Source organism: Rosa rugosa, chromosome 3, assembly GCF_958449725.1.
Source record: "Rosa rugosa chromosome 3, drRosRugo1.1, whole genome shotgun sequence".
NCBI lineage: Eukaryota > Viridiplantae > Streptophyta > Magnoliopsida > Rosales > Rosaceae > Rosa > Rosa rugosa.
The window spans coordinates 32,959,276-33,022,050 of NC_084822.1; the positions used below are offsets into that span (position 1 = coordinate 32,959,276).

The window sequence follows — 62,775 nt, forward strand, 5'->3', positions numbered from 1 at the left end:
TATTAAAGCTGAGAATCATAAAGAAGAAGAAAAATTTGCTTCAAGGTTTTGAATAGGATACTCACCCTATATCTCTCTCTCTCCTTGTCTACCTCTCTGGATTGCTATCAAGCTACCCAGATCCCTCTCTCACTTCTTTCTTTCTCCGCGTACCCAATTGACCAATCTCTATCCTTCCTGAATATCACCTCTCTCTATCTCTATCTCTACCTCTCGCAAGATCCGATCGCACAGAACAGCAAACCTAAAGCTACACACACTCTTCCCAAAAACGCATAGTTAGGGATTTCTGCGATATACCAGACAGCTATGGCAATTTTGTGATTCAAACCCAAAGCCAGGGATAGCTATGTCATTTCCACCCCCAATGAACAATTGAAAACAGTAACCTCAACTCATCTTTAGTATATGTATAATGGTATGCATGAGCCATCACATAAGAAACATCATGAAAAACCATTATGCTTCTAGAACTACCTCATGGCTAAATCAGATGAAATTTCTATTAAGATTTTCTGTTAACTTGCCCAATACTTACTAAAAAATTACTTATAAGATGCCCCTAATTAACTAAGCATCGTGATCACCTTACGTATGTACTATCAGATATATATCACAATTTTATAAGAGTAAGCGTTTGCACCTGTTTTTTTTTTCCATGTCGACCTACTATGCGCTAGCTGTTGGATGAGAGAATTTTGGCCAATATTAAGTAAGGGCCAAGAATGAAGTCACTGGATCATTCGGCCGAGAATGAAATTAATTGGTCCTCCAGCTGAGTTGAGGAAATTAGCCAAATAAACATTGGGTCGACTAAGAATATAGAGTTTAGGTCGTACGATCCAAATGAAGTTGTTAACTGAAATCAGAGTTTCCCGGTCACTTGACCAAGATTAAAGTATTGGGTCGTACGACTGGGCATTGTTTGGTCACTTGACTGAGATTAGAATTTTGAGTCGTACGACTGAGATAAAGGCATCCTTCAATCAATCAGTCGAGGTTTGAGATTTTGGGTCAAACAACCTAAAAGATGATGAAAGTGGATCACTCGGTCACATGGTTAGGAGATCCAAGTTCAAATGAGTGACTACATAGATGGGCCGAGAAGGAGTTTAAATGTGCTTGGCCAAGCCCAACTGACAAACATCAGCCGAGGAGTCCATTCAAGGAAGGAATCCTCACAAGGAATAAACTTGAGTCATTTAAGGATTTCAATTGTGAAGATTCTGGATATCAGCCAAATCATGTATCTATCTATTTAGGAATCCAATCATCATACGTTTGTGAAAAATCCTCTAAGCTTTAAACATTCTGAACATGATGAGATAGTATTTGGATTTGTTCCTGTTTTATGGTTTTTTTTTTTCATTTTCTTAATGAGAAGTTTTATATACACATCCCTAATTACTTAATGCACACGCCTATATTTTTTTGTTATCAAACTTCCATCTTTACCCCTCCTCATTAATAAATAAATAAAAACAAAAACAAAAAAGAATGTACAAAAATAAAATAAGAATTAAATGCTTTATATATCTAAATATTAATTAGATATCTTCTCATAAGTTAAATTTTCTTCTCGTCTTCGATCGTGATATATTCGACATCTCTTCAAGATCATATGTGAACTTTAATGGCAAATGAAATAATTGTCCATATGAAGAATTAGCAAGCAACCAAATTGGTTGAAACATATTGAAAGAGGTTATAAAACCAGCAAATATATCTTGGATACATGAATACATTATCATCAATCACTTCGTATGCAAAAGAACCACCATGGCTCATTCTTTACTGATTTTACTATTGACCATGACTATATGGATTATGAAGATATTGACTCTATAAAAATCTTAGAGGCATAGGTTTTTCAACTTTTTGAATCAAAGGAAAATTTTTATAAAATAGTCTCAATAGAGATGATTACAATTATATCGTAACGCACCCAGAACATTTTCTGGAGCATTATCAAAACTAAAGGAACTAGTCCTAACCTCAAGCCAGAATGACCATTACATACCCTTCCGTTGTCATTAATGTAGACAGACAAGAAGTTGTGGAGGTACCATGGTGGTACATAGAAATAGATCCACTCATTAAACATTCGATGCTCATTTATTCTAAGCAAGCCTATAGTACTATGCTCAAACATTAGAGAGTACATAGGCAATGTAAAATAGAACTTAATTTTTCTCCTTACCCAAAGTATTAGGGCAAAGAGGATAGCTATGATAAGTTGATTACCTCCGGGATCCCAAATACGAAAATTTAGGGAGTCTGAACCCATATGCTTGTTCCACTTACAAGCCCAGGTCCAATAAACATCCTCAGCTGCATTGGACCCCCAAAATGTTCCAAACCCTAAAACATTGGGCAACCATTTTGATCTGGGCACCCCAAAAACGGATCTGGGCACCCAAACGAGTTTGGGAATCCGAACTGGAGCTGCTGCACCGGTGTTTGCAGCCACCATCGCCGCAACAACTTTCACACCTGCAGATCGATGCGTCATTGGCTGTTGCCTTGGACGAACCTCCAATTTCGCCGCCACCAGCCGCCATGATCGCCCTTCTGGCTTCACCATTCTCAGCCTCCACCCCGAGCCCACGCAAAACCATTCTTCCTTCTCTGCTGCCTTCAGCACCAGGGCCAAACCATAGCCATCTCGTCTCCTAACAGCTGCATAGGCTATGATCCGATCCTCCGCCTCTGACGCCACATTGAGAATCATACGCCGAACGCCACCATTCTTTAGTCGCCCTCTGGGAGGCCGGATCCCACCCAGATTCTCATTTGGTTCCCAACTTGAGAGGCCATCAATGGCTTCATGGCGAGGCACGGTGGAACTCAAGGATATAGCCTCTTTGAGAGAGAGAATTGGTTGGAGAATCGTCAAAGAAAATTGACGTTGGAGGGACGTAAGACGGCGAGAGGCAGAGATGCTACTGCTTAGTGATGGTGATGAACACCATTGATGGAATCCCCAGCCATGACGACTAGGGTTAGCAAGGAGGCGGAGAGCCATTCTGTTCTCAGTCCTGGCTTGGTTCTCTAGATTATAGGTTTTTCAACTTGAAGAAACAACAAAAGTAAGAAAATTAAGTTATTCAATTTTGTAGCGATTTACCAACCTTATTGATGTGAGAAAGAAGAAATATAATTAATAATTACCATATTGATATGTGCAGGAACTAATTAGCAATTAATTCCACAATAAATCAAAAAAATTATAGTAAAAGAATATATTAAATAAAAATTTATGATACATAGCCTACCTAATTTTTTAAAAAGTTTTTCTCATTTATTTATTTAATGAAGAGGGGCATAGATGGAAGTTTAATGAAAAAGTGAGACAAAAGATATAAGGGATGTGCATTAAGTAATTGAAGGGGTGTATTTAAAATTTCTCATAATGTGACTATTCTTTGTTTACTGATTATATAAAAGAGTACTGTATGTGGGATTAAGTAGGGGTGGGCAAAAAAGCCCTAAAGACCCGCCCAGCCCGGGGGTTGGGTCCGGGTTTTATAAAAAAATTTGCAAGTTTTTACGGGCCGGGCCCATATCTATAAATTTCAGGCCAGTCCCGGGCATGAGATTCCACCAATCACAAAACCCGGAAAACCCGAAGAGTATATATATTCCACATGTCATTCATTTATTGGCTGTTTTGAGCAAGAATCATACACTCAACCACATGCAATCCCTCACTCCAATATTTTATATTCCATTATTCCTCTACACCAGGCACGATTCCTCTCTCTTCTTCTTCTTCCTGAGACAATCAACTCCAACTTTGCTCCTCCTCCAAAAACTAGAGATCGACCTTCTCTATGTTGCCATCTTCTTCTTCTTCTTCTCTTTCTTTTTCTTTTTCTTTTTCTTTCTTCTTCTTCTCTTTCTTCTGCTTCTTCCTTTCCCTCTTCTGCAACTCATGGCCTCATAATCATATGATTAATTGAAACCACTTCTCATAGATTTAATGGCTTCTGGATTGGATTAGTGAAAGATTGAAGTTTTTTGTATAGTTTTAGGTGGATGATTTCAAAAGCAGCCGACAGTTAGTGAGGTATGCTGAAGTCAGCATCTTGGCCGGTGAGTTGCTGAACCACCTTAATCGTTCTGTTCTTCGATTTGGAGCTTCTCGTCTTTGCAGCTTTGCTCTCTCTCTGGCTATCGAAAAGCCCGAAAAGACCGAAGGACCAGCCCGTTTATTAACGGTCCAGGCTTTCCCGGTCCCTGAAAATGGAAAACGTATTTTGAGCCCGACCCGAGAATTTCGGGCTCGGTCCCTGTAAGTCTAGTGCCGGTCTGGGACCGTGCCGAGCCCTAGGATTAAGCACTTATCCGAGATTTTGATTAATATTTCGGCTCTATCAAAATAGAAAAATTTTAAATACACCCCCTCAATTACTTAATACACATCCCATATATTTTTTGTCTCATTTTTTCGTCAAAATTCCATTTATGCCCCTCTTCATTAAATATATAAATGAGAAAAACTTTTAAAAAAATTATGTCGACTATGTATCATAAATTTTTATTTAATACATTCTTTTACTATAATTTTTTATTTATTGTGAAATTAATTGTTAATGAATTCCAGCAAATATCAATATGGTAATTACTAATTACATTTCTTCTTTCTTACATCAATAAGGTTGATATATCGCTAGAAGATTGAATAACTTAACTTTGTTACTTTTGTTGTTCTTCAAGTTGAAAAACTTCCTGCCTCTATGATTCTTAAAGATTCAATATATGTCAATATCTTTATGATCTACACAGTCATGGTCAATAGTAAAATCGGTAAAGAATGAGCCATGGTGGTTGTTTTGCAGATGAAGTGATGTATTCATGTATCTACCTATGCCAAAAAATGCTTCATACCATACCCCTCAGACGACAGAAGACGTTTTTTCTGTTGTCTGATTTTTTTTAACGTCTTTAGACAATAGTTTTAACTATTTATGTTGTCTAAATGGTATGAAAATCAATACCAGTTCAAGTTTGTTGTAATTTAGAAAATTCAGACAACAGCTCAAACTAAATTCTATTGTTTGAGTAAATGGATAAATTATTTCTCCTTGTCTGGACAAAAAAATTTTTTTGGCTGAACTAAAACTTAAGTGAGCTACACCCCGAGTTTTCTAAACACTTAGTTAAAAAAATAGAAGCCTTCTTTCCTTCTCTGCGAGCTAGACCCCAATTAACCAACTGCAGCTCCCATTCTGGTTCTTCTCCCCCGATCAGCGACATTCTTTCCCTTTCCCAATTATGGTTCTTCTCTCCCCGATCTAGGTTTGTTACACAGAAGAGTCTCATCGATCAACCTCTCCCCGGTCTAGGTCAAGAAGACACTGTTGGTGGAGTTCTTCGATTTCATAAACGATTTTACAAAGTATACTGTTGTTGCACGGTAAGTCTCAATCTTCGTGTTAGGATTTCGACCTTGATTTGTGTTGGGTTTTAGGGTTTCCTTGGGATACCGATAATCGCATTACAAGGCGACTCATCAGAGGGAGAAAGCTAACTATACAGATTAATGATAAGGGGGAACCTAATGGTAAGGCAGCAAAAGAAATGCAGTCTTACATTGGGGTCTTAGCACGTACAAAGATCCCGATTGTCACTGGTGATCGGAGAGAGGTGGACCCTGATGAAAAACAGAAAATCTGGGAATCTATTGAGGTATTTAAACTAAATCTTACAACATAGACTATCCTTATCGCTTTCAGTCACACTTGTTTTGGATGTAAACTAATCTTCTTTTTCTTATACGTAGGATGCATATGTGATCCCTAAAGAATGTAAGAAGCTGGTGATTACCTCTGCTGCAAATAAATGGAGGGAATTCAAGAGCAAATTGACCAACAAGTACATTATCCCTTATATGGATACCCCTGAACTGCTTGAAAATCCACCCAGATGATTATCGATGTGTTAAGAAGGCTCATTGGGATATCTTTGTCGCTGACAAGATTTCAGAAAAATTTCAGGTTTGTTAATTGTTGGAAACTTAGTTCATATGTTGGTTTCATTTTATCGGTGGTTTGTATAAGTTTAATGCAATGTAGTGCCTAAATATGCTTTGGTTTGTAGGAACTGCGTGATGCACAAATAGAAAAAAGAAAGGAAAATCGGTACCCTCATTGTATGGCACATAAAGGATATGCTAACTTAGAAGCCGAACTGGTTAGTTTTTGGATGATACTTATTAAACTTTGTGAATAGAGCTTGTGGTTACCAATTCTAATATATTTTTCATTTGTTATAGTTTGAGTCATTCCCCTTAGAGAAACTGGATCATGCGACGATGTGGGTGAAGGCACGGCAAGATAAGAATGGTTGCTTCAAAGAACCTGAGGTGGAGAAGACGGCATAAAGAATTGTAAGTCCATATCTGAAACTTCGCTGGCTGATTTGGTATATATATAAATATATACGTATATTTGTCCTTCATATGTGAATTACTTAATAAGTGAGCTTATATACATATATTTGTACCAGGAAAGGTTAAAGAAAAAGGAATCTGACGGAGAGCTCACGACAGATGGTTCAGATGATGTGCTCACCTTGGCATTAGGGAAGCCAGAGCATCTTGGGAGGGTACGAGGCGTTGGTGGTTTCACCAAACCATCTTCATACTTTAACCTCCCAAAACGCAGAAAGAAAAGTGTGGAAGAGACTGTGAGGAAGAGTGTGAAGTTGATTTTGGAGGAGGAGAAGGAAAGTATACTCGCTAAGGAAAGAGTTGCATGGGAACAAGAGAGAGATAGACAAGTTGCTGAGGAAATAGCATATTGGACAGCCAAGATTGCAAGGTTGGAAGCAAAAATTAATGGGAAGGAGGTGCCACTAGAGTCACCAAAACATTTGACGCCACTTCATGAACATGGTTCAGGCCAAGGGAGCTGTTCCCGACAAGCTGAGAAGATTATGATCGACATTGTGGAGGGTGAGGCCAAAACAGTGAAGAAGAAGTTGGTTTTAGCTTAGGAGGAGAAGATATTTGTTCAAGAGGACCAGCAAGTGGCTACAGATCAACCAAAACAGAAACTGACTTCTATACTTGAAGAGGAGGTTAGAGTCTACATATCTTCAAAAAATTCATTCAATGATGACAATGTAAGCACCTTTCTTGCCTTAATTTATCTCTGTTCTCCTTAACTTCATTTTTCTTTGACTGTCTTTATCTGAAACTAGAATAACATCGCTAAATGTGGAATTAATATAGTGAATGATTAACTGCTCATTGTTTGACATAGGAGCTGGTTGATGGGAACGAGTGCGGACTGGCAATAGATAGGGTCGAGAATATTGTTGCATATGGTACCGTCATTCAAGTTAATGTTGAGGAAGGTAATCAGAAGATCCATGGGGTTCCATTGGGAGAGGACAATGTGCGCGTCTCAGTCATTGGAGCCATTGTGCATGATGCCTTGCTATCATTTCCAGTGAAGGATGCTGACATAGTCACTGTCGAAGATGCCATTGGGACTTGTGTTGCTTGGCCGAGAAAGCTGGTTGTTACCCCTGCACCAGAGGCACCGCCTAAACCCATTGAGCAGAAAGTAACTCATTCTTAATTCATTTATAGTCCATCTTCTTCTTTTATTTCTTGATGTTGAATTAATATGCAAATCTGTTTCATATATATAGTATATGTTAATATTGGAAAGGGTTGATAACATGTAGTCTTATTGTTATAAAATTAGAAAACAAAGCGTGCTAATCTGAAGAAGAGAATCAGATATTCATTTGATGATGACAATGAAGACCTGGAAAACTTGCCGACGAATCTGCCATTACCAGTAAAGGACTTGTGTATGTGGGCCAAGACTGAATTGATGGATGGCGCCACAATCCACACAACATTTGGTGGGGAAATTTTCGACCATTCTAGGAAAGTCGTCATCTTTAGAAGGGATATCTATAACATGGCTAACATGCTGGAAGTATCTGGAGGAGTCATTGTTTTTTACATGACGCACAGATCAGTTTTTAATTTCCTTATTCTTATCTTCAGTAATTGACTATACTGCTTAATCTCATAATCAGAAGCCTTTTTTTTTTAGCCCTTTAATATTGCAATATTATTTGTAGCTACCTTTATGGAGTCCTGAAGAAGTCTAAGATGCTTGATATGGTTGGCTTTATCGACCTTGCACACACCGGTATAATTGGGTGTGGAAATCCCACTGAACGGGCATGGTCTATGTCAAATCGGTACATGTTAGGGAAACCGGGGCAGATATTTTTGGTTCCATATAAGTCAGGGTATGTAATCAGTATTACTACAATGTTAGGCATGTTATATTGCTTGTTGGTAGCTTTTATGTATAGATTTAATGGACTTATTCAAAAAAAAAATTTACATCTTTTCGTATAGTGGTAATTGGATGTTATCGGTGCTGAACCCGGATGAAGAAGTCGTGCATTTCATGGATCAGCTAAAAAGGCGACTATGTGCTGGTGAATGGAAAACTATTGTCAACAAGTAAGTCTGCTTCCCAATTTTTTTTACTATATTGATCAGTTGATGTTGTTTATTCATGTACTGAACTTGCTGCTTACTAATTATAATTTTTGTGATCATCATTTTCAAGCTCCATTAAAATCTTCAATGCCTAAAAGGGTAGGAAAGGAAGGAAAATAATCCAATGGAAGAATCTTGCTGTAAGTTGGTTGGAATTTTTGTAATCTCCATTAAGTCGTACTTCCTCATATGGTATGGTATATTTCACTATGGTTAATCTTAATTTATTATTTTCAGGGTATTTCGGAGCAAACTGATTCTAAGACTTGTGGTTATTTCGTCATGCGTTATCTGAAAGAAATTGTGGAGGACAAGAACTTGGAGTTTGCTACCAAGGTAAGAATGATCAACTGCATAACTTTCTGCTTTTGAGGTATTTCATCATAAGTACTTCCATATAATGGACTTGCTGCATTTGCTTCTCAAATTTAATGAACTTTATTATGTCCAAATCTGAAATATGCCTATAATCTGAAATATGATGGGCATCATAATAACTTGCTGCATTTGCTTGTTTCAATGGGAAAGGAAATCAAATCTTGCTTACACACAGAAGGATATTGATGTGGTTCGAGCTGAATGGGCAAATCATGTTATACAGTTCTAACTTTGGTTCTGTTTAAGGTAGATGAGTAGCACTTGGAACTGCTTTTGTGCATTTATATATAACTTATGGAAAGTGTTGATGAACCTAAATTATGCATGCAGTTGCTCTGTCTAGCTACTCTTTCTTTACCTTATAGGTTTTTGACTTAGTGCATTAGGTAAATGATCGAGATAAGATGGTTTTTTGGTTCTCTCGATCATTATGTAACTGTTAGCTAGGTTTAGAGTTGGAACTATGGATTGTATTTTGGATGATATTGATGCAATGAAACGTAGGCATCATTTTGAATGCTGATTTTAGTCCAATTTTATGGTTTTGATGATTGTAAATGAATGATGTTGAAATGGTTGAAAGGCAACACAAATATGCAGGTTTCACAATTTATGTTGTATCAAGAAAATAGAAACAACAGAAACAAATAGATCATCTATTGTTTCTACCAACTTCAAACAACGTAAAAGTAGAGTTTAAACAACTCTCAGACAACAGAAGTAGGTGGTTGATATGTTGTTTTTACCTACCTCAAACAACAGAAAAGTGGAGTTCAAACAACTCCCAGACAACAGAAGTAGGTGGTTGATATGTTGTTTCTACCAACTTCAAACAACATAAAAGTGGAGGTCAAATAACTCCTAGACAACATAATTAGGTGGTTAATCTATTGTTTCAAACTACTTCAAACAACATAAAAATATACTTCTAATCACTCTCAAACAACAGAATTAAATGGCTCCTGTATTTCTATTAACACTCAAACAACAGAACATAACTAAAACAATGATTGAAAGTCCAAACAAACGACAGAAAAATGAGATTGAGTACTGCTTCAGACAATAGAAATTTGAGTAAGACTATACTCCAAGACTATACTCCAAGTGAGATTCAAACAACATAAAAAAAACTAAAACTGTAGCTGGAAATCAAATCTAACCACAAGAATCACAATTATCTGTAGTCCAAACAATCTCAAACAACATAACTCATGGTATAAATGTTGTTGCATACAAAATCAGTCGACATATAACTGTCATTGTGCTTTCAATCAGACGACAGAAACATCAACTAAGCTTCAATATTGGTTCAATCAAACGACAGAAACAACAAAAACTCCGTCATGTTAGATTAACTACATCGATGGTTATTTTTTGAACCCGTCGATGAAGTGAATTTCCAACAACATTAATATGTAGTAGTAAGATGCTTCAGACGACAGATAGACCCCGATTCTTCAATATTAAGTACTTGATTATACGCATTTATATGCGTATAATTATATCTAAAGCACTAGAAAAGCCAATCCTCATGTCAATTAATATGTAATTAATATATTTTTATTTATTGTGTAGGAAATAAGCGGAATTGCGGAAATCAAGGGAAAATTGTGGAAAATTGGAGCAAATTGGAGTTTCCGACAAAATGACGAAATAGTCAATGCGGATCAACCATGGTCAATGCCAATCAAGGGAACGAAATCTAATTGCCTCCGATAGTATTTGCGGAAATGAATTGAGAAGGGAGAAGAAAGAAGAAAGAAGAAAGAAGAAAGAAGAAAAGAGAAGAGAAGACAAGGAAAAGGAAAAAAAAAAAAAAAATAGCCTTTGCTGACGTCATGATGACGTCAGCATCAGCATAGTTTTCCCCTCCTTCCCCTCCCACGTGCACTCTTCATCCTTTCTTCCCTTTTCTTTTTATTTTCTTTCTTTTTCCTTTGATCCTATCACGAGCTGCCACGTGTCATATGACCTCTCCCCTCTAACCATGCACCGCCCGAGAATCCTACATTTAATATATCCTCTCCTTCACACCAGAACATGGAGCCGCACATCACACCAGACCCATCCCATCCATTCTTTATCCTCTCTTCCTCCTTGAACAGCCGCACCAAAAAAAACCACAAAACAGAGGCAGCCCTTTGGGCTGCTCTCTTTCCCATCCTCTTCTCCTCCATTTTCCATATTTTCTTTAGTTTTATTTTAGGGATTTGAAGGATTTACTCACCCAAAGCTTCAAAAATTCATGAAAGACTTCTCCTCTACAAGATTCAAGACTTGGGTAATTGTGGGAGTTGTAAATCAAGACTAGTTATGCTAGCTTTTTAGCTATTTGTGACTATTCTTGTTTTCTCCTACACTTCTCTTCTCTTTTGTATTTGAATTTTGTAATTTTGATGTCTATGATTATGGGTTGTGAGTAATTTCCTTGTTGGGGTTAGGGTTGTGTCCCTAACCCAAATTTTGTGTAAAAGATGTTTATTTTAATGTAATGATGCAATTTTCATATGATAGATGCTTATATCTATTTTTGTTGGGTTAAAATGCATGTCTAGGAGCCTAATCAACTCTAGGGTGTGTATTTTGAGCATGTTTAGGATGGAGTTAGAGGCTTGACCCCCTCTAATTCCTAAGCTAGAAACCTTCAATTTCGTATTCGAGGGGTTATAAGCATGGTGATTTACACTCGTTGCGTGAATGCGCCGGCGGGTCACTTAGTAGTCTAATTCCTCGATCTTTAGGCCTCTTGATGTGAATTAGAGACCCTTGAACCGGCTCTAATTCATGCCAAGTGAGTTCCTACGACCCTTGAACCGGAGTAGGAATACCATGAAAGGGAATTTCGGTCCTTGAGCCTTGAACCGCCTTGGATACGACTACCGCCGAAGTAGGAAATTTACATCTACATTAGATTAGCTTCCGACACATCAGATTTGGGTGAAGGAACCTCCCTAGCACCCGACATTTTCATTATATTATTCACACTTTTCTAGTTTAATTTCCTTGCATTTTTATTAATAGCTTTGCATTTTATTACTTTTCGTTAAGTTCAAATCAATTCTCAAATATTAAATCCATCGACTCATTTGTGTATACCCATCTTGAGGCTACAAGTTAGTGGCTTTGAATAGGCTTGGTGTGAGCTAAGCCGAGCATTGCCAAGGCTTGGTGCCTTGATTGTTTATAGTTTTTATTTTACTTTTTATTTTTCTTGTGTGCTTTTAGTATCCTACCGCCAATTATCTTGGTTAGGTCCAACACTTAATCCCCGTGGTACGATAAACTTTGGGCATAATATTTCCCTATCTTGACAATGATACGTACTCTTGGGTAAATGTGTATCCAAGTCAGTACTTCAGACGACAGTACCTTAAACTGAATCTGTTGTCTGAGTGCATTATCAACGACGGAGAACATCTGTCGTCTGAGTGGCTTAGAGACGGTAGCCACCTAGACAACAGATTTTTACTTCATCAGACGACAGATATGATCTGTCGTCTGAAGGCTTTTTTGGCATAGTGATATAAGTGATTGTTTTGCTTGCTAATTCTTCATGTGGACTACAATTATTTCATCTGCCATTAACGTTCACGTATGATCTGAAAGAGAGGTCGATTATATCACGATTGAAGAGGAGAAGAAAATTTAAGCTATAAGAAAATATTTAATCAATATTTTGATATATAAAGCATTTAATTCTTATTTTATTTTTATGGATTCTTCTTTATTTTTATTTTTGTTTTTATTTATTCATTAATGAGAGGGTAAAGATGGAAGTTTAATGACAAAAGAATATAGGCGTGTGCATTAAGTAATTAGGGGGTGTATATAAAACTTCTCATCAAAATATCCCACAATGCTGAATTTGACATCAGAGTATATGACTGCATTTATAGAAGTTGGGGAACTTCCTGACCTGGACACCCTTTGCTCTTATAATTATTATGCCTGTAATTTTGTCTTCCTCTTCGTATTTGATATAACTTGTATCTTTGTTTTAGGCCCCTGACTTTGATGAATAAGGGAAGGGAAGTCTTTGTTTGGGAATTTAGAAGCACATTATTGATATAAGTCAGAGGTAATTATGATCAGATTTAGTTACTAACAATAGTCTCTTTATCGAGCAAGTGTTAACAACCTCCACATCACATTGATTACAACCTCCAAATTGCAAAGTATTGGTTGTGTCAGTTCCTTTGCTTCAGCAATTCTGTAAGTTCCACACTTTTGGTAGATCACTAAGTGATTGGATGAACTGTTGCTATTTCAGTAGTTTGAAATCTGGCTAAGGTACCAGATTTTGGAACATGTCAAACGATGGCATATGTAATTTTGGTATCTGGCTAAGTTACCAGATTTTGGAACATGTAAAACAATGTAGTTATAATTTGTATATGATGTATGATGCATGACTAAAGTTTGTAAATGCAGTAGTATTAAATTGAACCATATCGATTATATACCCACCCGCAACATCGTGCGGGCCTTAAACCTAGTGTTTATTGAGGGTTAGTACAGTGTTTATCAAGGGTCAATAAAAGTTTTATAATAACAATTTCAAAATTATAAAAAGTGATGTTAATTAGTTACAATTAAGCTGTGTTAATAACAATGTTCTAGCTAGATAAATGAGGACGAGGGCTCGAATGGGGTTGGAGAATCTCTGTCGATCGTATACACCAGGGACGAGATGTGTAATCGCTTTTGATTCTATAACTTGATGTCCAAATTACTAGATGTGGATGAGGACTTGCTCCTGAAAGTATGGCTAGTAAGATCTTGGGAACTTAAGCTGAAATATCGGGAAGTTTGGCCACTTTCGAAAGAGCGACACTCGAATGGGGGTGGAGAAGCTCTGTCGACCATACACAAGGGACTAGATGTGTAATCGCTTTTGATTCTATAACTTGAGGTGAATGAGGTCCAACTACCAGATGTGGATGGCTCTGAGTAGGACTCGCTCCTCAAAGTATGGCTAGTAAGATCTTGGGAACTTAAGTTGAAATATCGGAAAGTATGGGCATTTTCGAAAGAGCGACGCCATTCTTCGTAAGATTCCCGCCATCTGCCCGGACTCCAGCGATCAACTATTTGAGGCAGAGAACGAAAGAAGGCCTTGACCTGCATTGTACAACCTCTGCCGTCTGGAGGCATCCAGGGATCATGCGCAGTAATCGCCGAGTATCTTTCACCGCCCCGTTTCAGTTCTTTGCCTCCAATTTTATCAAATGTGAGTTCGTTTCCAAAGCATACTAATAACAGAAAATTAATTAATCGATATGGATCAACAATTCACCAGAGATAAAAATGCGAGTACCTGCGCTATCTCTTAATGCTTCAGGTCGACAGCAGAGGAAGTATCTTCTCAACTGACCCATTGTCGCCATATCAGAAGGTGACAAATTTTTACTAATGTCAAACCCAGAAAAAGAACGTGCAATGTCAGTGGTATGTTGATCGGTATTCATCTTCTCTTCTTGCTCATCGTAAACAATCTCAATGCCACACTTGTTCACCTGAAGCTCAGATGTGGTCAATACTGAAACTTTCACAACGTCACCGCCTTCCAACTGATTACCTAATTTCCAATGGCTTAGCCATATCATTTGTTCCCCGTCGCATGGAACCCCAAAAAATGATGGGCCATAGATCCACTCGAATCTCTTTGTTTTATTACCAACTTTAGTAACTATTGGGTTATAAGATGTTCTTGTATGATCAAAATGCAATTTGGCATTCTTCATAAGAGAACCATTGCTGGACTTTTCATAGACAGAGAAGATGTTCAAGCCTCGGATCTTGCGACTAGGATGTACAGGTACGGTAAAATATATTTTGGGCAGTGTACTCGTATGGATGAATGAGCCTGGAACTTCATTACCAGGAAGAAACGTGCTGAATATACCATATTCATACAATCCCTATATATGCATGGAAATCAATGTACATTATTAGTCTATTCTTAGATATATTTCTCAACTGAAAGTTATTGAAAAGTGCAGAGAGATTTTCAACTTCACTAATCTATCGGTATTAATTAAGCAAAAAAGACGTACTTATGGTTAAATTTTTATAATTTCATCAATTGCCCTTAGTTTATTAAGACTTATGAGCAAGTAATTTTATGTACAGATGATAGAATTGTAAATACAGAACAGAGAAATAAAAAAGCAAAAATAAAGCACAGGAAATATATAGCAGTTTTTATGTGATATGAACGTGGACTAGCTTTTCACTATCTGTGGAAGCAAAATATGAAGCAATTTCTAATTGCTATCACTTACATATTTGTCCTTAAAAATAATTTTTTAAAAAATCTCAATTGACACACGCTCACGTTAAGAGGCTAGTACTATTATTACGCAAATTCATTTTGTCAACTAAAAACAGATAATATTGACACTAATAGTATATAGTTGTGGACAAAAATGTCAAAGTAAAAATAATAAAAGAAAAAAATTATGAAAAGAATGACTATGGTACTGAATTAGATTAAATTTAATAGACGAACCAAATCCGTCCATCCTGAATCGTTGATGTTGATAATTACTTTTACTAATGAAGGCCTTAACAATTTTCATTTTGCGTAAAAATTTTCATAAGTGATATACGCTTGAAAAACTAAAAACTGAATGGTCATTATATCGAGACATGATCAAAAGGTGGGTCTGATGTTCACATGTTCGATATATATATTACTCACGTTCAAATGTCCATATGATCACCAGGTAACCAAGGACATAATATCATCAGCTACCCTAAGGGTGAGTGGCTTGCCAGGTTCTCTGAATAACCACTCTAGTATATATGTATAGATGACTCTTTCACTAAGTGATCCATTTTTGGTCATTTTAAGGGATTATTTGTGGGACTCACTTTTCTTTCAGTAAACGACCTTTCATTTAATAAGTCTCCACGAGTAGACACTTGTGCAAATTTCAGCCAAATTAGAAATCGTTAAATGAATTAGATGATCTAAATGGACGAACCAAATATGTCTACTACGAAGCCTCCATGTTCGTAATGGTAAATCACGATTATGAATTAACTATTTGTAATTTGGCTGATAATTTACATAAGCGATATACTCATAGAAACCTAAAAACTAAATAGTCAATTTGTTCAAATGTATGTAATTGAAACGTAGATCCCACATGTGATCACTTTAAATGGCAAAAAAAGAAATGAATCATTTACACACACCCACACACACACACTAGCCTCATACTCGTGCGATGCACGTGTTATTGGTGAAAAAAAAAACCTGAAAGTTAATTTTCTTGTCATCCACTTCTTTAAATTTTTTATATTTATAAATATTTTTTTCCCATATAACTTATTTTAGATTATTTTTTATTATTGTTGATACCCAAATTTCCACAAGTTCGAATTTGACTAAGTGACAGGCAAAAGGAACGAGTCATCAACCTCATTGGGTCTTCAAGCAAGCCCATTCTTCGGAGAGAGAATTCTTTATTCAACAAGCGATACGAGATGCCTAAACATTCAAACGATTGACAGGGATTTCTAAATCGACCAACACGCTTATTTATCACGCGATACACGTAGGCCCAAGCTACGTTTGGGGCTCATATGGTGGGATATGGTGTGGAAGGTAACGGAGCATGCGAGGCCCATTATTGTGATAAGGCCCGTCGGTAATTTTGGACTTGGGAACCAAAATTCACGCTTCGAGGGCCAATATCCTAACGTGGGCTAGTAGAGAGATGAAAGCAAACCCAACAAAACTTAGAGCCCATTAGAGTCTTACCTAAAGTCCATTACATTAGGACCCGTAGCCCAAGAAGCACGTTGGAGTCGTCTTCTCCAAAACAGGAATGTCGTTCCGTCGAGTTGCTGCTGGGATGGCTACTCCATCCTTTTCGGGTAAGAATTCCAACTCTATACAAAAGCCCACCAATTCTCATCCTCCAAAATCCTGCCTCAATTTCCGATAATACTTAGAAGTTTACGATCACAGTTTACAATACCACAAATCAAGGGATTATGATCTCTCAAAAATCACGGCAGCACGAAATCTGGGATTTCCGTCGCCACCCTATGCCTGCATCACCGGTCTTTACCCACACGGCCAAAGCAGGTTTTCACTCTTTTGATTTCATAGGGAAAACAAGAGCTGAAGGTCTTAGAATGATCCCATCGAAACTAAGAATACTCTTTCAAAACCTCTGGTTCTCGATACAAACCCTTCCCCTCAATCGCCGCTATAAAAGGCGAGTTTGTTGCCGTAGAAAACCAAGCCACAACAGCCCAGAAATACAAGCAAGAGATCAAGCTTCATCTCTGATAATCTAGCCACCAATATTCAAACAGCTTTAACCCAAAACCCAGAATTATGTTAATGCCGGAACTCTCTCTCTCTGCTAAACTCTCATGCATCCAGCTCCTACACCTTTCCTGCCTATGAGTCCTGTTCTTATAAACTCAGGCTTAAATCGCTACCAAGTAGCTGCTGTTATCATCAGGCTAAGTAGCTGCTGTTATCGTCAAGCCAAGTAGCTGCTGTTATCATCAGGCTAAGTAGCTGCTGTTATCGTCAAGCCAAGTAGCTGCTGTTACGTTTAACAGGTCACAACGAAGTTGTTCTTGGGACAACCATTGAACGACTTTGGGCCTAGTCTCGCACAACTAGGAGGGTCTTGCTGCAAAAAGCCAAAGTCACGAAATTTACCCTCACATTTTTGGCGACTTCACTGGGGACTAGGCTGTGACCTGTGAGATGGCTCCACCGCGAAGAAAGAAGAATAACAGCAGCATGCCCTCCCAAGAGGAAGAAGAGCACGTTGATTCTATTTCCAGGCATGAAGAGCAACAAGATCGGGAAGAAAGGCAAGAGGAGGAGGAGGAGGTCACTCCTGCAGACTTGGCACACATTCTCAGCGCTTTCGGTAGGACTCAAAAGGAGATGGTTGACACCATGAAACAGTTGGTCAGCTCAATCTCAGCAACAAAGCAGCTTGAGCAACAAAATGATGGAGAGCAACCACAGAAGGTTTCCCATGAGGACTCTGCCGCGAAAGCATCAGACAACCAGAAGGCACCTTCTTTCGTTACCCAAGATGATGTTGTTGCCATGCTGGAAAAAGAGCTGCGTCGTGGCTCTGAAGACTGGAAGTATGCTCCTCAACCCCCTTATCCTTCAAGCATAATGCATTTATCCTACCCCAAGAACTATGAGACACCCACTTTTACTCTTTTCGATGGAAGAAAAGGCAGCCCAAAAGAGCATATTAGTCGATTTATCGACGCTCTTGGTCCTCATGCTAGCAATCATAATCTTAGGCTGAGGGAGTTTTCCAAAACCCTCACTGATCGTGCATATACTTGGTACACCACCCTAGCTCCTGGTTCCATTAGAAACTGGGATGAAATGGCAGGCAAGTTCTGTAGAAAGTATTTCCAATATGAGGAAAGGGTGACCATTGCACAGCTGAACAACACTCGTCAAAGGACCGGAGAAAACCTGGTGGATTTTGTCCGTCACTTTCGTGATTTAGCTTTGGATTGCTATGACGAAAAGGATGAGGAATCATTGGTGGAAATCTGCATCAGCAATATCCTGCCTGAATACAGGGTCTATTTGGAAAATATCGGCATTACTCAATTTTCCAGGTTGATTGAAGCAGTAAGAAAAACGAGCATGTCTGTTAAGACCACCACAAGTCAGAGGAGTTGGAGGGATAAGAAAGACACGACCCAGAGGGATGCACACCAAGCTCTAATGGTAGATGAAAGATACTTGAAGAGGAAGGAACGATCCGGAACAGTCCCGGCAGTCCCTTGTACTGATGAGGAACTTCATGCTATTCTTGATACATTGTTTGCTGATGGAGTGATCAAGCCCGTACAGCGAGAAAAGCCCCCCACCAGGGAAGATAAGAAGAATCCACGCTACTGCCGTTATCACCAAATAGTGGGACATCCTACCCCCGCTTGTCAAACCTTGCGAAGGATCCTTCATGCAAAGATTGATGAAGGTACTCTAGAGCTCCCATCAAAAAAGCAAGCTATTGATGATGATCCATTGCCAAAACGGCATGGAAAAGGGACATGTTCTGTTGTCACTGGCGTAGGAGATGATACCATGCATCAGGATAACGGATCATGGGCATTGAGCAAATACCAAGGCCCCGTCGACCAAGCTTCTTGGCAACAGTATTTCAGGGCGTGTGGCTATGACAATCCATGGTTCTCTCATGATGAATGCAGCCCAACTGTGGAGGGCCGAAGGAGAATTAATGATGGTCAGAGTTCTATGAGCACAATGGATCAGGTCTATCATGTTACTGAAGTAGAAGAGGACGTTGTAGAAGCTGATGTGATGCAATGTACTAAGCCTACTGCTGCACAAGTTCTTCAGCAAAACCCCAAGTTCAAATCACTCTTTGACCAGCTAGAGTATGGGCCCCAAGCTAGGCAAGCTGCTGCGGAAGCTCTGATGAACGTATCCGAGACATTTGGCCCTCAATGTTTTGCTGCTGGGACTGAGACACAAAGGGGCAGGAGCTTACTGGAAGGAGACAATGCCATTGTGTTTACAGATAAAGATATGGAGGTTTCTTATCCAGATCACCGGAGGCCACTCTATTTGGAAGCGCAAGTCAATGGTGTATTCGTAAGAAGAGCCTTGGTAGACACGGGGTCTTCCTTGAACATTATATCTCTTCAAGTGCTCAATGCCGCTGGAATTTCCCTGACTAAAATTGTGAAGGCAAACATGGCAATTACTGGATTTGCAAATGGAAGTGAGCAGGCTGTAGGATACATACTACTAAACCTCAAGGTTGGACCAATTCAGTCCCTTACCCAAATTCTATGTTGTTGATGCTGACACTAGTTACCATGCGCTGCTGGGACGCCCGTGGCTGAACAAGCATAAGCTCGTGCCTTCTACCTACCACCAGTGTGTTAAAGGGAGGATTGGACTCAAGCCTGTCAGGTTGCCAGGAAATCAAGTGCCGTTCCACCGGTTAGAGAGTCATCACGCCGAGGCACAATTTTATGATGAATTCACTGATGGAGAAGGAAGCAATCCCTCCAGAGCCACAGGCACTCCTTTACCCTCATGGCTTGACATTCAAGATCTCAGTAACAATGAGCTTGCAATGATGGTGAGGCAACAAAGCGTCTATGCTCAGGCACAGCAGCCTCAATGCTCTCGAATGGTGCTGCCGGATGGCCGCACAATATACCGCTTATGACGGGATGCGGGGCCTAACCGTTCATTATGGGAGGGCCCCAAATCAGCGGGTGCCATGGAGTGTGATCAAGCTCAAAACACAGAAGGGGCTTCCATGGTACCTGAGAAATTTCCCCTTCAAAAGGCAATGCCAGCGCCGAAGTGTATGCAGGATGGAAGTGCTGCTGTGGCAGAAGAAATGGAAGAAGTCAACCTGAGTGATGATCCCATGATTCAGAAAAATATTTCCATCTCCACCTATTTGTCACCTGAAGAAAAAGGCTGCCTCATCTCTTTATTAAGAGAATATAAGGATGTCTTTGCCTGGAGCTACGAGGAGATGCCGGGATTAGACCCGAATCTGGTGTGTCACACGCTGAATGTACAGTTAGGAGCGAAACCAGTGGTGCAGTCAAGAAGGAATTACCATCCCAATGATGAGCAGCAGATCAAGCAAGAAGTTGAAAAACTCTTAGCCTCTGGTTTCATCAAGCCGATCAAGCACCCTACTTGGCTTGCAAATATTGTTCCTGTAAAGAAAAAGAATGGTCAGATACGAGTTTGTGTTGACTTCAGGGATTTAAATAAAGCATGTCCAAAAGACGAGTTCCCATTGCCAAACATGGATGTTCTCATAGACTCAACCTCAGGCCACGAGATGCTATCATTCATGGATGGTTTCAGCGGCTATAACCAAATTAAAATGGCCGCCAGAGATGCTGAAAAGACGGCTTTTCGTACACCATATGGAAATTTTTACTATACAGTCATGCCATTTGGCTTGAAGAACGCTGGCGCTACCTATCAAAGGGCAATGACGGCAGTGTTCCATGACATGATGGGAAAAGAAGTGGAGGATTACGTCGACGATCTGGTGGTGAAATCTAAGACTAGAAGTGAGCATTGGGGTACCTTGAGGAAAGTACTACAAAGATGCAGAGAATATAAGCTGAAGATGAATCCAAAAAAATGTGGATTTGGGGTGTCTTCGGCGAGGTTTCTTGGTTTCGTGGTACATAGTAGAGGCATTGATGTTGATCCCAGCAAGGTCCGGGCCATTGCATCTCATCCACCACCCTCGAATCAGAAAGAATTGAAGAGTTTCCTAGGAAGATTGTCTTACATAAGACGCTTCATACCTGGTTTGGCTGCTGTAATCCAAGCATTCACACCCCTGTTGAAAAAGGGGAACAAATTTACGTGGGACGCTGAATGCAAGGAGGCTTACTTAAAGGTTCAGCAGCTTATCACCAAGCTCCCAACCATGAAAGCACCAATTCCAGGCGTCCCCTTAAAACTGTATTTGGCCTCCACCAATGCAGCAGTGGGAGCATTATTAGCACAGGACAGTGAAGCTGGAGAAGAATTTCCTATTTACAATGTGAGCAAGCTTTTGAGAGGGGCTGAAACACGCTACCCTAAGGCAGAAAGGCTTTGTTTAGCACTTGTCTATGCAGCACAAAGATTACGTCACTATTTTTTGGCCCACAAGCTTCAACTTATGGTGAAGACTGATTTGGTCAGATATTTGCTGACGAAACCAGTGCTATCAGGGCGGTTAGCAAGATGGCTGCTCCAGTTGTCTGAGTTCGACATTGTATGTACGACACCGAGGGCTATCAAGGGGCAGGCCGTCATCGACATGATCACCCTCTTCCCAGAAGAAGGAGGATTCGATGTTTCTCATGACATACTTGGAGAGTTACCGGGGATGACGGCAGTGGTTGAAGAAGAGGAGCCTTGGACCCTTCACTTCGACGGGTCAGCCACGGCTAACGGAGGAGGAGCTGGAATTGTACTCGTGGACCCTAAGGGGCATGCCAAGCCCCTTTCATTCAAGCTAAACTTCTCATGCACTAATAATGTGGCAGAGTATGAAGCTTTTATTGCTGGGCTTGCAACTGCACATGAATTGAGAGTCAAGAAAATCAGAGTCATCAGGGATTCAAACTTAGTCATCAGCCAATTGAAGGGAGATTTTGCGGTGAAAGAAGTGACCTTGGCACCTTATAGAACTTTGGCAGAAAGGTTAATCAAGAAGTTTGAGCAGATAACTCTTGAGCACATTCCCGGCAGCACTAACAGATATGCGGACGCTTTGGCTACCCTTGGTTCCAAGCTTTCATTCACAAGGGAGCAACCCAACATCACGGTAATTCAAAATAACAAGCCATGCGTAGAAGCTATGATTTTCGCAAGCCCATCAAGTGAGAAAGATTGGCGAGAAGGTGTCAAGGGCGAGATGGCTCAGTTAGACAAGGAAGATAGACTCAGAACACTAGGAGATTATAGTTTGATATTTGGGGAATTATACAAGCGCCTTCCTGGAGGAGTTTTAGCCCGCTGTGTAGATGAAGAAGAAGCTCGAAGGAGGTTGCAAGAAGTACATGAGGCCACTTGTGGGGTTGAGCAGGTGGTCAGCCTATACCGGAGACTGCAACGTAGGGGTTATTATTGGCCAAACATGAAGAAACAAGCAGCAGAGACGCAACTCTCATGTTCTAAGTGTTCCTCAACTTTGTCAGAGCAGGAAGGGTTCACAACAGCAATTACTGAAGACTGGAGGTCGCCGTACTTGGAATACCTCATAAGTGAAACGCTGCCGGAAGACCGTAAGCACGCATACAAGGTCAAGAAGACGGTGAAAAGGTATTTTGTGGATGGAGGCACGCTGTATAGAAAAGGATTTAATGGTGAGCCATTAAGGTGTCTTGGGGCTACTGAATATCAGCAGGTTCTACAAGAAGTGCATGCTGGGGAATGTGGAGAACATCAGGGAAGAAAGAAGCTTTACCGGCAGCTACTAGATTTAGGATACTACTGGCCCAACATGCGTGAAGATGCCTATAACACAGTCAAGAAGTGTCACACATGCCAAGCACATGGAAACTTGAGTCACAAGCCATCAACATTGTTACAAGACATGAAAACACCTTGGCCATTTCACACTTGGTGGTTGGACTTGGTAGGAACCATTCACCCACCTTCTGGGGGCTTCATATGGATTCTCACAGCAACTGAGTCTTTCACCAAGTGGGTAGAGGCAGTTCCACTTCGTAAGGCCACGGGAGCTGCAATTTCGAACTTCATAAGGGAGAACATTGTTTGCAGGTTTGGTATTCCTTACAAAATTGTGTCTGACAATGGAACACCCTTTGTCAATCAAGAAGTAAGCAAGACACTCAAGGGATATGGAATCAAGCACAGAAGGTCAACACCTTATTATCCTCAAGGAAACGGCCAAGCTGAAGCCACAAACAAGACGCTTGTCAGAATCTTAAGTAAAATGGTACACGAATACAAGGGAGGATGGAGCACTCATCTACCGGATGCCTTGTGGGCTTATCGTACCTCACCTAGGAGTGCTACCGGGTTTTCCCCATATTCTCTAGTCTATGGGTCCGAAGCAGTTTTACCAGTAGAGCTTATGGTCCCGACGGCTAGAGTGCTAGCTGTTAATGATCTGGAGTGGGATAATGAATCTTGTACTAAGTGGAGAACAATGGACCTTGAAGCCGCGGATGAAAGGCGAAGACAAGCAGAAGCAAGGGCAGAAGCGTATCGGCAAAGGGTGACTAAAGCTTACAATAGAACAGTCAAAGAAAGAAGCTTCAAAGAAGGAGACTTAGTTCTTAGAACCGTTGACTGGGTAAGAAGGCAGATGCCTGGCCCTTCTAAATTTGCAGCTCAGTGGGAAGGACCATTTGTCGTTAAGGAGTCTCACAGCAGCGGTTATTATCGCCTCATTCATGCTAACAGCGGTAGGCTGACTGATCCTATCAATGGCAAATGGCTCAAGCCCTACTACTGCTAGACCTTGATACACGAAGGTCTCTATCTTATAGTCTAGTTTCCTTTCAAAAAAAAAATGTACATGCCTCTATCAATCTCTGTAATCACTTGCAAGGCACATCTTCTGTTTTGGCAGAAGCTTTTGTAAGGCACATCACCATGGCGCTGATGCCTAAATTTGTATTAAGAAGCTTGCAATGAGAAATGAAGGGGTGTTTCCAAACATATTGCCTTACCTTGTTTGCCAAAACTAAGATACTCTAATTGAAGGCTTCGCAAATCTATACAAGGGGGCTAGTGTGAGCCTAAAAAAAAAGGAAAAGAATGAAGGGTCAACACTAGTCTGGAATCCCAGCAGTAAGGCGATTCCGGCAGTAAACGAAATGCTATTCATTCAGCTGCAACCTTCTCAAAAAAAAAAAAAAAAAAAAGTAACGAGCATGCAAACAAAGACGATAAATAAAGATAAGCATTCATACATGCTGCAAAAGTTTAGTCCTACTGAGTGAGCTTCATACTCGAACGCCCAACTAAAAGCAAAAGCTGCATTCCTATTTCAAAACAGCATAAACCCAAATCCTAGTACAGGTAATAAGAGAAACGACTGCCATCCTTCCAAGAAGATTCTAGTACGCACTCCATGGCAGGCACGGAAACATCACGCAGACTGGAACTCAGATCATCTTGAGCCTTGCGCAACTCTCCCTCAAGACGTGCAAGCTCCTTCTTGGTTTGCGAAACCATCTCCTGCAGACCTTGAACTTTAACATACTGGTTCTCTGATCCTTCAGACCTCATCATATAACCAAAGAAATGCTTTGCACCTTGTTTTAAGAAATCCAACAGGAAGCCAATGTTAAGACCTGCCCCCATGAAATCGCGACAGGAGTCTCTCCAAATGAGGAATACTTCTCCATCTTTTATCTGGCAAACTTCCATGCTGAACAACATCATGCCAAATTCCTTAATCAACTCACACTTCTTCCTTGAAGTATAATCTCGATCAATCAAACTAAAGATATCTCCACCGCTATATCTCTCAGCAAATCTAGTCAAGGGACCCACCAACTCTGAAGGAATTTTCATACCAGCAAAAACAGCGATGTCTCCGCTCAACACTGGTGTAACATCAGCCATGCTTAAAGCAGACTCCTCTTTAGAAGCAAATCGAACCATGAAGTTGTCCATATGGGTCTCCCACTCACTAGTTGACCCTTTGGCAGGCAAGCTTGGGCCAAGGCTTTGAGTGTGAATGGCAGTCACCTTATCAATCCCTGGAATGTGCTTATCAGACTCAACTAAGGCATGACCAACCTCGTTGGTACTCTTACCAACTTCTGGAGGATGACCCTGCTCCTAAAAAAAAAAAAGGAGAGGAAGGAAATCGTAAGAAAAGGAAGATATCTGATTCTGCAAAATATTACACGCCTTTCACATTTCACATCATCAAAGGGGCAAAACTCATGTAACAGCAGCAGTATCAAAACAGTATCATCACTAACTACAGCGACTGGGAAAAGCATAAACACTTCAATATCATGCTGCATGATTATAAAAAAAATATGTCCTTAAAATACTCAAGCACACTTCGCAAGCGAAAAAAAAAAAAAAACACAGACGCATGAGTAACGCAACGTACCACAAGTGATCTCCCGACCTATTACTCCGAGCAAATAATCAGAATCATAGCAAAAGGTGCATCTCATGCCAATTTCGCTCTCTTTCTTTTCTATTTTATCACATACGCATCGTTTTACTTGAAAACTTACTCATCCTACTTGCAAATTTATTTAATACTCATGACTCTTCATACCACACTTTTACTTTCTCATGAATACTACTCCTACTGCTGTTCCCGGCAGCAAATAACCCCTTTGAGCTTTCAGTTATACGTTCCCTCTATTCTTTTCATCACTCTTATGCCATTTTCCACACAAAGCTGCAGGCATTTTATCATCATTCTTAGCACAAAAGTCATGCTTACCGCACTACATGACACACACTTCACATAACTAATACACACGTTATCAACTTGCATATTATGTCATTTAGTTTTACTGCTGTTAATTGTTTGACTGCATAATCTCATTATCTTGTTTCATGAATAATTTAGCAAACAAACACGATACATGGCGATTTGGAACCACCACGTATTGCATTCTTTTTAAACACCCTTTTTGATCAGTAAATACACTTACGCATACTGCAATACGGATACACGCACATAAACTTATTTTAACCATCCAATCTCCATGTCAATATTACACATTTACCTACTCTTTCATACTATTATCTTAAGCCAAGGATTCGATGAGCATGCATGAAAGTGGCAGCAGGCAGGTGAAAAGCAAAAAAAAAAAAAAAAAACTCCAATTTAAAAAACACATCAGCATGCTAATGCAAAAAAAAAAATTTTAATCCAAGCTTTCAGTTGCAAGTAAATGAGCTACCTGATCATTACCCTCACTCTCACCCGGAATATGTTGCAAAGGCTCAAATCCCGCATCAACCTAAGAAGAATGTACTTTGTGAACCAAAGAATCTCCATGCATGTGACAAATACAACAAAGAGGAAAAGAAATAGCTGGGGCATACCTGATTATCATTGCTCACACTGCCGTTTTTTAAGGCCTGCGGGAAAGCAACGTCAAAAAAAAAAAAGAGAAGAAGACGATCTGGGCAATAAAAAAAAAAGAGCAGTAGATGAGTAAAAAGGACGTTGCGCACTTGCTTATCACCATCACTCATGCCTTCATCTTCTACGGCCTTATCGCCGTTACTCATGCCTTCATCTTCTACGGCCTTATCGCCGTTACTCATGCCTTCATCTTCTACGGCCTTATCGCCATTACTCATGCCTTCATCTTCGATAGCCTACAAAAGAGAAGCAGTTTTAGCTTCCTAAAAAAAAAAAAAAAGGGAGAAAAAGGAAGAAAAAGAAGCAACCTGATTGCCACTATCTTGGCTAACCATGGGGAGCATTTCGGGCAGATGATCAGAAGCCCCTTTTGAAGGATTAGTATGATCTTCTTTAGAAGAATCAGCTGGACCCCCTCGAGAACCCTCTCCATGATCAGAATCAGATAACTCAAGATAAACTGGAGGACCACGAGGCGAAGGAGAACTCTTGAATTTCACACGGTTGCTTCGACGGAGAGGGACATCAAAATCTACACCAGCCTCCCTCTTCACCCTTTTCTTCACTTCGAAATTGGTAGCATTTGCTTGATTTGTAAGGGAAGTACCACCTGCTCGGGGTGTTGAAGATCTTTTCTTCTTGACCTCCTTGTTCTTTTGAAGCGGAATGCTTGGGGGGATCATCAGCTTGACCCCGTGTTGGGTCGTATGCATAAACTTGTCAAAATCCACCTTAGGCTTGAAACGCCGAACAGGCTTCTGAGTGTTGTGCTCCCTCGCATCACCTTTATCACTTATTTTCTTATCGCACTTCTTTTCCTCTCCCTTCACCTTCTTAGCTTCAGAACCCTTTAAATAGCCGACAACCTTTCTGGTGCCATCGCCGTACACTTCGGTATACGTGAGGTTATGCTTCTCGGCATAAGTCAGTACAGCCTTGGGGCTAGCCAACCTGCTGCTGGTAATAGGTCCCAACTGTAGCTGAGGACCGCCGGCTTCCACAAGAAGCCTGAACCTGCACAACACTCCCCTCCAATAACAACTATAAGCAGGGGAGGCGTTAACATTCGCGGCATCCCCTGGCAACTGAGATGGGAAGTCCGCAATTCTGCCAGAAAAGTCGAGTACACATCTACGCTCCATATGAGAAAAGCTTGTGATCTTAGAGTTAAGAGAGCGAGGTGGAGGTGAGGGAACGTCCTGAAGGCAACCAAGTTGTCGCATCACTCTGTCAGGAGAATAAACAACAGGGAAGATGTCCAAGTCTTCCTTATCCTCACTAATGGACGGGATGAAGTTTGGGCAGATAGTCATGTACAGTTCAACCCGACCTAGAGCTGTAGTACACTGCTCTTCTCTACCAGAAAACGAAAAAGTCTCGAACTCAGAAGACTGGAGATAGGGCTGCCAGATGAAATTATTTATGTTGTCTAACATGCTCGGAGCAAACACAGTCTTATCTTGTCTCCTTTTGAACCAACGGCACAGCAGAGGAAGTACCGGCGGCAAATACTCAGTCTGTGCTTGCTTGCTGCCTTCCTTGTCATTATTATACAATTCCAAAGAGAGACTCATGGTTAGAGGCTCCATCTTTAATCCTTTAAACCGTTCCCAGATGAATACTTGCAGAAAGGTGGTAGAGACCAATGTAGTGACTCCACACCGACCAACGCTCTCCAACTTGTCAACAACAATATAGTCAAGCATACGATAAACGTGACCAAGGAACATTGGTCCCAAAGGAAACCTACTGCCGGCTGCTATTGCAATTGCCAAGGGAAATAAGCGCTCTTCAACATACTCATAAGAGAACTCAATGAAGACAAACTTCGTCAGCCACAGGGATAGCATCGCTTCCAGACGGCAACCAGAATCAAAGCCTTTACCTGGGACAAATACCCCATTTTCGGTAACACCCCAAAAGTGCTTCACCCAATTCGAGAAACGGCGCTTGCTTCCTTTAATACTGGAAGCCCCTTCCATAAGAACCTGCAACTTCTCTGAGTCAAAATCAAAGCCAAGAGGGTTGACGGAACCAGTAATGGGAAGCCTCATAATGTTCAAGACATCCTCCAAGGTAGGGGTAAACTCTCCCCACTCACAAACAAAGGTATGTGTGTGAGGATTCCACCTTCGAACTACATGACGGAGAGACTCCACATCCCTGTTGATATCACAACGGGCAGAGATGAATACGGAAGAAAGAACAGCAGCATCTGAAAGTCTGATTCTTGTAGCCGCATCTCCTAGTTCATAGTCAACCCATTGCGGCCATCCCGTAACTAAACCACAGGGATACTCAAAGTTGATGGGAACTGCCGGATAATCCCCCCTCTCAATCAGTAGCCTGGAAATCTGCTCAAGACTGACATCTCTGGAAGTTTCATAATTGCCTCTAAACTCCTTCTTAAGGCCATCCTCAAGCATGAAATGGTGATCAACTAAACTACACACCTCAGGAGCCATGATGAGATTAGAAGAATACGGGGACCTGCACATGCAATAAGGTGTCTCTTAACAAGAGAAAGAAAGTATAAGCCATTGAATCACAGCACACTATTCGCAAACAATCGGCCTTGAATCAACTAACCATTACATATCAAGTAGGAAGCCGAGCTAAAAAAAAAAAAAAGAATGATGAATGAAAGACGCAAAGCCAACGCATTCAATCCAAGCTAACAGGCACAATCTATGTGATGAACTAAACTATGCGATACCAGGCTACATCATGCTCCATTGCAATCACAGCAGTAAGACTCCACGCATAATGAGCATAACGCAAAAAAAAAAAAAAAAAAAACAACAACAACAGCAATCCAAGCCACTCCATGCTCAGCCAATTCATAATCATACACCAAGCAAAGGGCTAAAACTAGAAGTTTTGAATCCACATAGCCCCAACCAAGCTAATAAGCACGATGGACCAGGCAAACTAACAGCAAATCCTATCATAATTAATGGCAATCACAGTAAAAAAAAAAAACCACGCACATGGCAAAAGATCAAGTTGCTCATACTGAATCAATATATTGTTGCATCAGGGGACTAATCAGAAACCAAGACTATTGAGTGCATGCAGCCAAGCCAAGCCAGAAAAAAAAAAAAATAATAATAATAATAATAATAAGCAAGCTAGGATGCGGAAGGGGGAGAAATACTTACAGATAAAAGCACGCGGTAACAGATCAAGCACAATATGATCACGACAGCAGATTAATATAGTCCAAGCCACAAACAATTGCAATAGCAGAGTCGATAACACCAGAATATGACATGCAACGAATCAATCACGGCAGCGAAACAACAATATCACACCAGCAATAGGCAATCGCATTTGCAACCTGATATCGCATTGGCCAAATATGAGATCACAGCAACGGCGGGTTTTGAAAAAAAAAAAAAGAAAGAAGAGAAGGAAGAAGAAAAGAGACAAAGATGGCAAAGGGTGAAGATGGTCAAGCAAAAGAGGATGCGACCTGGTAGGCTTACCAAACGTAGGAGAAAAATCACAGATCGTCTACTTGGTGAGTGCGGTGCGCTCGCTCCGTTCCTTGAGAGAATAAGGGAGCAAGAATGGATTCTCTCAAGCCAATTAGACTTAAAAAAAAAAAAAAAAAAAAAAAAAAAAAAAGATGAGGTTCTTTCCTTGGACCAAGAAACTGACTCCTGGAGAAAAGCGCCTCGTTCGAATCAAAACATGGGAGAAAACGAGGAGAAACGGAAACGACTTGCACGCCAATGCTGTTTTCCTAGAGGAAAAAGTAGCTAAAAAGTAGGATTCTTCTTTTCTAACTAGGAGTCCAATGACGGTGAAGGTCTACCGCCACGTGGGAAGCCTAATAAGTCATGAATCGTATCAATAAGATACGGGGGTAGATACAACTTAAAAAAAAAAAAAAAAAAAAAAAAAAAAAAAAAAAAAGGAGGAGGATTATATACAATCACTTGGTAAGTCTCCAAATTTTTGATTATGTAGCCCGTAACATGGTCACACGAGCTACAAAATCAAGGGGGCTAATGTTGATACCCAAATTTCCACAAGTTCGAATTTGACTAAGTGACAGGCAAAAGGAACGAGTCATCAACCTCATTGGGTCTTCAAGCAAGCCCATTCTTCGGAGAGAGAATTCTTTATTCAACAAGCGATACGAGATGCCTAAACATTCAAACGATTGACAGGGATTTCTAAATCGACCAACACGCTTATTTATCACGCGATACACGTAGGCCCAAGCTACGTTTGGGGCTCATATGGTGGGATATGGTGTGGAAGGTAACGGAGCATGCGAGGCCCATTATTGTGATAAGGCCCGTCGGTAATTTTGGACTTGGGAACCAAAATTCACGCTTCGAGGGCCAATATCCTAACGTGGGCTAGTAGAGAGATGAAAGCAAACCCAACAAAACTTAGAGCCCATTAGAGTCTTACCTAAAGTCCATTACATTAGGACCCGTAGCCCAAGAAGCACGTTGGAGTCGTCTTCTCCAAAACAGGAATGTCGTTCCGTCGAGTTGCTGCTGGGATGGCTACTCCATCCTTTTCGGGTAAGAATTCCAACTCTATACAAAAGCCCACCAATTCTCATCCTCCAAAATCCTGCCTCAATTTCCGATAATACTTAGAAGTTTACGATCACAGTTTACAATACCACAAATCAAGGGATTATGATCTCTCAAAAATCACGGCAGCACGAAATCTGGGATTTCCGTCGCCACCCTATGCCTGCATCACCGGTCTTTACCCACACGGCCAAAGCAGGTTTTCACTCTTTTGATTTCATAGGGAAAACAAGAGCTGAAGGTCTTAGAATGATCCCATCGAAACTAAGAATACTCTTTCAAAACCTCTGGTTCTCGATACAAACCCTTCCCCTCAATCGCCGCTATAAAAGGCGAGTTTGTTGCCGTAGAAAACCAAGCCACAACAGCCCAGAAATACAAGCAAGAGATCAAGCTTCATCTCTGATAATCTAGCCACCAATATTCAAACAGCTTTAACCCAAAACCCAGAATTATGTTAATGCCGGAACTCTCTCTCTCTGCTAAACTCTCATGCATCCAGCTCCCACACCTTTCCTGCCTATGAGTCCTGTTCTTATAAACTCAGGCTTAAATCGCTACCAAGTAGCTGCTGTTATCATCAGGCTAAGTAGCTGCTGTTATCGTCAAGCCAAGTAGCTGCTGTTATCATCAGGCTAAGTAGCTGCTGTTATCGTCAAGCCAAGTAGCTGCTGTTACGTTTAACAGGTCACAACGAAGTTGTTCTTGGGACAACCATTGAACGACTTTGGGCCTAGTCTCGCACAACTAGGAGGGTCTTGCTGCAAAAAGCCAAAGTCACGAAATTTACCCTCACAATTATGAAGGGTATTTTGGACAAGCTATATATTAGTGAAATCTGAACGCTTCGCTTTATAGTATAGATAGATAGATAGATAGATAGATAGATAGAGACACACACGTACATATATGAAAGGAACGATTAAGAGAAACACGCGCGTAGTATACAGTATATGAAAAGAAAGATTAATTAAGAGGGGGAGAGAGAGACCTGGACGGGCTGCATCTTTGTCATCCCAATATTGAACACATGTATGGTATCCATCATAATGGTTTGCATGGATGTCAAGTGCTTGCTCAACCCCAAAACTTCGATTATTTCCACATCAACTCTTTCAAGGGGTTCTAATTTGAAGTAGTAGTCAAGCTCAACAAGCTTGCAATTGCTTTCGTCTAAGATGACACTTGGTAGGAATGGCATTGGTTGAAATGTAACTTTCTCTAATGATGAGCAACCATGCACTATCAATTCCCTCACAGTTGGTAGCCCTTCAAGTGATTTGAGACTCGTACACTGAGATAAAGAGAGCTCATCAAGTGTCGCAACACCTCTGACCCAATCTGGCAGACTAGAAAGTGGATTGCAGCTTAGATTTAACCTTCGCAGTGAGGATAGGTTCCCGAAATCCCAAGGAAAATCATCATCAGAAAGATTGCAGCCAGTGAGACTTAACTCGACTAAATTGCACGGTACGCAAGAAGACCGACATATTTCTGGGTTTTTACTTGGCGGTAATTGTCGTATTGGAACTCCATCTGCTTGGAGAACTTTAAGGCAATTTATGTTTACCATCTCCATTGGAAACTCATTAAGATTTGAGCAACCAGATAAAATAAGTGTTTCAAGGAATTTTAGCATAGGAAGCCTCCTAATATTTTTGCAACCTTCCACATCCAAATAAACTAGTCTTTCTAGATTTCCAATGGATTTATGGACATCAACCATGCTCGTACAATCCTTAAGAATCAACCTCTCTAGATTTGGAACACGCGAGAAGTCGGGAGTTTCTGTAAGGCTATGGGAATGGCTGAGATTTAACATCTTCAATGATGGAAGAGACTGTTGAAATACAGAAAAGTGTTGAGGGAAAGGAGGCAGGCAATTTTATACATATATAATTCATCATGGAAAACACTAGAAAATGAAAGAAAAAAGAAAGGAATGTATAGAGTAGCATATACCTTTGCTCCCTTCCATACTTTTCTCAAGCCGCTATAGCACATTTCAAGAACCACCAGCCTCTCCAAAGGAAAATCATTGGGTAAAGAGCAGAAAGGATATTCATTCCAACACAGCCATCTTAGTTCTGTGAGAAATCCTTTATAATATCCTCGGAATTTAACATTTGTAAGTTGGAGTAGTCTTAATTTATGCATGCTTGCAAACGCATTGGTCTCGAAAACTACTTCATTCGAAATTTGTGGCGTGTATGCAGTATATCTTCTCATGTTCAGGATAAGACCTTCAATCCTTTCAGTACCCTAATAAAAAGAAATAGAAAATGATATTTTGGATATCAGAATAATAAAGATACGAATTCATAGACATAAAGATAAGAAGACCATAGTTTGTATATCTCTTACATTCTTTTTTGTCAATACTTCCAAAGAATCCTTATGATTCCATAATCTACTACGTTTCTGCGGCTCCTCAGATTCTAGGAGGACAATTCCTCTTCCCATGTCACGAATCATGTGATGCATCTGCACCTTGTTATATCCATCAATTGTTACCAAGCATCTATCGATGAGATTCTGAATGCCGATAGTAGGGTAGAAATTGCAACTTTCTAGTATTTGAACAATGACATATATGTCCATCCCAGTAAAGAAAGATGCAATATGAAGAAATAAATTTCGATCATGGTCATCCTGTAATGAGTCGAAGCTAATTTTAAGTTTCTTCAGGATTTCATCATCGGGGATAGATTCCAATTTATTTAGTGCATCTTTCCACACATCGACAATTGTTCCTGATAGAGAAGAACCCAAAACTTTAAGAGCTAATGGAAGTCCTGCACTATGATGTACTACTCTTGCTGAAAGTTCCATATAGCCTTCAATAGGATGGTCCTGTCCAAAAGCATGCCAACTGAAGAGCTCTAGTGATTCACTGTAATCCAAACCTTCAACATTATGCACCTCAAATTTTTGGTGATCTTTAAACAACCCTATACGACTAGTTGTTATAATGATTTTACTTCCTTGACAAAGTCGATCCTGCATGCTAACTATTGCCTCCAATTGGTCTTTATGATCCACATCATCAAGAACAAGAAGAACTTTTTTAGAGCTTATGGCATCTTCAACTTTTATTATTCCCTCACTAATACTATGGACCTTCACTTTTCTCCCATTCAAAACATCAGAGATAAGTTGCTTTTGTAATTGAACCAACCCATTTGGTTGCCCAGAAACTTCTCTAATATTTTCAAGAAAAGAGCATCCTTCAAATCTTTTGAAATTGGAGTTATACACAAATTTTGCAATAGTCGTCTTCCCTATACCACGCATTCCGCAAATAACAAGTATGCGACCATCAGTTGATTTATCTTGCAACCACAAATTAATGTCCTCAACTCGAGAATGGATTCCAATTAGGTACGGGGCAACATTTAAGGGTGTGCGACTTATTTTGTCTTCAATCACTTTAACAATTTTCTTGATAAATTTTGACTCGTGCCTATAAAATTGCAACCAAAATGATAAGTTAAGACATGAAACATGGTTTTTAATAATAACATTGCAAGCTCTCTTCGAAAATAACATGACAAGATTATATTCACGTACAACAAATGAAGGAAATGGTGAAAGTCTACTTAATTTGTTTGTGAATTTGGGATATATTTATTTGTGAACGGGGAATTTAGGGTTTAGGGTACGTAGGTAACAACCTATATTTTCCTTTAAAGATGAAGTGCTTTTGTCTAGTTATAGACTTTGGAGCTTTATTGCTTAAGGATTAGTTATGTACTAATGTAGGTTCTTTGCCTGCATTTATGTATTGATGTATGTACTATTTTGATCGATTTGGTTGGTTTCATTAATATAATGAACTATTTTACCTCTCAAAAAATCTTATTCATTTTTATTCGCCATTCCACAACACATGAATGACCAATTCAATCATCCTTGGTTTTGTTTTGCGATAGTATGTTTTTTGTGGTGGTTCCTTGAGGTTTCACCCTAAACCCCAAACCCTAGATGGTTTGGGAGTAGCCGGTTGAGATAAGGCGTGAGACCATGGCAGCACCCATTAAACAGAGGGTTCTTGACAATTTACCCAATTTGGGCCCAACAAATGTCTACTTACTCCACTAAAAGATTTGTGTACCCACTTACCCAATTTAAATGTAAAAAGACAAGTTTGCCTTCAAATAATTAAAAAGTCATTGGAGACTTCACCGGACTCCGATCACCAGTCGCCGAAATCCGGTCACCGGTCGCCAGACTCTGGTCACCGGCCGGAGGCTCCCAAAGAGGTCACTAGAAACTTTTATTTTTATTACCCCCCAATAAATTTTTATTGGGGGGCAATAAAATTTTTGTGGGTATTATTTGGGGGCAATAAAATAGGACGTCGAACTCCGGTCACCGGTCCGGGGGTTGCCGGAAGTTCGCAAAGAGGTCATCAGAGACTTTTATTACCCCCTAATAAATTTTTGTTGGAGGCAATAAAAAATCCCTAGAAATAGGGTAAATGGACAAAAACCCTATAACGGGACCTTGACCCATAGCACCAAAATGACTTAAAAGTAGCCCACTTACACCATCAAGAGAATTTTGTTCCCACTAACCCCATTTAATAGCTAAATGACGATTTTGGACTCCATAAAATTGAAAATTACATCCCACTCTATCTCCCTCGCCGTCTCCCTCATCACCGATCTCTCTCTTTCTCTCATCACCGATCTCTCTCTCTTCTCTCTTCTCTCTTCTCTCTTCTCTCTTCTCTCTTTCTCTCTCTCCTCTATCTCTCTCTTTGCAGAATCGCTACCTCAGCCGGCTTCTGGCAAATCTCGGTCAATCGATCCTCGGTCCGCTTTTCTTCCGCCTCGGCCCGCTTTTCTCGTCATCGATCTCTCTCTCTCTTCTTCCTCGATCTGCCTTGGACGACGATATGCATCTACATCACCTCCAAATCTGCGCGCATCTACGATTTTGCTCGAGAAGTTCATGCGCGGCCTCAGTTCCTGACTTCCTCCCCAGATCGCGATCGTGTCGGCCTCCGCCCCACCAGGGACTTCACTAGCGTCTGAACCACGTCCTTGGGTCCAGTAGGTCTATCCGGAACGGTGAACACATGAACTGGGCGGAGGAGTCACCGACGTCTGAACCATGAACTTAGCGTTTCGATTCCAACAGCAAGGTTTTAAATTGTTTCGGGTCCGGGCGTCTGGCTTCTCTCTGTTACGAAAGCGTAGTGTTTTTTTTTTTTTTTTGAAAGGAGGAAAGCATACTTTGTTTCTTCTTCTGTTGTAATGGTTCTATTGTCCAAAAAAAAAAAATTGGAGCATGGAAAGGTTGCTGAGGGCTAAGAAATTTGAAGTTAATTGGTCATCTCTTTTGCTTTTGTGAAATTGTGGGCATATATATGTTGCAACCTTATGTCTTGTACATTATGTTTAATATGTAGGTGGAAATTCTAAACCCTAAGTTTTGGTAAAATGGGGCAGAAGGCCCAAAAGGAAAGAAAAAAAAAAAAAAAAAGTATATTGGGGGGCAATAGAGGCTTATAAAAAGGTCTATTGGGGGCCAATAGACCTTTTGAATTGATATAATCTGTTTTTTTTTCTTTAATCAAAGCTTTATTTGTCTAATTTGAGGAAGATTAGTTCTCATTCCGACGATCGAAAGTTCTATTGAGGGCCAATAGACTTCTATTGGGGGGTAATAGAGGTTTATTGCCCCTCTATTCACGTCTATTGCCCCTCTATTGGGGGGCAATAGAGGTGTATTGGGGGCAATAGACCTTTCCGGTGAGGTTTTCAGAAAAGTCCAGTGGGCGGCGTCCGGTGACCGGATTCCGGCTAAAGTTGACCGGTGGCCGGCTCCGGCGAAGTCTCCTATAGTTTCTCTCTCTCTCTCTCTCTAAGTAACAAAGGAGTAAAGGTAAAATGGTATTAAAAAAATAAAATATAAAAAATAAAACCCTTAATGGGGTATTAGGGAAGACCTCTTTAGAGTGTTTTGGGTAAGAGGGAATTAAAAAAACTTAATGGGGTAATTGGGAAAAAAATCCCTAGAAATAGGGTAAATGGACAAAAACCCTATAACAGTTAATATAATTTATTGTATGAGGGTATTTGAGTATTTTTGTAATACCCCGAAAAATCCAAATTAAATTCCGTGGATTTTTAGAAATGATTTCACGATAGTGGGAGCGAGTACGAGGCTCGGAGAAGTTGTGGAATTAGTTCGAACGATTAATTTTCGAAAACGAACGTTATTTAGGGGCTCGCGAAAGTTGACTTTTTATACGTTCAAAATTTGGGAAAACTTCCTTCGTGAAAGTTGTAGAGCTCGGCGATACGATCGCGTGCATATGTCGAACGAAATTTTTGGAGTTCGTACGATTATGTTACGAATTTTGGAAATATGAGATTCTTTTTTATAATCTCTTTTCCTCGGATTCTCTTTTTTTTTTCTTTTCTTTTTCTTCCTTTTCCTTTTCCTTTTCCTTTCCCCCGGGTCTCCTTCCTTCTTTTTCTTTTTCTCTTTTTTTTCTTCTTTCTCTCTCTCGGCCGAACCGAACCAAAAACAGAGCAAATCATCATCAACTCACCTCTCCCACCTCAAAGCACCAGACCACATCCCACGCCTTCGCCTCGTCCTTCCGTAGCCGCCAGTGGCAGCCTTGCACCACAACACGGCCGGCAGCGGCGGCGGAGGACACGGTTCCGTTTTGAGCTCGTTTTGGTTCGATCTCGATATCTTGAGCTACAGGACGTCGTTTTGAGTGATTCTTGAACCAGTGAGTTCTTCTTGAGTTTCTTAACAACTCTTCAGAAGGAATCGAAGCCTTAAATTGAAGTTTTGACGTCGAAATCGAGCCTTGCCGGATTCTGCAAAATTCTGCAAATTTTCCGACCACCGAAGCTTTCGATCGGTATATCTCGCGCTACAGACCATATTTTTCTGTGATTCTTGAACCAATGAGTTCGTCTTGAGTTTCTTAACAACTCTCTAAAAGGAATCGAAGCCTGAAATTGAATTTTTTATGTCGATCGGAGCCCTCGCCGGATTCTGCAAAATTCTGCAAATTTTCCGACCACCGAAGCTTTCGATCGGTATATCTCGAGCTACAGACCATATTTTTCTGTGATTCTTGAACCAATGAGTTCGTCTTGAGTTTCTTAACAACTCTCTAGAAGGAATCGAAGCCTGAAATTGAAGTTTTGACGTCGAAATCAAGCCTTGCCGGATTCTGCAAATTTCGCCGGATTCTGGAAATTTTCCGGGCACCTCGACTGTTCTAGGTAATTTCCGACCACTTCCTTTCGTTTTCAGACTTCATGCTAGTTATGAAAGTGGATCAACTCGTCATTTTGAACAAGTTTGTAGTTGACGACTTTTGCATCGGAGGTGGTTGACCGCCGCGTTGACCGCCCACTGACCGCCGCTTGTGGCGGCGTATTCGACCATATTTTGAGTTTTTATTATCTAGGTGATGATCTACGCATCCTTACGAGCGTTTTGATATATTACAAGGTCATTTTAGAAAACGTTGATAAATAGTGGATTTACGTTTTTACGTTACTATTTAACGTTTTTACGTTTTATCTTAAGTTTACTATCTGCGAAGATCTGACCATCGGTTTTACTTCAAATTTAGATATGTTGATCGTATGACTGTCCCGATGACTTTGTGTGGTCACGGGCGAAGATCCGACCGTTGGATCTTCGTATAAATGTGAAATAGTGATTTGGGAGGCGATTCGTGAGAATCCGACCGTCAGATTTTCGTATAATTTTATGGAGATGTTTGTTAGAGTGATTCAAGAAGATCTGACCGTTGGATCTTTGTGATAATTTTGGAGGATGATCCTAAGGGCGATCCGTGAGGATCCGACCGTTGGATCATCGTATAATTTTGATCCGACCGTTGGATCATCGTATAAATTCGATCCGACCGTTGGATCATCGTATAATTAGAATCCGACCGTTGGATCATCATATAAATTCGATCTAACCGTTGGATCATCTTTAAATTAGAATCCGACCGTTGGATTTCCGTATATGTGTGGTTTATGAATGATTGCTAAGTTAAGATCGTATCTGACTAGGTGATTGACGGTTTGAGTTGGTGGACGATTGTGGATCGTATTTTGAGCTGAATTGAAGACGCAGCGGGATTATCGAGGTGAGTAAACCTCACGTGGTTCATATTACGAACCCAATACATTTAATTACGTTATTTTATTGCAATCATATGAACTATAGTTGGTATCAATAGGCATTCCTGTGTGAATGTCTATATATATATTATTTACGTGAAATAATATGTATTGTTGGAGTTGTGTTGAGTTATTGTTGAGAAACAATACATTGTGAGAGGTATTGAGTTTATTGTTGAGAAACAATATATTGTGAGAGGTGTTGAGTTTTATTGTTGAGGAACAATAAATTGTTGTGATCTGTGGAGATCACTAGGTCACGAGGTGACCATGGCATCTATTAGTGAATCACGCTCTCGTACCGGGCTGGTGGTTATTAATAGTATTAAATCGTAATCACGTCTGTGGCCGGACGAGTGGTTACGTTCAGTTAGAGCTCTAGTCTGTCTGCCAAATGTGGAGTGACCTTATGAGTGAAATTGAGAGTAACTCATAAGTGTCTATATATATGTGGTAACCTTATGAGGGAAATTGAGAGTAACTCATAAGGGTCTATATATATATAATGAGTCTGTCTGCCAATTGTTGAGTAGTGATGTGAGGGTAATGTTGAGGTTACTTGAGACTGTGAGTTGTCAAGTATGAGTGATGTTGAGGTTACTTGAGACTGTGAGGAGTCTTATGTGAGAAGTGTTGAGGATACTTGAGTCTTTTAAGAATGAGTTCTTAAAAGAGAGCCTCAAGAGTATCCTTCCTTTTATGGTGATCGTGTTGAGTTATAATAATTGTAAGGAAATAAATCAACAATTCTTTCTTGTTTACTCATACTGGCTGTAAAAAGCTTACCGGGTTTTGTATTGTTGCAACTCTCGGTACACTATTCAAATTGTGTAGCGGGTAATCCTACAGGACAGGAGAACCAGGACGGTGATCGTGCGGTTAGAGCAATTGTTAGAGTTTTACAGCAATTGTAAGTTGTGAGGTGTGTTATGCTCATTTGAGCTTTACAATATATTGTGAGAGTGAATTGTAATAATGAACTCGAAGTTTCGAGATTTGGATTTTGTAATTGTAATTATTCAGGTTTCGGATTTGAATTTATTATTCAAAATTCGGGGCGTGACAGTTTGGTATCAGAGCGTAAGGTACATATTTGGTGATAATCAGTACTCCCCGAGTGATGGCCCGTCTGCAGCGGATCCCCATCATATACTCTTCGATACTGGTATAATCATTGGGTTTGTCTTAGTATGGGGTCTAGACAGCGTGTATGTCTGTAGGACGGTAGAGTTGTCTTCTAAGTTCGTATTAGAATAAGTTTAGTTTCCGCAGGTTGTAATCTTCGAGGAATAGAGACCTCTAGATTTAACTCTGATGAGTCGGTGAGATTTGTTTTATGGAAGTGAGGTCCTTTTGGATGTTGAAGTGTTTGGTTGAAGGCATGATGTTGACCTATGCACGTACCTAGTGTGGATACGAGTATGAATTGTTATAAATTTTGTCTTTTTAAGTTGGATATACAGATGTTTTTGGATGGGATGTACGTATCAAGGATTAAATATCTTGTTTTGTAATGAGATGTCCTTGTGGAGTTTGTTAGTAGGGTTGAGGTTAGGGAAGAAATTATTGCGGTTACTTCTTCCTTGTGCATGTAAGTTGTTAAGCAAGGTTTAAGGTGCGAGACAAGAATTTTATTTTGTGCTCGATGGTTAGAGATGAGAGACCATTGTTTTGGGTTGTCGTTGAGTACTATAATTCCTTCAGAATCAGGATTGTTGGTAGAATTGGAATTAGTAGTAGTTTTGGTGATTCAGAATTTGAATTGAGTTCGCGAGATGTGTCTTATATACGTGGTTGATGTTGCTTGCATCATTTTGGAACGATACGTTACGATTCACAAGGAAAACTGGATTTGAAATTTATTCATTTGAACACCATGGGTTGATGACCTGACCGTGACTTGTGAATATAGTTTTATTCAAGTGAATGAAATTGAATTTTGTGGCCTTTGTGTGGTGAACTAGTTTTCTTAAGTTTTGGATCGTAGTATGGAGATGGACTGCAGTGAATTTGAAGTTGTTGTGTGTTTTAAGTTTAAGTAGGCGAGACACTTAAAGTTTTGCAATGGAGTTGATTTTGGTGTAATTAATTGGGAGAGTTAGAATCAGTTCTTGTGAATGATGTTGGATGAGAGTGTGTGCCTTTGGTGATTGATTTTAGGTGATATAGTTAAACGCAATTTCGGATATTGATTTTAGTGACTTTGTTAGGTATCCATAGTGGTTCAAGTGAATTACTATGTGATATGGAGTTTGATTCGATTTCTGAATCGCTAAATGTTAGGGATTGAATTGTGGTGAGTTTTTGTTGAAGCAATTGATAGATGGAATTATCGAGATTCTATAAGAGTTGTAAGAGTAACTCTAAAGACGTGGGTTTTTCCTAGCTAACTCAGGATGTGTTTAGCTTTATAAATCCCTAATCCTATCGATGAAATTGTTTGTGTTTGGTTTGACTCAGAGGATACTAGCTAGACCTCGATGCGACTTAATTGATTGTTGGATTCTTTTTGAGTGATTGTTTTTATTGCATCATTATGAAAGATGTGTGCAGTAGAGTTGTTTATGGTTTTGAAAATAGTATTGGGTGACCAAGGTTCGATCCTTAGTGTTGTTGTTGGTTAAACAAAAAGAAGAAACGACATGCATGCAATCTTATTGATTTTATATTACAAAAAGGAAAACGAGGACTATGCTATGCTAAGCCTAGTCAGCAGCTCCGGATGGATTGAGGCTGAGCTCAAGAGAAACGTTAGAGCCACTGTTGTAACCGCCTGAGCCACCAGAATAGTAACCAAATGCGCTACCTTCCTCGGAAGTAGTCTTCGGGTTACCAAAGACGTCCTCGCCGTGCACGGGGAACAGATGAAGAGTTTCAACCTCCTGGTGATCTCCTCCTCGTTGTTGCAGGGATGGTTGTCCTCCTGTTGTGCCAAAAGAGTTGTACTGGTATTAGTGTTGAAGTGTGAGGAAGAATATGAAACAAAATTTAAATCAAGAAATCCTTCATTACCAGTAGAATCGGTGGAACCAAAGTTGAGATTAATGGATCTACCATCATCAGTAGAACTAGTGGACCCAAAATTGATGTCAATGGATCCACCAGCTGGCCCAAAATTGATGTCGATGGATCCACCAGCACCAGTAGAACCAGTGGACCCAAAATTGAGATCAATGGATCCACCAGTACCAGGAGAACTAGTTCCCATGGGCACTTGAGCAGCCTGATTGCACCTCTTCATCTGCTTCTCTCGAGCCCTGACATTCTGGAACCAAAAATAAATGTTCTTGCCCTCAACATGTCCATACTGGTTCAGCCGGAGACAGATCTCGTGAATGTGCTCTGTAGTTGGGCACTTAATTCCCTTGTCGTAGTAAAGATCCTTGAGGATCCTTATTTGATCTGGAGTAGGAACCCACCTGGCACGGCTTCGCCAGAAATCTGTGTTGGCACTACTCCCGGCTGCTTGGTTGTTTCCTCCATCCTCGATTTGTTGCTGGGTTTGTAGCTCCATCAGTTGCAGAGTTCGTGATTCCATGGTGATGGGTTGAGGGGATGTGAAGATCGAAGAGTAAAGTTGTCGAGTGTTTGAAGGAGTTGTTGTTAAAGGGATTAAGGATGATGATGGTGGGATGGAGATCTGAAAGTTCAGAGGAAAGATGGGATTGAATCAACTAGATGGGAGAGAAGATCAGAAGAGAAGGATTGAAATTGATGAAGAAAGGATTTGAGTTTCGAGAGGAAGGCTGAAGAGTTTGAGAGAGAATGGCTGGGGAAAATTTCTTTTCTTTGGTGTGAACAGTTTTTCTCCAGGATGCACCTATTTATAGAACAAGGTGAGCAGATCTCCACCGTTGGATGGACGGTCTCTGAGATTCATTCTACGCGTTGGATTAAAGTCGCCTGAAAACACGGAAAAGCTGTTGGCGCGTGGAGAGCGTGTGAGGGGACTGAGAGAATCTCGAGGCGCTGTGGCAGACAGCTTTAGCCGAAAGTAAATTTGACTTCCGTAAATCACGGAAGAGACGTGTCGTGACACGTGGAGTGTACCGACAGTTTGTTTTTATTCTATCGCTTATGATAGAATAAATAAAAGGAGTTGCATGGATAGTAACGAGAGCAGCTGGTGCTCTAGTGGTTGAAGAGCAAGGCTCTTGTACAAGAGGTCAGAGGTTCGAACCTTGCCTCTCGTTTATTTTTATTATGTTCGCTTATGACATAATAAGTATAACATTTGTACACATTATATTAAGCACAGCTTGTGCTCCAGTGGTTGGAGACAAAGGTTTCGTGCAGCAGGTTGAGGTTTCGAACCTTGCCTCTCCCGTTATTTTATTTATGTCGCTTATGACATAATAAATATAACACGTGAGCATATATTAATGAAGGCAGCTCTTGCTTCAGTGGTTGGGAGCAAAACCTTCGTGTTCGAGGTCGGGAGTTCGAACCTTACCTCTTACAAATATTTTTGGATCTCGTATATGCTTGATATACGGACGTATATACGGTATGTACGGTATGCATACGTATATACGGTCTGTACGGTATGCATACGTATATACAGTCTGTACGGTATGCATACGTATATACGGTCTGTACGGTATGCATACGTATATACGGTATGTACAATTTCATACCGTAGCCGAGCTGGAAGTTGGTGGGCCGATTGGTAGGCCCAAATAGTAAGCCCAATTGTTCGGCCCGATTGGTAAGCCCAAATGTTAAGCCCAATTGTTCGGCCCAAATGGTAGGCCCAAATGTTAAGCCCAATCGTTCGGCCCGAATGGTAGGCCCAAATGTTAAACCCAAATTGGTTCGGGCCGGTTCGAAATTTGGATGGTTCGGTTTCTTCGGCCCAAATGGCCAGCCCTAGTGCTTAGCCCAAGGATTGAGTAAGCCCAAGTCATCATCACTGGGTGACATAATTTATTGGCGTGCTTTTTGGAATCAATTGTTTTGAGTGATGCTAATTGAGTAGCGAAACGCTTTGTGGGAATGTTACTGTGCTTGTATGCCAGTACAGGGTGATGATCTATGAGATGATCTATGTGAAGATCTATGTGATAATCCATGCGATGTTTTTGTGTAATTGATGTGGATTGTTGTTGAGGAGTTGTTTTGTGAATTTACATCGTGATGAAAGGATTTAGTGGCCATAGGAATGTATTTTTATACAAAGGGATGTGGCTTTGTAGATTACTACAGTTTTGGGAAAGATGGAGATTTGATGGTTAGGTTAACCGTAATCGAGAGCAATTAACTTGCGCTTAAATTTCGGGACGAAATTTCTTTAAGGAGGGTAGATTGTAATACCCCGAAAAATCCAAATTAAATTCCGTGGATTTTTAGAAATGATTTCACGATATTGGGAGCGAGTACGAGGCTCGGAGAAATTGTGGAATTAGTTCGAACGATTAATTTTCGAAAACGAACGTTATTTAGGGGCTCGCGAAAGTTGACTTTTTATACGTTCAAAATTTGGAAAAACTTCCTTCGTGAAAGTTGTAGAGCTCGGCGATACGATCGCGTGTATATGTCGAACGAAATTTTTGGAGTTCGTACGATTATGTTACGAATTTTGGAAATATGAGATTCTTTTTTATAATCTCTTTTCCTCGGATTCTCTTTTTTTTTTCTTTTCTTTTTCTTCCTTTTCCTTTTCCTTTTCCTTTCCCCCGGTCTCCTTCCTTCTTTTTCTTTTTCTCTTTTTTTTCTTCTTTCTCTCTCTCGGCCGAACCGAACCAAAAACAGAGCAAATCATCATCAACTCACCTCTCCCACCTCAAAGCACCAGACCACATCCCACGCCTTCACCTCGTCCTTCCGTAGCCGCCAGTGGCAGCCTTGCACCACAACACGGCCGGCAGCGGCAGCGGAGGACACGGTTCCGTTTTGAGCTCGTTTTGGTTCGATCTCGATATCTTGAGCTACAGGACGTCGTTTTGAGTGATTCTTGAACCAGTGAGTTCTTCTTGAGTTTCTTAACAACTCTTCAGAAGGAATCGAAGCCTTAAATTGAAGTTTTGACGTCGAAATCGAGCCTTGCCGGATTCTGCAAAATTCTGCAAATTTTCCGACCACCGAAGCTTTCGATCGGTATATCTCGCGCCACAGACCATATTTTTCTGTGATTCTTGAACCAATGAGTTCGCCTTGAGTTTCTTAACAACTCTCTAGAAGGAATCGAAGCCTGAAATTGACGTTTTTACGTCGATCGGAGCCCTCGCCGGATTCTGCAAAATTCTGCAAATTTTCCGACCACCGAAGCTTTCGATCAGTATATCTCGAGCTACAGACCATATTTTTCTGTGATTCTTGAACCAATGAGTTCGTCTTGAGTTTCTTAACAACTCTCTAGAAGGAATCGAAGCCTGAAATTGAAGTTTTGACGTCGAAATCAAGCCTTGCCGGATTCTGCAAATTTCGCCGGATTCTGGAAATTTTCCGGGCACCTCGACTGTTCTAGTTGATCTACGCATCCTTACGAGCGTTTTGATATATTACAAGGTCATTTTAGAAAACGTTGATAAATAGTGGATTTACGTTTTTACGTTACTATTTAACGTTTTTACGTTTTATCTTAAGTTTACGATCTGCGAAGATCTGACCATCGATTTTACTTCAAATTTAGATATGTTGATCGTATGACTGTCCCGATGACTTTGTGTGGTCACGGGCGAAGATCCGACCGTTGGATCTTAGTATAAATGTGAAATAGTGATTTGGGAGGCGATTCGTGAGAATCCGACCGTCAGATTTTCGTATAATTTTATGGAGATGTTTGTTAGAGTGATTCAAGAAGATCTGACCGTTGGATCTTTGTGATAATTTTGGAGGATGATCCTAAGGGCGATCCGTGAGGATCCGACCGTTGGATCATCGTATAAATTCGATCCGACCGTTGGATCATCGTATAATTAGAATCCGACCGTTGGATCATCATATAAATTCGATCTGACCGTTGGATCATCATTAAATTAGAATCCGACCGTTGGATTTCCGTATATGTGTGGTTTATGAATGATTGCTAAGTTAAGATCGTATCTGACTAGGTGATTGACGGTTTGAGTTGGTGGACGATTGTAGATCGTATTTTGAGCTGAATTGAAGACGCAGCGGGATTATCGAGGTGAGTAAACCTCACGTGGTTCATATTACGAACCCAATACATTTAATTACGTTATTTTATTGCAATCATATGAACTATAGTTGGTATCAATAGGCATTCCTGTGTGAATGTCTATATATATATTATTTACGTGAAATAATATGTATTGTTGGAGTTGTGTTGAGTTATTGTTGAGAAACAATACATTGTGAGAGGTATTGAGTTTATTGTTGAGAAACAATATATTGTGAGAGGTGTTGAGTTTTATTGTTGAGGAACAATAAATTGTTGTGATCTGTGGAGATCACTAGGTCACGAGGTGACCATGGCATCTATTAGTGAATCACGCTCTCGTACCGGGCTGGTGGTTATTAATAGTATTAAATCGTAATCACGTCTGTGGCCGGACGAGTGGTTACGTTCAGTTAGAGCTCTAGTCTGTCTGCCAAATGTGGAGTGACCTTATGAGTGAAATTGAGAGTAACTCATAAGTGTCTATATATATGTGGTAACCTTATGAGGGAAATTGAGAGTAACTCATAAGGGTCTATATATATATAATTAGTCTGTCTGCCAATTGTTGAGTAGTGATGTGAGGGTAATGTTGAGGTTACTTGAGACTGTGAGTTGTCAAGTATGAGTGATGTTGAGGTTACTTGAGACTGTGAGGAGTCTTATGTGAGAAGTGTTGAGGATACTTGAGTCTTTTAAGAATGAGTTCTTAAAAGAGAGCCTCAAGAGTATCCTTCCTTTTATGGTGATCGTGTTGAGTTATAATAATTGTAAGGAAATAAATCAACAATTCTTTCTTGTTTACTCATACTGGCTGTAAAAAGCTTACCGGGTTTTGTGTTGTTGCAACTCTCGGTACACTATTCAAATTGTGTAGCGGGTAATCCTACAGGACAGGAGAACCAGGACGGTGATCGTGCGGTTAGAGCAATTGTTAGAGTTTTACAGCAATTGTAAGTTGTGAGGTGTGTTATGCTCATTTGAGCTTTACAATATATTGTGAGAGTGAATTGTAATAATGAACTCGAAGTTTCGAGATTTGGATTTTGTAATTGTAATTATTCAGGTTTCGGATTTGAATTTATTATTCAAAATTCGGAGCGTGACAATTTTCATGCTCACAAAGTATGTTCTCTTAAATATAGTGTGTGCGCGCGCACAAGGACGCGCATAGATAAACTAATATTATGAATATTGTACATACTAATTAATTAAAGTTTTTCATTTTGAGTCATAGCAAATCAAGTAATTATCTCCTGCAAACTGAACTGCTAGCGCTGCATGCTGGCCTACATTTTGCCATTGGGTTGCAGTACAACAAAGTGGTTTTCTAAAGCGACTGTTTACAACTGGTGCAGGCTGTCAATTCTGAGGAAGAAGATAGCTCTTTGTTAGGATTTGTGATCGAGGAAGTCAAATTATTGTTAGCAAACACCCAGACTTCAAGGTTTGCCATGTAGGCAGGAAAGCTAATAGTGTGAGCTGTAGGCAGGAAAGCTAATAGCGTAGCTCACACACTAGCTCAAAATTCAACTAATATAGTTTCGGATCACTCTTGGTTTATGTATGCTCCCAATTTCATTCAGGATGCCCTTATGACTGATATTTCTCGCTAATTCAATGCAATTCATACTTTTCAAAAAAAAATCAAGTAATTATTCTATGGTCTCTAAATATACTATGTGATATCCTTTCAAAAAAAATATATATATATACTATGTGATATTGTCATATTGTAAAATGGCCATTTTCATTGATGTTATGAAAATAGACCATTTTTTATACTAATGATACACAATGCCCATTTTTAATAAATTTCATAAGGGAAAGTTATCGATACTCTTGCTTAGGTTAAGGGTACTACATAAAAATGGAAACCATCCAATGGAGATGATCGATATCTCCGCTGCTTGCGGCGGTTTGACCATTTTAGTTTAAGGAGTCAAATCGCAGCCGAAATTAGCTAGATCTTAAAGGGGTACGTCGACATCAGCACTAGGTGATTATCGTTGAGCTTGGTCAAACTAGGAAGGGTGTTGTAAATGTATTTATCTTGTGAATTGGCAGTTCTTTAAGCAAACACCTAATTATTGAGTCTTGTAATTAGTATTAGATTTCGTACTTTGAAGAAGAGCAAGCATGGAGTACGTCATAATTAAACATGGAGTAATTAGTTTGGAAATTACGTACCCGTCAGCTTCATTTTGCAACACCATTCCTGTTAGATCTGCAACTTCCCTAAGTGCTGCCCTCCATCTTTCCACTGCGTACTTCAAGGATTCCTTTTTCTTTTCGTGTCTAGCAAAAGCATATGCAACACTTCCGGTCTGGTTCCTCACGTCGGACGGCTCGATGTCGTAGAAAACCGGCAAAACTACATGGTCCGATATCTTCTTGCGCTCCAGGATCATCACAAGCTCGTCAAGGCACCACCCGGAAGACGCGTAGTCTTTTGAAAGCACAATGACAGAACACCGTGACTGTTGGATGGCTTTCTGCAATTCTGGCTTGATTTCTTCTCCTCTCTCAATCTCCTCATCATCTCGAAAAATTCTTAAACCTGCGTTGACAAAAGCTGTATAGAGGTGGTCGGTAAAAGTCTTGCGGGTATCTTCACCCCTGAAACTCAAAAAGACGTGATAAGTCCATGCCGAAGTAGTATTGGAAGATGAGGGATCAGCCATGAATAACCGAGTGTAAACTGCAAATTAAGACGATGATGAATAAGTGATGTACATATACAAGTCATGAATGATATCAAATCACTTGGTTGGTGTATTTCGTAGAAATTAGGGCCCATAGATTTAATAGTTAAAAAATGAAAATCTAGAAAACAGAGTTTCAGACCTAAAATAATATAAATTAACAAATTCTTCCAACAAACTTCATTGACGCGTTTAGGGCCCAACATGGGCGGTGTTGACCTGACGATGAAGGCTAGCTATGAAGGGATAATGTATTGATTACAGTATCATTCCATTGTTTTTTTCAGTTGGTAAATGGTTGCCACGTTCCTCCACCTCCCAAGTCCAAAGTCCAAACCGCTTTTTTATTCTTCTTTTCTTTCTATTTGTTAGTTTTCGATAACAGTCAACCGAGAAGCAACAAAGAAACTCTGTGGGACGTGCTAGCTAGAACCATCTTACATTTTATTTCCAACTCTCGATCTTTTCCTTCAGCTAGCATATTTAAAAGATTCAGCGGGATAATGGAAGCAAGCGTTGTGTTGCCATGAAATTTCTGTTTCTGTCGTACCTTCCCTACATACGTAAGACTGCAGAAGAGCACAAGGTTGACAAAGTCAACATTCCCATCTCAGCTTGAAAGCTGTTGGAAAACTTCTTTGTCACTCTCGATCTGATTGATTCACAGGAATTTGTTAGAGCTTAGCCAATTGTAAGCTGGATTAGCTAATTAGGAGAGGCACTGCGGCACTGCCTATATAATCTGGAATTAAAGCAATGTAAGCACCAGCCATTCATTGATTCAATACAGAAACCCTTTCTCTTCGTTTTGCTACTCTTCTTCTTATTTCTCAACTTCTTCTTCAGACCTATACAATCTGATCGCAACTTGCAAGTAACATGCATAAAGATATGTCATCTTTTTGTTTCCCTTTCTAGTTATATATACGAATAAACTTATCTTTTGCTTGGAGTCATGGAACCATTTTTTGGTGGTTTTGGAGTGACACTTGGTACGTGTCTCCTAAAGCAAAACTTTTTTTTACAATAACACACGATATTTTACAATAAAACCGCATCGAGTTGAAGTACTACATAGCAAGAGCACACTACTACAAAAATCTAATCACACGATACCGAGTATAGTGAGATATCTGTTGTATGATTGATTTTGCCTAATTGGGACAACACTATAATCTACTTCAATCCCAGCTTTTTGATCTTCTTCTCTCTGACATTGAGAATCGGGTTGTCGCCGGCTTAGTGATAATCTGGATCTCGTCAGATCTCTTGGATGCCTCGGCCACGAATTTGCGAGATCTGTTGGAGCTTTTGAAGACAAAGTCAGAGATTTTGGCTGCTTCTTCAGTGAAACTCTTCATGGTTTTTGATGGAGAGACCGACAGAGAGAGTAAGAGAGTAAGGGCTGGTTTGGGATTGCTGTGGCTTAAAAAAAAAAAATGCTGCTGCTGTGTTGTGAGAACAATCGGCTGTGAATTAAAACAGTTTCGTGTTTGGTAAATAATATTTTTAGAAGTGCTGTCAGTACATAAAACAACTGCAGAGCGTGTTTTGATCCACATCAGCTTCTAAAAGCAACCTCTGGGCTGCTTCTAAAATCTGCTGCCAGTGACCTATAACTTTCAATTAAAACTGCTTTTTATTTATTTACCAAACACAATAAAATCTAAAATTTTGAAAAAAAACTGATTTTTTTAAAAGCGAAGCAATTCGAAACGGAGCCTAAGGCTGAGGACTTGAGATAGAAATGAGGCTGAGGAAGAGAGTAAAAACTTATAAACAATTAGGGGATAAGGCTGAGGTAGAGATAACTATAATGTTGCTTAAGAGATAATGCTGGAAGAGAGTAAAAACTTATAAACAATTAAGTGGTGTTGGTGACTTTCAAAACACACCAATATATAAATATGGGTCATAGACCTAATTATTGTCAACAAATACAAGGGTTGGAAAGATTAATGGGGTGCTACCACCAATACTGCAAACATGTGTAAATACTAGTATCTTTAGGCCACATTTGTGGTAGTGTTCGTGTCGATGGTGACAGTAGCCGAGAAGCTTATTTGGATAGTCTTGTCACATTTGAGTTATTATTGCTGCAACTGCACTAGCTGACTTCCTTATTTTTTTTCCTCAGCTGGCTTGTAGAGATTGAGATATCATCTGCAACACATTCGAAAAGTATAATCTTTTAATATTTAAAACTAACTTGCCAACAAAAGAAGATACTTGAAACCAGCAAGTGTAACCGAATGACTTGTCAAGATAAATGCCTACTGTATGAGCCACAAGCAATTTCAAGTTCTCAACTTTTCTGTGAAATATAAGAAACCACAACAGAAACCTATAAATGTATTCATTCACAGAACAATTTCAAACTTAAGGACTAATTAAATAACGTCATGATTTATGGTGTTCTAAAGAAAGTAGGTTTATGAGATCAGCACATGATTCCTGGTTATTACTATAGTTGTGCAATATTTGTGATTGTCTTATAGTACTCTTAAATACACACATTTATAGCATGTGTATTTGTGTGCGACTGTCTTTTGTATTCTATTGTAATTTACTAATTTTACATACATACAGAACTCGCAGAAGGTCAGCAGAGAACCGAGCAAGAATTAGTCTGAGAGAGTCAGGAGCTGGGATAAACAACAATGCCAAATAAATTGTTGTACTGGTCCTGCAGGGGTACCCCAAATAATAGATCGTGATTAACTATGTGCTGTATGATCCATACTACTACATACTCAAGATTGTGGCCTTGTTGGCCAGCTCAGAGCGACACCGAAGCTAGCGTCTCGGTTTGTTCAGGAATTCAGGCAAGCTCTCCTGGTTTGCCACATACGTGAGGCAATTGCCCAGTTCCCTTTGTTGGCATGGCCTTGTTCCCCCTAAACCTTCAAGATAGTTTCAACTTTGTTCTCCAGGACTTTGGAAACAATACTCAATACACTAAAACAATTGCATTATTGACGCATAGTGTCGGTCTAAGAAATAGCAATATTAAAACTCAACTATTACCAGATTTTTATTTAGAGATTCCTTCTGATATATCAGGAGAGAAACCTAAACTTTGGAGAAAGCACCGGGGAGTTTGCAACCTGTCCGGCAGCGCCATTGCGTCGAGCGTGGCTCCGCCCCTCATCGACGATTGGTAGGTGTTGCCGGATGGGTTCTTGGGGTCTCAGGGCTCCTATCTTTGTCTTCGTTTCGTCGATCTGGGCTGGGTATAATTCTTCGCTCTTCTCAGACGATGGCGCTGGTGTGGATGATGGTTGATGGGCGTTCTATAAGAACCCAATTGGACATATCATCTAATAATAAAGTTTACACAATAATTATATGTGATGTCTTTCAATTAAATCAAAGGATCATATATGCAGTAAATTAGTGGCTATAATGTTGTGATTGATGTTATAGATTATGAGCCTAATAATATGTCTTAAAGGATATGAAATCAAGTGACTTAACCACTAAGGAGGTGCATATGGTAAGTGATAAATTCTCTTTGATGGGTGGGTTCTATCACATGGCACCTATATAAGTCAAGGTCCCTGTTCTCCCAATTCTACCGGTTCACAAGTAATCTCGCCCCATTGAGAGATAGAACAAATCGCTGTTGGAGAGAACAGAAGACTTTGTCTTACCGAATCCTTGCTTGAAGACGATGGACTCCATAGGTATTCATTCTATCTACGAACATTTATAGTCATTCAAAATGTTTTGTACTTGTATCTCTATCTCTATGCAGATTATGACATGTTCATATTTATTTTTATGATCTTACAAGTGATATCAGAGCCACTCTGCATATATAGAGATCGGTTGAAGTTTTGGTTGTTCCATAAAAAGAAAAATGATATCTCTCATTTGGGTCTTTTGTATAAACAAAACAATAAGGAAATTTGGAATAAAATAAATTACAATAAAATAAAATGGGGCCTGGTTTTTTTTTTTATTTCAAACGGTGCGTTTTGTTTTTTGGAATCAACATGATTCATCCCATTCATCCCCATTCTTCCAGTGCACATTTTGGGTTTTCAGAAATCCAGTTTTGGGGGTTTTTTCTTTCGGTGTATATGCTTCTTATTTACTCAAATCAAGCAATGGGTTATTCACACTCTATCGCTGGGAGCCCATATCATGTCCCTTTTGCTGTTTCCATGCTTATACCCATCCATACTTCATGCTTCTATCATTAAATTTAAGGATCAAAATTCATTGAGGTTAGCATTTATTTTCTTTCCAATGTCTCGATTGTGTGGTTGGATATAATCAGAAATTGTATGTATGTATTATACTTCAACTTGCAGGAACAAAATGCTCAGGTATTGGTATGTAGTTTGACAATTTTTGCTAAGCTAATTAAGTTTCATTCTTGCATATCAGAGTATATGAATGCGTAGAACATATAATTGCAGAATTATTCATTATGAGTATTTTTCTGGGCTAGATGGCACAATTCAGCATCTAGCATATGTTTATATATATTTTTTTTTTGCAATATATGTTTTTTGTTTGAGGTCTTATTTAAGTTAAAGTTTTTAATCGAAACCTTCACACTTAAATATACACTTCATAAGACTCAAACAAAACATTGGTCCAGTTTTGAGATACCCCATAATGATTTTTTCTTGCCATACAGGTGTTAAAATTGTTCAGGTTTTTCTCAGTTCATGGTTATAATATTAGACCAAAATTGTGACCTTAAAATATGATATATGGATATTATCTTGCCATACAGGTGTTAATTAAGTATATCGTAGTTTAAGTCAGCACATCAAAGGAATTTAGAGCACATAAAGAAATCTTATCATCTTGCTCACATGCGTTGATAAAATTTATCAAGTTTCGTGTTCTATAAAGCTTGTGGTGTGGTAAAGAACTCAAGGCACTAATAAATTTCTTGCTCACATGTGTTATTTAATAGTGCAACTAAAGATTGGGGTTATTTGAACAATTTTTTTTGCTCTCTGAATTGTTCTTTTGTTCATTGTATGACATGTTTAGGATAATTTTCTTAAGGCATATTACATGTTTTACTTTACAGTTTCTTCTGCACTTATGACACCCATAGAAATTCTGAGTGCAACCAACTTTAAGGGCTGGAAGCATGATGTAATGATAAACCTAGGAATTATGGATCTCGATTTAGCCTTAAGGGAGGATCAGTCTGTGATTACTCCAACCAGTACTAATGCTCAGAAGGAGAAAGCTGAAAAATGGGAGAGATCTAACAGGGTGGTGTTGTTGTTCATGAAAAAGTACATGAATGAGACTGTTTGAGGTAGCATTGCAGAAACTAATGATGCCAAAGCTTATCTGGCAGCCATAGGACAGAAGTTTCAGGAATCCTCAAAGGCAGAAACAGGAAACCTGATGATGGCATTGTCTAAGGCGCAGTTTGAAGGAGAAGGAAGCGTTAGGGCGCATATTATGAAGCTGATTGACCTGAGCAAGAAACTTTCAGCCCTAGCAATTCCTATTCCTGATCCTTTCCTTGTCCATTTTGCTCTTGAATCTCTTCCAGATGCCTATAGCCAACTGAAGGTCAGCTATAATACTCAGAAAGAGAAGTGGAATGTAGATGAGCTTATTGCCCACTCTGTGCAAGGAAAAGCTAGGCTGAAAAAGGAAAAGGAGAAATCTGTCCTTTTGGTTACCCAGTCAGGGATCAATAAAGGGAAGGTTGTTGGATCCTACAAACGCCCACCTCATCATGCCAAGAGTGATCCAAAGCAGAACTCCTCTTCATCCAAAGGATCTCAGAACCTTAAGCCAAAACAAACAACAGTTTTCAAATGCTTCTTTTGCAAAAATTCTGGTCACATGAAGAAAAACTGTGCTAAGTATCAGTCGTGGCTAGAAAAGAAGGGTACGTATCGTGTTTTTACTATCCTAGGTCCTTGTCTAGGTTCAGCTCATGGTTTTACAATAATTGAGTCAAATCTTATTTCTGTTCCTTCAAATTCCTGGTGGTATGACACCGATTCTCCTATTCACATCTCAAATTCCTTGCAGGGCTTCGTAAACCGGAGAACTCCAAGTAGAGATGAAGTCAAAGTTTTCGTAGGGAATGGAGTCAAAGTTGCTGTTGAAGCCATAGGAACTGTTCACCTTAAGTTAGAATCTGGTTTTGTTTTGATTTTAAAGGATGTTTTGTTTATTCCTTCGATGAGAAGGAATTTAATTTCCCCTGTCAAACTTGTTAAGGATGGTTTCAATTTTACTTTTTCTGAAGAAATAAAGTTTTTCCTTAATACAAATTATGTTGGTAGTGCTTATCTTCAAGATGACATGTGGCGTCTGAGGTGTTCTTATTCTGTTGATTCTTATCTCATAGAGCAATCTATAGGTTCCAAAAGAGTCTTAATTAATGAAAATTCCTCTTTTCTATGGCATAAACGTCTTGGACACATATCCAAAAGACGTCTTCAACAGCTTGTTAAGTCTGGAATACTTCCAGCCTTAGATTTTTCTGATATGGCAATCTGTGTTGATTGCATAAAAGGCAAAATGACAAACTCCACGAAGTTAGGTTCCACACGTAGTTCTAATCTACTAGAACTTATCCATTCAGATATTTGTGGTCCTTTTAATGTCAATACCATCTGTGGCAAAAAGTATTTTATAACCTTCATTGATGATTTTTCACGGTATTGCCATATCTACCTACTTTCTGAAAAATCTCAAAGTCTCGAAGCATTTAAAATTTACAAACCTGAAGTTGAAAAACAGTTGGAGAAATCCATTAAAGTGGTTCGATCCGACAGAGGAGGAGAATACTATGGCAAATATGATGAGGCAGGACAACATAAGGGTCCGTTTGCGAAATATTTGGAGGAATGTGGAATCATTGCACAATACACAACACCAGGTACACCAGAACAGAATGGGGTTGCAGAACGTAGAAATCGTACGTTGTTAAACATGGTCCGAAGCATGATCAGCAGAAGTAGTTTACCAATTTTTTTGTGGGGTGAAGCACTCAAGACTACGAATTATATTTCTAACCGTGTACCTAGCAAAGCCATTGATAAAACACCATTTGAAATATGGAATGGTCGAAAACCGAGTCTTATGCATTTTCGTACCTGGGGATGTCCAGCAGAGGCTCGTCCTTACAATCCAGAAGAGAAAAAGCTAGATCCAAGAACCATTACTTGCCATTTTATTGGCTATCCTGATAAATCTAAAGGTTTTAAGTTTTATTGTCCTAGTCACTCCACTAGGATAATTGAAACTAATAAAGCCAAGTTTCTTGAGAATAATATGCCATCTACTGTTCAGGATTTTATTTTGGAGGAAGAGGGTGAAGAAGCTGTTCAAAATCCAGTAGCAAATGCTCCAGCCATTCCAGCCATAGTATACCCTTTAGTACCAGAAGATCTTCCTGTTCTTGATAATCAGATTGTTGAGAATCCCATTGATTTCGAACACCAAGATCTTCCTCCTAATCAAGCAGCCATAGCACAACCAGAAGCTATTCCAATAAGGAGGTCTGAAAGAGTTCGTAAGTCTGCAATTTCAGATGATTATGTGTTATTTCTTCAAGAAGTAGAACCTGAAAAGTTTACTACCTATCTTCAAGAGGTCGATTTTGATATCAGCGAAGAGAATGATCCGATCACTTATAACCAAGCCATCAATAGTTCCCAATCAGCTTTATGGACAAAAGCAATGCATGCAGAGTTAGAGTCCATGAGAGATAATCAAGTGTGGGAGCTAGTTGAACCAGCCCCAAATGTCAAGCTAATTGGGTGCAAGTGGGTCTTCAAAACAAAGAAGAACTCAGATGGAAGAATAGAAAGGTATAAAGCCAGGTTGGTGGCAAAGGGTTTTACTCAAAGAGAAGGAGTAGACTACCATGAAACTTTTTCACCGGTTTCAACCAAAGATGCATTTCGGATGATTACGGCATTAGTAGCTCATTATGATATGGAGCTACATCAGATGGATGTTAAGACAGCTTTCCTTAACGGAGAGTTGGAAGAAGAAATCTATATGAAGCAGCCACAAGGTTTTGAGGAACAAGGAAGTGAGCACATGGTTTGTAGGCTCAAAAGGTCAATTTATGGCTTAAAGCAAGCTTCAAGGCAGTGGTACTTGAAGTTTGATTCAGTTGTAACTGAAAATGGTTTTGTGGAGAATCCTCTAGATGAATGCATTTACTTTAAGGTCTGTGGGAGCAGGTTTATTGTCTTGGTACTGTATGTTGACGACATTTTATTGGTTAGTACAGATATGAAACTACTCTTAGAGACTAAAGCATTCTTTTCCAAGTCTTTTGAGATGAAGGACTTGGGGGAAGCATCTTTTGTGTTGGGAATCAAGATCACACGAGATAGAAAACGGGGCCTGCTGGGAATTTCTCAAGAGAGTTACATAGACAAAGTGCTAAGGCGTTTTTCAATGGAAAATTGTGCTAGTGGAGATTTACCTATGAGCAAAGGTGACAAATTCAATAAGTCACAGTGTCCAAAGAATGATTTTGAGAAGAATGCCATGAAGAACAAGCCATACGCTTCACTCGTAGGAAGTTTGATGTATGCCCAGGTTTGTACTCGCCTGGATATAGCCTTTGCTGTTAGTATGCTTGGTAGGTATCAAGTTAATCCAGTAGAGATTCATTGGACAGCGGGCAAGAAAGTTTTGAGATACCTGAAGAAAACTAGAGACTACAAGCTAGTGTACAGGAAAGGTGAATCATTAGATGTGGTTGGGTATTCTGACTCAGATCATGCAGGTGATAAGGATGACTTGAAGTCTACTTCTGGTTTTGTTTTCCTCATGGCTGGTGGAGCAATATCATGGAGTAGTTCAAAGCAAACTGAGGCTACCTTATCTACCATGCAATCTGAATTTATTGCATTGAGTCATGCCACTACTCATGCAGTTTGGTTAAGAGGTCTTATTCGCTGCACTCAAGTTGTTCTAACCATAGAAAGACCGATGCCTATCTATTGCGACAATGCTGCTGCAGTTTTCTTTGCTAAGAATAACAAGAGGTCTTCTAGCTCAAAACAAATAGAACTGAAATTTCTTCATGTAAGGAAGAAAACTGAAGAGCTAAAGGTGGTTGTTGAAGACATCAGGACAACAGAAATGATTGTTGATCCCCTCACCAAACCTGTGTCAGTTTCAGTATTTAACAAGCATGTTAAAAATATGGGATTAGTTGATAGCTTTAATTCCATAGAATAGTGGGAGCATATCTCCAAATGTTTGTCTGTTTGCTTCCTTTTGTCTGCAGATTTGGTTTATATTGATTGCTGCAATTTGATACAATTGGTTGTTTCTCATTAATATTGGAATGTATTGTCACTTCTGCAATTGTTAAAAGATTATTTGATTGCTAGTATCTGACAATTTATTGCTGCAGCTCAAGTCTTGAATAGCTATTCGAAAGATCATTTGTCTTTAAGTATTTGATCACAATGAATTGAAATGTGTTTTTCATTCTGGAAACACATCAGCTTTATTGGAAGAATAAAGGGCTTTTCTACAAAGCCATAAGGTGAGACCATGATATGAGACGTTAAGTAATCACATTCAGTTACTCTATATCAAATATTTTCATATCTTGTGGTGGCTCATGTGAATACAAGTGCTGATGCTATGGACATAAGGTGCTATGCAAATTGTTGCATCAAATTTCTTATGATCTGGTTTGAGTGGCTGTGTTTGGCAGAGTCTAGAAGTTAGGTTATACTATATGTATTGTCCACGTCAACTAAAGATTGGTTTAATTTGGTTTTGGATTGATATCTTTATTGTGTATTATATGATAGTCCAAGTGGGAGAATGTAAGAACCCAATTGGATATATCATCTAATAATAAAGTTTACACAATAATTATATGTGATGTCTTTCAATTAAATCAAAGGATCATATATGCAGTAAATCAGTGGCTATAATGTTGTGATTGATGTTATAGATTATGAGCCTAATAATATGTCTTAAAGGATATGAAATCAAGTGACTTAACCACTAAGGAGGTGCATATGGTAAGTGTTAAATTATCTTTGATGGGTGGGTTCTATCACATGGCACCTACATAAGTCAAGGTCCCTGTTCTCCCAATTCTACCGGTTCACAAGTAATCTCGCCCCATTGAGAGATAGAACAAATCGCTGTTGGAGAGAACAGAAGACTTTGTCTTACCGAATCCTTGCTTGAAGACGATGGACTTCATAGGTATTCATTCTATCTACGAACATTTATAGTCATTCAAAATGTTTTGTACTTGTATCTCTATCTCTATGCAGATTATGACATGTTCATATTTATTTTTATGATCTTACACGTTCGGCAGCGGCGCAGACATGGAGCAGATGGCCAGAGGCCAGATCATAGCGGCGGCATGCCATGGATCTTATGGTGCTGGGTTCTTCTCTGTTCTGGGTCGCTAGCTAGGCGGAGCCTGCAGTGGGGGTTTCGAGCTCTCAAGTTGACGATCTCAGATGTTGGCAGGGCACAGGGATGGCTTGTTGCTAGGATTGGGCATCTTTGGCGAGGTGAGCTTGAAGGGATAGAGTTGCGGTGGTGGTTTGCCGGCGGAGCATCTGGGGAAAGGGAAGAGGAGTACGGCGGCTCCCTTTTTATTTTGTTTAGAGGCTTGTTTCTGGTTAGGTTTTTTGTTAGGTTTTTTTGGTCATTGGTATGTCCCTACTCTTTTGAGCTAGGGTTGGGTCAATTTGAGGTGCCATGGATGTGGTGTCTTTCCTGGGGACAAATTGGATTATTTTCGGTTTTATCTTATGGTCAATGTGCTGCCGAGCGATCCTTGCATGTGGTCTGGTATTTTTGGGACACGGTGTGGAAGAGGACGTTGGTTTTTCTGACAGTTGTCAATGAGGTGGTATCGAGATTCTCGTGAGTTTCTGTAGCCCGAGAGGTTGGGCGATATAGGTGGTTAAGGGTTGGGCTCTTTCGGCTCATGAAGGTCATTCATGATGACGGACCTGTAACTGGTTTAGGCTTTAGGGAGGAGAGTGGGGAGTTCATGTCCACCACCGGTCATTCCCGTGTTATGTAATATTGATTATTTTCAATAAAAGTTTCTTATTCTCAACAAAAAAAACTCAACTATTTTATTTTTTATTTTTTGTTCATCGTTGCTCAACCTAAAGTAGGATTGCAAAAGCGGAAAAGTCACAAATGGCCGGACCGATCAAATTTTTTCGATAATCTTTGTATACATTTTAATCTGTCTCAATAACTCATACAGAGAGAGATGCGTAGCCTCCTCAGTTTTCCATTCCTCACCACAAACAACAACGTATGGGGTGGTAATAGAAGCTTCTCATCGACGACCAGCGATGACACCACAAACCACATCAAGCAGTGAGGTGTGGATTGGATCTGAATAATTCTTCGCAGTTTTTTCCATGCATGGCGGACAATGTGGACTATCTAACGTACTGAGCTGAAAAATTAATCATAAACAAAGACGTACAGTAATATATAAAAATGAAAGTCATAAGAATAATCTGCAAAAATAACTCATAATAAGATCGAAGAAGGATGATCAACCACAAAACAGTTATTTTTCGGCAGACCCTAGTGTCTCTTACGTTTGGACTATAACTACAATAACAGTACCAGTACACACCCACCATAAGTTTGTCCAGAAAGAAAATGAATGAAATGCACTAGATTCAGTGTGAAACGAGAGCTAGTTATTTTAGGAACACCCTTATTTTAATGAGGCAAGTTGAGATTATTTATGCATGGGCTGTATAATAGCTAGGTTAATATTAGTATATGCTCATGCAAATTGTTATCAAAGAAAGAGGGAAAAAAAAAAAAAAAAAGTATGATGCCCATGCCAGGTTGAGCTTTTGTTTTTCATGGCCACACAGCAAGTTGATTGAGATTGAAAACCAGTATATTGCCGAGTTGAGAAATTAACAATTAATATATGGAACCAATTTGCAAACTGATGGCATCTTTATGTTAATATTATACGGAAGTGGTTTTCATGCAAGTAAAGACAAATCATTAACAACTACTGAAAGAACAAAAAAAAAAAAATGAAATCTTTCTTTTGTTCTTGTTTTAGCAGGGATTTTGGCAAATGAATAAAAAAGTATAATTACACCTATCGACTATTTTCTTTTTCAGTGAAATTTGCAATCTCACTTTAACACCTATCAAGCGAATTTTCTTAGGTACCCGGGTGTTTATCATACACTCATTTTGTTAAATATTTTGGATCACTCTCATTTTGTTAAATATTTTGGATCACTGGATTAGTAATATATCTAATCGTCCAAAATATTTAAAATTTGATAACCTGTTTAGCCCTTAGCCAATTACTATTAGTTAAATAGTATTTATTACTAATTAATTTTATCATTAGCCAATTAATGTTTGACTAATGTTTGGTTATCAATTGACAATTACACAATTGACAATTATATTTTTCCCTTATTAAAAACAAAAACCTTCTAACCTAGGCTCACGGAATTAGTATTAGTCAACAATTAATGTAAAAATAGATAATCTTTATTTTAGATGTAGTACAGTAACTACTTCACGTACAACTTGTTATTACTGTTTTTTGAACTAATTTACAAATGTTACCGTAATGTGTAATCATATAGGTAGACCATTATATTTTGACTAAAAACAAGTATGTCCTCATTGGTGTAATGAAGTTCTCCCTTGCATAATTTAAGTAATATATTGTGTAATCTCCATTATCAAAGTTATAATTACTTTCAATCGACGTAATTTACCACAAACTAAAAAAGATAATTTTTATTTTAATAATAGTAATTACTCCACATACAACCTATGTACTAGTTTATGGACAATTTAACAAGTGCATGTGACATCCAATTTGTTGACATCCAAATGATTACTTCAATGACCATGCATTTTACCACAATCCATGGCAATTGATGTAAAAACGGTAATTTTTGTTCTATTTATAGTAAGTTCTAGCTCTACCTAAACTAATGTTTTAGTTTATGGACAATTTAACAAGTGTGACAAAAAATTGTTGTGTTACAATGGTAAATCTTTATGTTTTTATCATTAATGAAATGATGACTACAATGACTACACATTTTACCACAACCCACAACAATTAATGTAAAAGCGGTAACTTTTGTTCTATAATTACTTCAAAAACTACATCACTTACAAGATTATCAACAATTTTACAATTCAGACAACATTTATGTTGTGAACATGGCAAAATTAATATTAGACCAAAAGATATGTAAGTACTCAGTATTGTAAAGAGGTTCTCCATTTGATAATCAATATTCTCCATTTGATAAAAGTTGTCTAACTATGATATTTACATCTTTGACCACTCAATTACAATAACCACAATAAGTGTGGTCATAAATGGTAATTTTAGTTCTACTAGGTGTAATTTATTATTTTGACAATATTTGTTACATGTTTCTTAACAATATTATATATCAAGAAAGAATGTGTTGTAGCAAAAAACACAAGTTAGAGCCGCCTCCCTTTCTCTCTACTAGGGTTAGGGTTAGGGTTGTTTGCTTCTCTCTATCAACGTAACGATGAGTTCCGTTGATGCCATGGCCGCAAGGCTAGCTTCATCTCTCGCGATTGCTGAAGGAAAGAAACAAGTTGACCTCCGTCCTACGCAAGGCCAGGGTTTGCGTCAGTCAGAGGTT

At 39.5% G+C, this 62,775-nt stretch overlaps 4 protein-coding genes across 4 annotated transcripts; all 4 read right to left on the reverse strand.

The window, feature by feature from the left end:
- Window positions 1-13,442: 13,442 nt before the first annotated feature.
- Window positions 13,443-32,371, reverse strand: LOC133735421 (uncharacterized). Its single transcript, XM_062162831.1, has 3 exons — window positions 32,098-32,371; window positions 14,235-14,838; window positions 13,443-14,169 (listed from the first exon to the last, which is right to left on the reverse strand). The coding sequence occupies exons 1-3, from the start codon at window positions 32,305-32,307 to the stop codon at window positions 13,628-13,630; spliced, it is 1,356 nt and encodes a 451-aa protein (XP_062018815.1). The 5' UTR covers window positions 32,308-32,371; the 3' UTR covers window positions 13,443-13,627.
- Window positions 32,361-35,688, reverse strand: LOC133737587 (disease resistance protein RUN1-like). The gene is made up of 5 exons (XM_062165116.1): window positions 35,684-35,688; window positions 33,471-34,569; window positions 33,069-33,368; window positions 32,486-32,946; window positions 32,361-32,400 (listed from the first exon to the last, which is right to left on the reverse strand). The coding sequence occupies exons 1-5, from the start codon at window positions 35,686-35,688 to the stop codon at window positions 32,361-32,363; spliced, it is 1,905 nt and encodes a 634-aa protein (XP_062021100.1).
- Window positions 35,689-41,007: 5,319 nt separating this feature from the next.
- Window positions 41,008-43,997, reverse strand: LOC133735422 (protein WUSCHEL-like). Its single transcript, XM_062162832.1, has 2 exons — window positions 42,296-43,997; window positions 41,008-42,206 (listed from the first exon to the last, which is right to left on the reverse strand). Exons 1-2 carry the CDS (start codon window positions 42,819-42,821, stop codon window positions 41,989-41,991), a joined length of 744 nt encoding a protein of 247 aa, XP_062018816.1. The 5' UTR covers window positions 42,822-43,997; the 3' UTR covers window positions 41,008-41,988.
- A 1,172-nt stretch (window positions 43,998-45,169) lies between these two features.
- LOC133735423 (toll/interleukin-1 receptor-like protein) lies at window positions 45,170-49,114 on the reverse strand. Its single transcript, XM_062162833.1, has 2 exons — window positions 48,594-49,114; window positions 45,170-47,771 (listed from the first exon to the last, which is right to left on the reverse strand). Exons 1-2 carry the CDS (start codon window positions 49,085-49,087, stop codon window positions 47,747-47,749), a joined length of 519 nt encoding a protein of 172 aa, XP_062018817.1. The 5' UTR covers window positions 49,088-49,114; the 3' UTR covers window positions 45,170-47,746.
- Between the last annotated feature and the right edge of the window lie 13,661 nt (window positions 49,115-62,775).

What these genes read in the sequence shown, in the direction of transcription:
- LOC133735423 (XM_062162833.1), bottom strand. Translation starts at nt 49,087, where the DNA reads ATGGCTGATCCCTCATCTTCCAATACTACTTCGGCATGGACTTATCAC. An exon ending in TTGCAAAATGAAGCTGACGG is followed by an intron (nt 47,772 to 48,593) that starts GTACGTAATTTC and finishes CTTCTTCCTCAG; the next exon opens with AATTGACAGCCTGCACCAGT.
- LOC133735422 (XM_062162832.1), bottom strand. Translation starts at nt 42,821, where the DNA reads ATGGAATCACGAACTCTGCAACTGATGGAGCTACAAACCCAGCAACAA. An exon ending in TGGTTCCACCGATTCTACTG is followed by an intron (nt 42,207 to 42,295) that starts GTAATGAAGGAT and finishes TTGGCACAACAG; the next exon opens with GAGGACAACCATCCCTGCAA.
- LOC133737587 (XM_062165116.1), bottom strand. An exon ending in AAGTATTGACAAAAAAGAAT is followed by an intron (nt 33,369 to 33,470) that starts GTAAGAGATATA and finishes TCTTTTTATTAG; the next exon opens with GGTACTGAAAGGATTGAAGG. An exon ending in AAGTATGGAAGGGAGCAAAG is followed by an intron (nt 32,947 to 33,068) that starts GTATATGCTACT and finishes GTATTTCAACAG; the next exon opens with TCTCTTCCATCATTGAAGAT.
- LOC133735421 (XM_062162831.1), bottom strand. Translation starts at nt 32,307, where the DNA reads ATGCCATTCCTACCAAGTGTCATCTTAGACGAAAGCAATTGCAAGCTT. An exon ending in CAAAGATGCAGCCCGTCCAG is followed by an intron (nt 14,839 to 32,097) that starts GTCTCTCTCTCC and finishes ATGCATATATAG; the next exon opens with GGATTGTATGAATATGGTAT. An exon ending in AGCATTAAGAGATAGCGCAG is followed by an intron (nt 14,170 to 14,234) that starts GTACTCGCATTT and finishes TTCTGTTATTAG; the next exon opens with TATGCTTTGGAAACGAACTC.